We start from the raw sequence: 72,089 nt of genomic DNA, 5'->3' as shown, positions 1-72,089 counted from the left end.
TTGTATGGGTTGGTAGGTTAATGTCTGCTGTAAGTGGAAAGCGGCCAGTGAGTGAGTGGGCGGGCAGGAGGGCCAGTGAAGGAGTGGAGATTTGAGGCTTTGACTCAGGAGGCTTCGACGAGAAGAGGCAGAGGATGAGCTTGTTCCCAGTTAGTCTTTACAATGCCTCCTGAGATGGTGATGTGCCTCTCCTGTGAGATGTAGCAGTCTTGGGGGAACTCCCCTCTCCCGCAGAGTCACATCTGCCAGAAGTGCTTACGGCTGGGCGATCTGGAAGACCGTATGAGGAATCTGGGGCAGCAGCTGGATGAACTTCGACTCATAAGGGAGAATGAGGCAGTCATAGATGAGAGCTACAGGGAGGTAGTTGCACCTAGGCTACTGGAAGCAGGTCGCTGGGTGACAGTCCGAGGGGGGAAAGCGAAGGTGAGTAGACAGAGCACCCCTGTAGCCATTCCCCTGAATAATAAGTTTACCGTCCTGGATACTGTTGGTGAGGACGACCGACCAGGTGTGAGCTATGCTGGCAGGGCCTCTGGCACTGAGACTGACCCTGTGGTGCAGAAGGATGGGACGGAGAAGAGGAGAGCTGTCGTCATTGGAGACTCTATAGTCAGGGGAGCAGACAGGAGATTTTGTGGACATGAGAAAGACACCCGCATGGTTTGTTGCCTCCCGGGTGCCAGGGTCCGGGATGTCTCTGACCGGGTGCACGACATCCTGGTACAAGAGGGAAAGCAATCAGAAGTCGTGATACATGTCGGTACCAACGACATAGGCAGGAAGAGGGATGAGGTCCTGAAGTGTGAGTTTCGGGAACTAGTCAGAAGGCTGAAGAACAGGACCTCAAGGGTGGCGTTCTCATGATTGCTGCCAGTACTACGTGATAGTGATGGTAAGAATTGAAGGAGATGGCAATTGAATGCGTGGCTGAGGAGTTTGTGCAGGGGACAGGGTTTTAGATTTTTGCACCATTGGGATCTCTTCTGGGGAAGGTGGGACCTGTACAGATTGGATGGGTTGCACCTGAACTCGAGGGAGAGCAATGTCCTTGCTGGTAGGTTTGCTAGCATGGTTCGGGAGGGTTTAAACTAATTTGCAAGGGGGATGGGACCCGGAGTGATAGAGCAGTGAAAGAAATGCATGGAGTAAAGCCAGATCTAACATATAGAGAGGCTTTGAGGAAAGAGCAGCAGAATAAAGGGTATAAAGGTAGTAAGGTAGAAGGGCTAAAGTGTGTGTACTTCAATGCAAGAAGCATCAGGAACAGAGGTGATGAACTGAGAGCTTGGATACATACACGGAATTATGATGTAGTGACCATTACTGAGACTTGGCTGGCACCAGAGCAGGAATGGATTCTCAATATTCCTGGATTTCAGTGCTTTAAAAGGGATAGAGAGGGGGGGAGAAAGGGGAGGAGGGGTGGCATTACTGGTCAGGGATACTATTACAGCTACAGAAAGGGTGGGTAATGTAGCAGGATCCTCTTTTGAGTCAGGAACAGGAAGGGAGCAGTTACTCTACTGGTGTTATTCTATAAAAGATACTTAGAGGTAGGATCTATGGGCATTTAGAGAATCATGGTCTGATCAGGGACAGTCATCATGGCTTTGTGAAGGGCAGATCGTGTCTAACAAGTCTGATAGAGTTCTTTGAGGAGGTGACCAGGCATATAGATGAGGGTGGTGCAGTGAATGTGATCTACATGAATTTTAGTAAGGCATTGGATAATGTTCCATATAGTAGGCTTATTCAGAAAGTCAGAAGGCATGGGATCCAGGGAAGTTTGGCCAGGTGGATTCAGAATTGGCTTGCCTGCAGAAGGCAGAGGGTCATGGTGGAGGGAGTACATTCAGATTGGAGGGTTGTGACTAGTGGTGTCCCACAAAGATCTGTTCTGGGACCTCTACTTTTTGTGATTTTTATTAATGACCTGGATGTGGGGGTAGAAGAGTGGGTTAGCAAGTTTGCAGACGACACAAAGGTTGGTTGTGTTGTAGATAGTGTCGAGTATTGTTGCAGAAGTGGGCTAAGAAGTGGCAGATGGAGTTCAACCCGGAGAAGTGTGAGGTGGTACACTTTGGAAGGACAAACTCCAAGGAAGAATACAAAGTAAATGGCAGGATACTTGGTAGTGTGGAAGAACAGAGGGATCTTGGGGTACATGTCCACAGATCCTTGAAAGTTGCCTCACAGGTAGATAGGGTAGCTAAGAAAGCTTATGGGGTGTTAGCTTTCATAAGTCAAGGGATAGAGTTTAAGAGATGTGATGTAATGATGTAGCTCTATAAAACTCTAATTAGGCCACACTTGGAGTACTGTGTCCAGTTCTGGTCGCCTCAGTATAGGAAGGATGTGGAAGCATTGGAAAGGGTACAGAGGAGATTTACCAGGATGCTGCCTGGTTTAGAGAGTATGGATTATGATCAGAGATTAAGGGAGCTAGGGCTTTATTCTTTGGAGAGGAGGAGGATGAGAGGAGACATGTTAGAGGTGTACAAGATATTAAGAGGAATAGATAGAGTGGGCAGCCAGCACCCCTTCCCCAGGGCACCACTGCTCAGTACAAGAGGACATGGCTTTAAGGTAAGGGGTGGGAAGATCAAGGGGGATATTAGAGGAAGGTTTTTCACTCAGAGAGTGGTTGGTGCGAGGAATGCACTGCCTGAGTTAGTGGTGGAGGCAGATACACTAGTGAAGTTTAAGAGACTACTAGACAGGTATATGGAGGAATTTAAGGTGGGAGGTTATATGTGAGGCAGGGTTTGAAAGTCAGCACAACATTGTGGGCCGAAGGGCCTGTAATGCGCTGTATTATTCTATGTTCTATGTTCCCCTAGTGTAGAAGTGAGTAGCAGAACCCAAGGGTAGATGATAAATATAATGTATGGATTATTTCTTTTAGAGCCATGACCCCCGCTCCCTCCTCTTTGTTCTATTGTCTGCACATGTGCATTGCTCTCTCTCTCTCTCGCTGCAATGTGAATACACCAGTTAAAGCTATCTTCCTCGTGCGTGCTTTTACTTAATTGATATGTAGTTGTCCACAGACACAGCAAATTGGCGACAAGTATGAACCTGAATGTCAGAAAATACCATGAACTGCACAGTCAGTTATAGCACGACTACGGATGAAACAGTGAGAGTTAAACAGTACGGAAAAGACCAACAAACGGATGAGTAACAGTGAAAGATGTTCTGAATTTAAATTGAAAATAACATGATGATGGCTTTATTCGGGTAAAGACCAATTTGATAGCACTAATTAAGTCTGGGAGTTGTATGTCGAGAAGGTTGAACTGTATTGTAATGCAAAACAACGTGAAGGAGCAAAAGAAAGCCCCTGCACTTCTTAGCTTAATGGGCCCAAGTACATACATACTCTTACGGAATTTAGTAACCCCTGAAATGCCAGCAAGCAAGATGTTTGACGAAATTGTTACTATTTTACAAAATCACTTGAGCCCTAACTTGTTGGTAATGGCTGAGAAATTTTGGTTTTACTCAAGTAACCAGTCAAAAGTTGAAAGCAGAACTATGCAAATTTTCTCCCTATTGTGACTTTACAGATGCACTTTCTGATGTATTAAGGAACAGGCTGATATGTGGCATGTCTTGTCAAAGGACTCAAAAGAGGCTACTGTCAGAAAGAGACCTAACCGTAGGACGGCATTGACCATTGCAATATTGTTAGAATATTGAACTGCACAAAATATCCCTAAATAGTGCAAAAAGGCAAAAAGTGTTATCAATGTGGAAAATCCTCTCATCATGCTGATGACTGTTGGTTCAAAGAGAAAGTCTGCAGAAAGTGTGACATAGAGAGAGCATGCAAGGCAGACACAATGCACAACCAAGTGAAAAGTCTCCAATGTAAAACTAAGCAAAAGCATAAAGTTATCGAATGTAAAACAGAATTAGCCAAGATAAAGTCTGACAAAGGTGAACTGTTATGCCTAGAACTGCATAGTACAATAGAGCAGATCACAAAATTATCTGGATTACAATTGATGTGTCTGGTGTAAACCTGAAAATGGAGCTGGATAGAGGGTCAGCTTTGTCTATAATTCTAGAGGCTGACTGCAACAGACTGTTTTCTAAGATACCACTAGAGAAGACCTCAGTGATACTGAAAACCATCACAGGCGAAAAATTGTTTCCCCAAAGGCAAACTGAAGGTAAGCGTGACATATGGATTCCAAACACAGCAGTTAATGCTTTAAGTATTGAACAGTGGAGGGCCAGAACTTCTTAGATGTGAATAGTTGAGAAAAATCCAACTAGACTGGCACTCAGTCAGAGCTCTCAGTGTGACAGGCAACTGCAGCCCAAATGGTAGCACTAACCAAAGGCTGTCATAGCTGTTCAATGCTAATCAGAAGGTGTTTGAGAAGGGAATAGATAAACAGATTGAAGATTTGGCCAAAAGCTGTTCTGGATAAAATGCACCTTCATAGGCAGCTTTACACCGGGGAGTGGCCATTGTCACCATGGCAAAGAGTACATATTGACTTTGCTGGGTCATTCAGGGACTCCACGTTTCTAATTGCTGTGGATGCTCATTTGAAGTGGCCAGGGGTCATACCAATGAAGTCAACCACCTCAGAAAAGTCTTTGCCCTGAGGACTATTTTCGCCAGAAATGGCTTACCAGAAGAAATAGGGAGTGACAACAGACCACAATACATGTCAGAAGAATTCTAACTGTCAACTCCTCAACACACAGCAACGAATGAGTTAGCTGAAAGGTTTATCCAAACCTTCAAGAAGTCCATTAAAGGAATGGACAAGGAGGACATTTCACTACAGCACAAGGTGGCTAACCTCCTTCTTGTGTATTGGAACTCTGTTCATGCAATGACAAATCAAACACTTGCAATGCTCTTCACGAGCAGGAATCTGAGATCTCACATAGACCTCCTGAAACCAGATCTATGGAGTAAAGTGCAGAATAAACAGTTCAGCCAGTTGCCAAGTGAAGCAGCAAGGAGCTTTGAGATTGGACAGGAAGTACTAATACGTACTTACTGAGAAGCCAAGTGGACACCCGTAGGATAGCTACAAGAACTGGAACCCTGATGTACACAGTGGATGTTGGAGATCAGACATGGAGACGTCATGTGGACCAGCCGTTGGATGCTCAACAGAGGAACATACCTGAGTTGACTGCATCCAACAAGATGGACACGTTACAGTCACTGACAGCAATGTGACACCAGAAACCGACACAAGGCATCCTATGCCACTCCACAGAACCAGAGGCACAAAGAGAACATTACCTTTGACAAGACACCTGCCAAACCTGATGCCTCCCCACAGGTTCAGAGGCACTATCCTGAAAGAAATGCAGTACCACCCAAAAGACTGAATCTTTAGAACTGTGAAATTAGTTATGGACTGCTATTGTGCACACACGTTTACTTGGAATATGGGTTTATGAAAGGGACATTTAATGCTTTGTATATATACAGTTGATGTTGCATTAATCTAAAGGGGGAGGAAGTGTAATATATGGATCCATTTCTTTCAGAGCAATGACACCTCTCCCCCTTAGGACTATATATTGAGCTGTCGTCCAACATGTGCTCTTGTCTACCTACACGTGGGCAGTTCTCTCTCTCTCTCGTTGTGATGTGGATACACCAGTTAAAGCTATCTCCCACATGCTTTTACTTAATTTACATGTAGTTGTGCACAGGCACAACAACGGGAATGTGGGAGGAATAAAATAAGGGATTGGTGTAGATGGACATTAATGATTAGCATGGAGTTGATGGGTCAAAGGGTTTGTTTCCATGCTGTATATCACTGTGACTCTCAGCTAGCTACCAAATGTAAAACATAAGATGTTTTGCGAGTACAGCACAAGAACAGGCCCTTCAGCCCACCACGTCTGTGCTGATGATGATGCCAGTCTAAATCAATCCCTTCTGTCTACACATGATCTATATCAAAGTGTTGCCATCTTTTCATTCCCTAAAGCAACTTCCTGTTACCCTGATGAACATCGAAAGAGAAAGGAGCAAACGACCTGGGCTCTGCAGACAGTGATGCAAATGACCTGAATCAGCCTGTGCAGTGACACAAGCCTTTAAGAAGTGAAATGAAGCCATTTATCATCTCAAAGACTGCATTGCAAACAGTCATTTTCTATAATTTTCCATGCAATGTCAACCAGCTGGCCTGGTAAGTACTTTGCAACGTCCATTGAATGCAGAATATTGCCTGATAGAGTTGAAAGCTTTCTGCAAAGTGTATTAGAATGCAGCCATTTTATCATATTGTCTGATAAAATTAAACCATGTGCTTTTATTCTTGGGAGAAGGTCCTAATATTGATAGTTATGAACCTTGCTGAAAATATTCTCAACTTCGACTGATGCTGAGAATGCTTAAAAAAATTAAGGTTTGCTATTCACAGAAAGTCACATTAGGGATTCATTAGTTAAATGCTGTCTGGCATTAATTTTATTTAAAAAAAATGCTGTATAAAAGCATCAAGGATACAATGCTGCTTTCATATGATGTAGATTCCATTCCCTTTAATTAGTCAAACAATATAAGAACCACAAATTGTTGGGGGCGTTATAGGATGTCACTTAAGCAATGACTCAATCACATCATACATCTCAAGAATAAGGCTTGATTGCTTTGCAAGTGGCACAGAAATCTGGACATTAATTATAGCATTGTATCTATCATTTACCATCCTTTCCTTTTAAAGCCTGTATATAAATTAGCCTCAAAGAAATAAACACGAGTCAAATGACAGTCCAAAGGTGAGAGGTTCTGATGGAAGACTGCAAGATTCCGCTCGGCAGTCATCACTGGGTGACAGTACTGGCCTGTGAGCCTGGAATCCATTAAAACAATTAATTGTGCAATGAATTTTTTTCCTGGAGTCAAATACTAAATCACCTTTCCAGTTCAGGAGAGTAAGATAAAGAGTCACATGAATAAGGTTGAATTTGTGATTCGTTTAAAGGTGGTGCATACTGACAATTGGATAATTCACTTATCAGTCAGGCCCAGAGACTGCACTTCTTTAAGTAGTCACACGCGCACGAGATTCTGCAGATGCTGCAAATCTTGAGCAACACAAAAATAATACTGGAGGAGATCAGCAAATCAGGTAGGATCTATCTCCAATTTGCAGTTTGGAACAGATCCCTCAACCTGAGGACCTGCAACCATGAATAACCAAGGTACTTGACCTCCTGTCTCCCCAGTCTCAGCTCCTTCCATACACTTCCCGGGTGTTTGATTGGTTTCCTCTCATGACTGTTCATGGTTCTCTGTCATGGAATCATGGAGGAGAGGAATCAGGCCCTTCAACATCCCTCCCCAAGTAGGTATCCACTGTCAATCACTCACTGACACTAATCCTACATTCATCCCATTTATTCCCCCACATTCCCATCGAACTGAACACTCACAAGCAATAACTTACAGTGGTCAATTAACCCACCAACCCACATATATCTGGGATGTGGAAAATAAATGAACACCCAGAAAAGATCCATATAGCACAGGGACAGTGTAGAAAGATCAGTACACAAGGTCAGGACTGAACCTGAGTCTCTGGTGAATCAGTGGCTTTACTATATGTACCACTGTGCTTCCCAACATTTGCCCTCCCAGTCCCCCCATCCTAATTAAAATTTAGACTCTGATTATGGGGGGACGGAGTGGTGGAAAGGAGGTTCTGCATGGAGGTGTGAAGATGGTGGATTGCTCCTGAATTCAGGGACCAGCAGTACAGATAGAAAGAGAGATAAGTTGTGTACTTTAGTACCAAACAGTACAGGCAGAGAGATAAGCTTCTGCACAGTGGATATAGGGTTAGGAAAGATGTTAGGGAGCAGGTCATCGAGGATGGTAATTGCTAGGTTACTCCCAGTGCCACATGCTACTGAAGGACTGAAAGTTAGAGCAACTGAGGAGCTGGTGCAGGGAGCAGGGATTCAGGTTTCTGAATCATTGGGACCTCTTTAAGGGGCAGAGTTGACCTCTATAGGAGGTATGGGTTATAACTAAACTGAAATTTAACCAATATCCCAGAAAGGAGGTTTGCAGCTTCTATCTGGGAGGGTTTAAAGTCACTGGCTTGGGGATGGGAACCAAAGAACAGGTCACACAACACTATTAATAACTTCATAACTTCAGAAGAATCCTTAACATAAGGAGATAATATCATCCTGAATAAATTTAATAACTCCATCTCAAAAGCCTTTCAAAGTACAGAATTCGAAAGAATTACTAACCTCTGTGTTTCTCCTCATCTTCATCCTAACTGACTGTTTATTCTGAGATTCTTGGTGCTTAGCTAGAGGGATTGAATTTAAGAGCATGGTGGTTACACTGCAACTGTACAAGATACAGGTGAGGCCGCACCTGGAGTACTGTGTGTAGTTCTGGTCACCTTACCTGAGGAACCTGCCATTCCTGGAACCACTGCAATGAACTTGCTCTATAACAAGTATCTCCTTGGGAGAGAATTCTACTGAACCCAGACTGCTCAAATGCTTCTGAACCATGCATAACAACTCATTTCAGATGCCCCCATGGTCCTGGGCAGCTTTACTTGCAATTGTTGCTCACATGTGTTGGCACTAAGGTAAGAGAGTGTAAAACTAGGGCCATAGCTTTAAGGTGAGGGGCAACATTTTCACATTGAGGTGCTGGGTATATGGAACAAGCTGCCAGAGGAATTGATAGAGGTGAATGCAATTATAACTTTTAAAAGATATTTAGATTTCCTTATTAACTGTGTTATGCATTTTTATAATTCATGTGGAAGGGTACATGGTTAGGAAAGGTTTAGAAGGACATGGGTGGTCTGTGGGCATGTTGGGCTAACACAGGCAGGCAACTTGATCAGCATGAACGTGTTGGATCAGAGTCAGTTTCTCTGCTGTATCAGACTATGTGACTCTAGAACTAGATCAACAAAGTGGGCAATGATCTGTCAGATGGGCATAATAGGAAAATGTGACACTTGAAATTTTGCCAGGAGAATTATAAAAAAGGAAGCATATTGTGACCTTTCCGTAGGGGGTATAGTTGACATTCCACCCCCACATTTCTGATGACCAGCACTATTTACTGTTCTTGTACTAAAATGCCTTTGTGGGATTATGGTGGGATGTTCCATTTAATTTATCCCTGTGTTCTATTGTTGCATTCTGCTTTTTTCCCTCTTGTTCTAGCTCAAAAGACATGATGATGGAATGATCTGTTTGGATGGCACATAAACAAAAGCTTTTCACTGTATGTATCTCCGCACATTAAACCAATTACCAGTTACCAAGTTTCTCCAGGATAATATATTCCAGTTAACTCTGCAATACAGCAGGGACATGATCCCATGTGATGTTAATGAGGCAAATCATTTCAGACTTACAAGGGTGAACAGGACAGTTGAATTTTATAAGGAACGTGGAAGTAGCCAGAGATAAAGATGGAAATTGCTGGAAATACACAGTTTAGATGTTAATGACTTGCTTCATGAAGGAAAAGGAAACTAATTTTAGACTGCATAACACTGAAAAAATGGCAATGTGCTTTCAAATTTCAGGACTTCTTTATGAATCATAGTGTCATACAGAATAGAAACAGGTCCTTCAGCCCAAATGAACCATCTAAGCTCTCCCACTTTGCCCAAGTTATTAACCCAAATCTTATTCAGGTGTCTTTCCAAATGAGTTGCCAACTGGATGAGTGGGGGCAGCTGGAACAGTCCCTGCTGCTTTTTACAACTTTGAGGAGAAGGAGTCAGCCTCATCTAAACACCTGCTACATCAACATAGCCAAGCCAAAAACTCATCCTCTCAGGCTATAAAACCATAGTTATGCCCTGCAGAAGTCCGTTGTCACCATGGCAACTGGTGATCATGAAATACTGAGCTATCTAATTCAGTTCTTAAACACTCCACACACAGGTAAAAAAATATACAAGTGGGAGTGTCATGATAAAAGAATATGTCATGCAGAGAAAATAAATTGCAAATTACTGAGTGCATGGATGCCATTGTCACTGGATACCTTGTTTGGACTTCACTGTAATTTGGGATGAGTTTCTGTTGCAATAGGTGAAAAACTCAAGTAGCTCAAGAAGAAGAAAAACTGCCACATTGTATCAACTGGGAACAATATTGAGATGTCTATTGTGTCCGTGGATTGTAGAGAAGAGTTATGAATTACACAAGTGTTAACAGAGTTGGGATTCAGTAATCTTGATGATTTAGGACCCACGTTGAGCAAAAGAATTCTTAGATTCTCTCCTTCACTCAAGTGGTAAACCTGCAGTTAGCAACTGGCAGAACATATCCTCTGTGAAGGTAGCTTCCTTGAGCTTGACCTCAGGTAGTGCTGATGTTGGTGAACGATACCTTCTGACATATTTTATATCGTAATTAACTCTTCCTTCAGCCTCCTCTCTTCCATTGAAAACACACTTAGCCTATCTAAACTTAGTTCAGGTGACAGGTTTTAAATCCAGGCCACAAGCTAGTAACTCTGGTCTGTTGTAATCATACCTTTCTGTAATGTGGTGACTATAATGGTGTGTCATACTCAGGCTGTGGCTTAGCCACTGCTGCACACATTTCGACATCAAAGGACACGCAAGTAGGCACAGGGGGTGGGGTGATTCCATTGATACAGAATAAAATCAAATCTTAGAAAGAGGTGATATAGGATCAGAAGATCAAGTTTAATTGTCATTCAACCATACATGAATACCAATGGATACAGCCAAATGAAACAGCGCTACTCCAGGGGCAAAGTGCAAAACACAGACCCAACAGTCATACACAGCACAAGGCCCATATAAGATATCAATAAAATACAGTCACACACACTAAAATCCAAGACCTTGAGTCCATGATCCACACCAAGTGCAGCTCCTTCAGTTTCTCTCCCAACGGGATACTTGCTTATGGAGTAGACCTTTAAGTTCTTAATGTCATAAAAAAACGCATTTGACAAAGACAGTAACACTGTTGGTTGACCCCGTAGAAGCTGCTGTGACCAATTGCACCTCCATGTTACTGGAAATAGAATATGTAGAATCCTTGTGGATAGGGTTAAAAAGCTGCGAGGGTAAAGAAACCCTGATGACCCTGATGGAAGTTATATACAGACCCCCAAACGGTAGCCAGGATATGGGATACAAATTGCAATGGGAGATAGAAAAGACATTTAAAAAGGATAATGTTACAATAGTCATGGGTGATTTTGGTATGCAAGTAGATTAGGAAAATCAGGTTGGTACTGTGAGGAAATTTGTAGAGTGTCCACGAGATGACTTTCTAGAGCAGCTTGTAGTTGAGCCCACTGGGGAAAAGTCAATTCTGTATTGGATGTTGTGTAATGAGGTAGATTTGATTTGGGAGGTTAAGGTAAAGAAACCCTTTGGAGACAGTGATCACAATATGAGAAAATTCAAGTTCAAAGTACATTTATTAATGTATGTATACGTTGTACAGCCTTGGGATTCGTTTCCTTACAGTTAGCTACAAAACAAAGAAACCCAAAAGAACTGATGGAAAAAAAGACCGTCAAACAACTCAGTGAGCAGAGAAAAAAATCTAATCAAGCAGGCAATAAAGGTAAGCAAATAGCATTCAGAACTGAACTTTATGAAAGTGAAACTCCACGGACATGAAGTCACAGCATCAGTTCAGCGCAGGACAAGTAAATGTGGCAGAGTAGCAAGCTAAACCTGTCCATTCCTCGCCTCCACTTCCAATGCCATGGATTTGTTCTGCAGTTTGACAGGGAGAAGATAAATTCAGTGTTACAGTGATGTTAACAGAATTGCAGAGAGGCATGAAAGAGCAGCTGGCCACAACTGATTGGAAGAGGACTGTAGCAGCAACTTGAACAAAATAATGTTGCTCCTAGTAATCATACACCCTTCAATCAACCCAATAGTAGTCTTCCAAAAAGTCAAAGAAAAGTATATGTTTCTTTATTAGCAACTAGCAAAACATACAATCTTGAAGCAGTGAAACTTACAAAACTAAAACTAATGATATTAAATGTACTTAAGCAGACTTAAGTGAAGTTAAGCAGTTCATGAAAGATATCATACCTAGTGATCCCCAGTACTGAACTTCCCAGAACAAAGCATGAATACCTAACTACTTCTCTTAGCTTTTAATGCGCCTCCATTCACATGACTAGTTGCTTTAATAAATGTGCAATGCAGAATACAATGCTAATAGAAAGCAGATGCCTGACACCGCCATTCCAGCCCCTTATTCATTATAAAATCAACTAGAAACTACCAAAGACATGAAATCTTAACATTCATGTCCTCTGTCTGGTAGGTGATCTATTTTTGGTCATGATCTTCTCTTGACAAACCAGGTTGTTCCTCTTGACTGTGTTCAGGGAAATCTGTCTTGAATTGCTGCTGCCAAAGCTCATTCAAGTGGAAAACTGAAACCCTGTTAACTGTCAGCATAATCTCTTCTGCCACCATGGCCTCCTTGTAATGGTCCATTAACAGCCCAACCCAACATTGTTCTGATTGCGTAGGGCCAGTCATTAACACTGAAATTTATTTACAATGGGTCCAATACTTCAGGCAGATCCGTCTCTATCAGCAGCTCAATTTCTGGCAAATGAATATGCTTTAGGTGAGACCATTTCTGAAGATCTCTCTGACGAGGTATGTTCCTTTGTAGACAGGAATACTTTCCTGCATATAGAGGTTAGGCATTTCATAATAGTTTAAAATATCTAAGGCAGCCATTTCCAATCTTGAAATGATGAAGGTGTTCACAACCTTCTCCTGACCCATGGTGCGTAAGAGAATGCGTATTCCTTTTCCTGTCAGGTTGAGCTTGTTCCCGAGGCTCACTGTGCTTCCTTGATCTCAGAAAGCATAATTGGCCACTGTTTTGTTATCTTTCGTAGACTTGACTAGAACTGGAATGAAAGGAAGTTTACAATCATGATCGCTAGCCCCCTTACACCCATTAGATACCAGGGTGTTACTCACTCTGTATTTGATTCTTTCATGGCTTATTTCAAATCTGCGCCCTTTTCATCAGAGTGAATATGAAGTATGCTGCATACCTTGTATGAAAGAAGTTTCCTTCAATCCTTGCTGATGCGTCCCACACACAAACAGCTAAAGCAGATATCATTTTCTTTTAGGAAAGCAATCTTCTAGTTATCAACCCTTTTCGCCAGCTGAGAGCACAAATCCAAAGTATGTTAACCTTGGCAGAGCAGACAAATCCTTGAGCATTTCCCTTCCATTAGTTCCAGGCTCAGCTTTAGGTTCACTTTTCACAGTGAAAAGTGCTGCTTCCTTTCGCCTTAGAATGTCTTTGTTCTGTTCACACCTTTGCTTGCTGCTGGTGATGTAGTGTTGTATAAATTCCCAAACATTGGGTGTGTAGAAATCTTTACCTGCCTTTCAATAAAACCAACAATATCAGTGAAATTAATCTTACTGCTTACAGGCCACTGATCTCCATTTATTGTTTACCTTATGGAGCAACCTCTTTACAATAATTATCATATTAGCAGGCACATCCAGCTCACACATGTCCTGGCATTACAACAGCCTCTAAGAAAAATTCTATAGTTTTCACGTCTTCTAATTTGATATGCAGCCAAGAAAGAGCCTTTTCCGTGCAGGCTGCAGCAATTTTCTGCTCAATTTCAAAACATTCCTGTAGTAAAGCTTTTAGCCTTTAGATATCCTTGCTCCAGGTTGGCTCGCTAAAAATGTTTGACAAGCTCTCTAGAGTAAGCTCCAGTGAGCTGTTCAAGAAAACAGAGGCAGTCACTGTAATGATCAGTTTTGCCTTCAATGCTACTCTTGAAAGCCCTCATAAATGAATACTACTGCAATAGATTGCCATCAAAGATGTGAATCTCTCTTTTAGGCAGAGATGCAATGCATTGTTGTTGAACTACTAGGCTTTCTATTTCCTTTTGTGTCCTTGTGGCCTCCAGCGCATGATTTAGACTTTTATCGGCTGAAATACGAGTGTCACCATACTGTAGGTCATTGTCTTCTGAAGAAGCATCTGCTATTGGTTATGGCATAGATTCAGAAAGGCTGAGAGTGAACACCCTGAACTACCCCTTGGGGTCCAAATCTGTGGTTCACAGATGCCTGAGGAACAAATGTATCCACGTTGACATTGATTATGTTGGATTTTTCAGCCATGATAACATAGGAACTCTCACCATAGAACTCTCCTGCTGGAGCACTTTTAACATCCACAGTGCTTGAAGTGCAAGTTCTTCCTGCAAATTAAGCTTTCATTGTATCTTTCATTCTTTCATTGTATCTGCTTCTTTCCTCTCCAAAGTTGCTCTTTATTTCTCTGAAGCTGTTCTTCCGTCTGTTTGTCTTACTTCCAATGCATGTTTATCCTTCAATATTTGTTTCTTATGCATAACTCAGCTAAATCACCCTCCCTTATAATGCATGCTGAGGAGGTATGAGACACATGGGACACTCTGTCTGCAGGGTGTACATCATCCTGAAAATCATCAGCTGACATCTGTTCTGCCTAACTGTCCAATTTGTCTGTGGACAGAATGTCGCAGCAACTCAAACAAACCAGTGCCAGGGCTAGTGACATAGCATGGGGAGTTACCTTTTATGACATGCCCTCTGATCAAAATGTTCCAAAAAGTCAAAGAAATGCATTTGATCCTTTATTAGCAATTAGCAAAACATGCAATCTTGAAGTGATAAAACTTATGAGACCAAATACAGAGATATTAAGCATACAGGCCACATCAGTGGCCTCTGTATCTGCAGATTCAACCAACAGTGGATCGAAAATATTCAAAAAAATTCCAGGAAGTTCCAAAAAGCAAAACTTGAATTTGCCGCGCGCCGAGCACTAAGCTGAATCCACGCGAATGAAATGATGTGTAGGCATACCCGGCTGTAGCCGCCCACCCTTTCACGGATCCTCAGTCTCTCTCCATCACTCTTTGAGCATTGTTTGCCTCACATCTCGTTCATTCACTACTTGTGTTGTGTGCGAGAGGAAGGAGTTTAAGGCTAGTAAAGAATGGCCGGCCAGCTATGTAAAGCACTACAGCCTCGAGAACTTAAAGATCACAGGAGAATTGGGATTGATTAATGCCAAGGCAGCATCAGTGTTCCCAGAAGAGCTACAATGGTTGTGTCTGTACTGGACATGTACAGACTTTCTTATCTTGTCATTATTCCTTAAAAAATACAGTATAACAACCATTTACATAGCATTTACATTGTATTAGGTATTATAAGTAATCTAGAGATGATTTAAAGTATTCGGGAGGATGTGCGTAGGTTATATGCAAATACTACGCCATTTTATATAAGGGACATGAGCATCTGCGTTTTTTGGTATCTGTGGGGGGTCCTGGAACCAATCCCCCCCTCCCCCAGATACTGAGGGACGACTGTACTTAAGTGGCCTTAAACAAAGTTAAGCAGTCAACAAAAGATGTGACATACAGCAGTTCCCAGCACTATACTGCCCAGAACAAAGCGTGAATACATAGCTAAACCTTTTGCTTTTACCATGTCCCACCCACATGACTAGTTATCATAATAATAAACACACAACACAGAATACAATGCTGATAGAAAACAGTTGCATGGCTCCTACAGGAGTTTCTGGGGGCGATCCGAAGGCCCACGATGGATAGATCCCAAAGATGAAGAAGTATTCAAAAGAGAAGATGAGGCAACCATGGCTGACAAGGGAAGTCAAAGACATCACAAAAGAAGAGGGAAGGCATATAATATAGCAAAGATTAGTGGGAAGTTAGAGGATTGGGAAGCTTTTCAAAGCCAACAGAAGGCAACTAAAAGCCATAACAAGAAAAAAGATGAAATATAGAGATAAGCTAGCCAATAAAATAAAAGGGATAATACTGCATAAAGAGTAAAAGAGCAGCGAGAGTGAATATCAGACCACTGGAAAATTATGCTGGAGAGGTAGTGATGGGACACAAAGAAATGGCGAATGATTAATAAATATTTTGCATCAGTCTTCACTGTGGAAGATGCCAGCAGTATGCCAGAAATGCAAGAGTGTTGAGGGGCAGAAGAGAGGGTAGTTGGTTTTACTACGGAGAAGGTGCTCAGGAAGCTGAAAGGTCTGAAGGTAGCTAAGTCAATTGTATTAGATGGACTGCATCCCAGGGTTGATCTTTCAAGAATCACTAGATTCTGGAATAGTTCTGGAGGACCGGGAAATTGCAAACGTCACTCCAGTCTTTCAGGAGGGAGGAGGTAGAATAAAAGAAATTATAGGCCATTTAGCCTGACTTCAGTGGTTTGGAAAACATTGGAGTTTGCCTGATGTTGTAGTGTATGAAGGAAGAGAAGTGGGTGCAGTTACTTTTACAAGAGAGAAGGTGCTCAAAAAGCTGAAAGACCTAATGGTACATAAGTCACCTGGTCCAGAGCAACTGCACCCTAGGGTTCTGAAAGAGGTAGTTTTAGAGATTGTGGTGGCATTGGAAATGATCTTTCAAAACTCATTGGACTCAGGCTGGAAAATTGTGCTGGAAAATTGCAAATGTTACTCCACTCTTTAAGAAAGGAGGAAGGCAGCAGAAAGGAAATTATAGACCAGTTAGCCTGACCTCAGTGAATGGGAAGATGTCAGAGACAATTGTTAAGGGTGAGGTGATGGAGTACTTGGTGACACAGGACAAGACAGTACAAAGCCAGCATGGTTTCCTTCAGGGAAAATCTTGCCTGATAAACCTGTTGGAATTCTTTGAGGAGATTACAGGTAGTATAGATAAAGGGGATGCTGTGGATGTTGTATATTGGACTTTAAGAAGGCCGTTGACAAGGTGCCACACATAAGGCTGCTTACCGAGTTAAGAGCCCATGGTATTACATGAAAGTACTGTTACTAAGATGATTAGAGCATTGGCTGATTGCTAGGAGGCAGTGAATAGGAATAAAAGAATCTGTTTCTAATTGGCTGCCAGTGACTAGCAGTGTTCCGTAGGATCGGTATTGGGACCATTTCTTTTTATGCTGTATTTAAATGATTTAGATGATGGAATATATGGCTTTGTTGCCAAGTTTGCAGATGATACGAGGATTGGTGGAAGGTAGTGTTGAGGAAACAGATAGGATGCAGAAGGACTTAGACAGATTAGGAGAATGGGCAAGAAAGTGACAATGTTGGAAAATGCATGGCTATGGATTGGTAGAAGAAATAAATGTGTGGTCTATTTTCTAAACAGGGAGAAAATCCAGGAATCTGAGATGCAAAGGTTCTTGGGAGTCCTTGTGTAGAATTCCCTAAAGGTTAACTTGCAGGTTGAGTTGGTGGTGAGGAAGGCAAATGCCATGTTAGCATTAATTTCAAGAGGTCTAGAATATAAGAGCAACGATATGATGCTGAGGCTTTATAAGGCACTGGTGAGGCCTCACCTTGAATATTGTGAACAGTTTCAGACCCCTCATCTTAGAAAAGATGTGCTGGCATTAGAGATGGTCCAGAAGAGGTTTACAAAGATGATTCCAGAAATGAAAGGGTTATCATATGAACAACGTTTGATGGCTTCGGGTCTGTACTTGCTAGAATTTAGAAGGATGAGAGGGGAACTTATTGAAACCTTTCAAAGGTTTAAAAGCTTAGACAGAGTAGATGTAGAAAGGATGTTTCTCATTGTAGGAGAGTCTAGGACAAGAGGGCACAGCCTCAGGACAGAGGGGTACCCTTTCAAAACAGAGATGTGGAGAAATTTCTTTAGAAAAAAGTTGGTGAATTTGTGGAATTTCTTGCCACATGCAGCTGTGGAGGCCAGGCCATTGGGTGTATTTAAGACAGAAATTGATAGATTCTTGATTGGACATGGCATCAAAGCTTACAGAGAGAAGGCTGGGAAATGGGGTTGAGGAGGAGATTTAAAAAAAAGATCAGCCATGATTGAATGGCGGAGCAGACTTGATGGGCCAAATAGCCTAATTCTGCTCCTATGTCTTATGGTCTTATTATTAAAAATGAGGTTTTGGAGTACTTGGAGGCACATGACAAGATGTTGGACTTCCTTGAGGAAGAACAGGCAAGAAAGAAAAAGGAGAGTCAGTGGATGATGTGTACTTGGATTTTCAAAATGGCTTTAAAAATATCAGACTTGAGACTGCAAAACGAGATTGGAGTCAATGGTGTTACAGGAAAAGGATTAGCATGGATAGAAGATTGGCTTATTGGTGGGAGGCAAAGTGCAGAAATAAAGAGAGCCTTTTCTGGTTGGCTGTCAGTGACTAGTGGTGTTCCTCAGGGGCTGGTGTTGGGACCAGCTCTTTTCACATTATATGTTAATGATGGAATTGATGGCTGGGTTTGTGGATGATATAAACATAAGTGGACACTTAGGTGGTGTTGCACAAGCAGGATATCTGCAGAAGGACATGGACAGATTGGGAGAATGGGCCAAAAAGTGGCAGTTGGAATACAGTGCCATGCACTTTGGTAGAAGTAGTAAAAGTGTAGACTACCTTCTAATGGAGAGAACATTCAAAAATCCAATATGTAAAGGAACTTAGGAGCCCTCATGCAGAATTACCTAAAGGTTAACTTGCTGGTTGAGTCAGTGATGAGGAAGGCAAGTGCAATGTTAGCATTAACTTCAAGAGGACTAGGATATAAAAGCAAGGATGTAATGTTGAGGCTTTATAAGTCACAGATGAGGCCTCACTGGCTTGTGAGCAGTTTTATGCTCCTTATCTAAGCAAGGATGTGGTGACATTGGAGAGAGCTCAGAGAAGGTTCATGAGAATTCAGGGAATGAAAGAAGTGTTTGATGGATCTGGGCCTGCACTTCTTGGAATGTAGAAAAACGATGGAGGGATCTTATTGAAACCTATTGAATGTTGAAAGCCCTAGATAGAGTGGATGTGAAGAGGATGTTTCCTATACTGAGGGAAGTCTAGGGCCAGAGGGCACAGCCTCAGATTGGAGGGATATCCATTTGGAACAGAGCCGAGAAGGATTTTTTTTAGCCAGAAGCTGGTGATTCTGTGGAATTCTCTGCTGCATGGTTGTGAAGGCCAGATCACTGAGTGCATTTAAATAGGTTGTTGATAAATTCTTGATTAGTCAAGGTGTGAAAGGTTATGGGGAGAAGGCTGGAAATGAGGTTGATCAGCCATGATAAAACGGCAGTGCAGACTCAATGGTCTGAATGGCCTAAATCTGCTCCTATCTGTTATGGTCTTCTGCTGCTTTACATTAGAAATTTCAAAGATGATTAATAAAATCAAGGACAATAAATGCTGGCAAGAGTGAAACCCATGGAATTAAATACAAACATAAGAAAGAGGAGCAGCAACAGGCCAGCTGGCAACACAGGCTGTGAAACACATAGATTTGGATTGTACTTCTCTCAGTGGAGTAATTATGACAATACACTTACAGCTAAGATGCTCCAGTTTTGCATTTCCTTCTAATTTGGCTTTACTTGGTGCCCATACATGGTACACTGTACAATAAGTGCAGCAGAAATATTTACATACAATTCCTAAGTATTTTCTGTCCTTCTCACAACTTGTTTTCTTACTTCAGTTTGCACCATCAGAAAGCTTTGCTGCAATGCATCTGATCTGCTCCTCACACCCATTAATATTTATTGTAAATAGCTGAGGCCACAGCACTGATCCCTGTGGTATCCTATGACTCACATAGCTGGAAATGACCATCTATCCTAACTTTATTTTCTGTTAGTTTTTTCAGTTATCCATCCGTATTACTCCCAACTTCTAAAACTTTTATTCTAAGCAATATAAGTTATCAAATAGTGAAAGGAATAGTGTCAATGTGGATATGAAATTTGCTGAGGAATAGAGGCAGAGAGAAGCTGAGTTTCATTCTGGATGGTGACACTCTGTATTGTTCTCCAGAGGCTGCTATGATGGTCTCTGATCTTTCTAACTTCTATTCCAAAATTACTGGTGCAGCCGTAACTCCAGTCACCTGGTTTGATCTTGGGGTTGGCTGAATGAAGCTGCATGTTTTTTCAGTGCTGCATAGGTTTCCAGTAGGGGCAGTGAGTTTCTCCCATAAACATGGGTTAGTAGGTTAATGGCCATTGTAAATTGCTCCTAATGTGAAGGCAAGTTGTAGTATCTGGGGAGGGGGGATTGAATAAAGTAAAGTGAGATTAGTTTTGGATCAGTGTAAAAGGATAAACAGATTTTGTTCAAAACATGACAGAAGCAGAAAGTAGGAAGCAATAAACATTAATTTAACATCTGCACAGGGAAGCTGCTGTTACAGGGCACTTGGTTAAAGTCAAGATACCCATGTAAAGTCAACATCATTTGAAAAAAGAGAAATCATGTTTGAGTAGTTCACTGAAGCAGTAATGTGCTGTGGGCAAATGGGAACTGGTCAATCTACAAAGATTTCAGAAAACATTCAATAAAGATCAGCAATAAAAGTTATTGCTGAAAATAGGTGATAGTGTTGGGTGTAATATATTGGCTTGGATGGAAGATAGGTTAGTTAAAAGGAAATAGGACAGACAAGAACACAGGTACCAGGTTTGCTCGGTACAATGAGTGGTGTACCACACAGATCAGCACTGATGCGTTAACTTCCACAGCTCATAAAAATGAACTGGTTGAAGCCATTGAAGTTGTGATTTCTAAACTCGCTCAAGACACAATCCAGAGACCTAGATATTCCTTCCAGGTGAAGCAGCAGTAATATATAAATACCTTTTCCAATTTAATACGCTGTATTTGCTGCACATGGGTGACCATTGGAGACCATGAATTTTGGAGAAACAATGGCTTTGTGGAAGCAGCTTTCAGCTGTCTATCATTTTCATTTTCTACACCTGTCCCACTCTACCTTTAGCCTCCCACTCTGATTCAGAGAAGCTCAAAGAACAAAACCTTGTGTGCTGGTTGTTCAGGTAACAGTCATCAGGTCCCAATGTTGAAATTACCCATTCTGGATTACTAGCCTTTCCTATTTGAATCAGGACCAGTCACTTATGATGCAATGGCAGTGATCTATGACATTAGCTCTGCATTTCTCTCAATAGCTGCTTTCTGATCTGCCGACTATTTCCACTATTCTCTAATTTTATTTTAGATTTTTTATACCAGCAGCATTTTGCAAAACATTATTCCAGCACTACCATATCTTCTCTCTACATTTTCCTCCTCAGTCAGCTGAAGACAACTAATCTTCCCCACACTCTCAGCCTCAGCACGTACTTCAATGCACAAATTAATGTTATTAATTGATCTGTGTGAACAGTATGCAAGGCAAGTTTTTCACAGTATCTTGGTACCTGTGACAAAAATAAACTAATTTAGAATTTAATAAAGCTACTGTCTCCTAGCACTACAGACGTGAATTCCATCCTGACTTTGAGATTAATTCAAAACTCACACATTATTGTTCTAATGTAAATATCCTCGTAACCTTTTTATAATTGACCCCTGCTCAGTGAATCAAGTTCCTAAATTCAGGAATGCATTTGAATTCCTGAATACTGAATACTGAGATTGAAGGTTCTCCCTGCAACCGTATGTGTTTATTCTGTTGGCCATGAAGAAATTGAAAATCTTCAAGACAGCTGAATAGAGAGCAGAAGTAGTCAAAACAAATATATTTGTTTTTGCCTTGCAGTGGAAGCAATGGAGGCCACTGTTTGTGAGACTATTCCGAATTTTGTGACTGTTTTGTGAACTATGGTTCCTACTGGATCAGAGTGACTAAAAGTGGACATAACAATGTCCCTACCTTGGGCCAGAACCAATACAAAGTGCACACAGGCTGGCCAGAACCAATAGAAATGAAATGAAATATGACAGTGACAAACTGATAAGAAAATAGAAAATAATGAAATATTTTGGGTCTAGAGCAGTCAGAACTCCAGAAACTTTCACAAGGAAATCCTCTATGTCTGGGCCAGAAAGAAAGATCAATCATCTGGCCAAAGGAATATTCCCCCATTTCAGTATTGCAAGTTGTATTGAGGGTTGAGTACAAAAGAAACAAAGTATTCACAAACTTAAGGTCTTTGACTTGAGATCAATTATAACAACTTTGTATGGATATTTATGTCAATATAATGAGGTTGCCTGGAGATCAGCCATGATCACTGTGAATGGTGGGACAGGCTTGAGAGGCCGAGTGGCCTACACCCACTTTTTTGGGTTTCTATGTTCTTTGTTTTCTTCACCTCTTACACATCTCTATTTTAATTATGCTTGATTTCTACCTTTTTCTAATTCTCATGAACTGCTATTGAAATGAAAAATTAGCTCAGTTTCTGTCTCCACAGGTGGTACCTGACCTTTTGAGCATTTTCAGCACTCTCTGCTTTTGTATCTATGTTATCCTGATTTCTGTTTCTATGTTTCTATGTTTCTTTCTCTGACTAGCTCCATTTGGATGATTAGGGTGATCATTTTAGCCTTGGGTGGCAAAGGAGTGGATTCAAAAATGATTTCTGTTCTTAAACCCATTGCAGTAGAAGATGTGAGAATTTCAAATGTGGGCATATTAAGCCAACAGTGTTGCCTCACACAGATGACAAGAATGCTACTATTCACTACCCGGGCTCATGCTTATCTAAAACATACAGATTACTTCAGAAAAAAAAGCATCCAATGGATATCTTCAAGGCAAATGCAGTGCAAATTGGATTAAAAACTGCATAGTTATGCACATGCTCTATCCTTTAGCTAATTGTCAGATGTAAAAAAAAATCATCTGATGAAGCTTCTACTACAATGTCGATAAACCCATTTTCCATTTTACATCTATTTGAAAATAAATCTGTTTGCACTTAAACTGAATCCTGGACAATTCAAATCCTTGATCAAGAGATTGAGGCACTGTTGCTAGTAAAAATGTGTTTGAAATTCATCAGGGATGCTTGCTCTGAATCTAGTCACACACATAGTGATCTATATTCTATGCATGTACACTATACCTCCCTGCCTCACAGTACAGCTACAGAAAACTTGAGCTAAATTGCAATGACTAAAGTGTAGAAAGGGTGAAGCAAAAATAAAATAGGTAGCCATTAATCTTGGGTTACTGTAATGGCCAGTGGCATTTTTATCCCTCACGAAAGATGGAATTTCTCCTGCTTCCCTTCATTCTTGTGACTCATTTAGGTAGCCAGACTGAAACTGCAAACTAAAGCCTAAAGGAGACCCTTTTGTTCAGAGAATTCAACCCCGGTTTCAGCAATGCTTCTATCAGTTTTCTGCTCATTCTGTACACTTCTCTTAAAAATGGTTCTTAGACACCAGCTTGACTGGGAGGGAGGGAAGGTGGGTAAGGGAAATCGCTCGTTTGATGTATTAGTTCCCGTATTCTGAAGCATTCATGGCAAAACTGAGATTACTTGTGTGAATAGAAGGCTGGAAAAGCACAGCAGACATGGGAGTTGCCTTGAAAATCAAAGAGCCTTTGTTGGCAGAGGTTAGGGATTGAAAAATGATGGATTAATCCCTGTATAAAGAGCTAAGAGGCAAACAAACTTCAGTCAACATGTTAAAGGGATATGTGCTCATCTGACTTTCTACGTCTGTGTCCCATTCAACCCCATCTGTTTATTTTCATGCTCAAACATGCTTAATTCCACCATCTGGTCTCTGACTATGCATGACTAAACAGCGTTGCCAGTCTGGACAACTCAGACCAGGTACACATTCAGCCTGAGTTTATACTCAATTTCACCTGAAGTGACAAAACCCCATGAGAAAGGAAAATGTTAGCCCACAGGTTTATATAATTTAATGCTAATGTTACATTGTGGTACATCACCAAACTCAGCACAAGATTTGCCTTAAAGCCTAATCTAACTTCTAAAGACACATTATTTAGCTGCTTATACAAGAGAAACCATGCCAACAAAATTTAAGTAGGAAATTTTGCTCTGAGTCATGAAAGAAAGATTAGGTTTGAAAGATAAACTGAGTTTATCACTTTAATCCAAACCACGTTCCTCCTACTCTGTGGTCCGTGCTCATGTTTGGAACCAGTTTCTCTGATGACTACACAAATTAGATGGACACAGAGACTGAGATGCCAGTGTGTTACTGGAGAGTGGACACTGGGGACTTGGTGTACGAGAGGGAGTGAGCACTGGTATTCCAGTGTGCTTGCTGGGCACCTGATATGTTAGCGGAGAATGAGGACAGGGGGTCTACTGTATTCGATGGAACATGGGATTCCAGTGTGTTTGATGGAACGTAGGAAGTGGGGCCCCCTTGTCTTAGAAGAAATGCAAAATCAGCAGTGGGAGCTGGATGGGAGGGTGTGAGGAGCTAAGATGACGCCAGAGGGTGACTTCTGCGAGTTCATCTGAGAAAAGAGGCTGTCGACAGCCTCTGCGCTCGAGATTTCTCTCTCTCTCCCTCCCCCCTCTCCCCTCCCCCTCTCTCCTCTCTTTCATTAGAGACAGTTTGCTGACAATCCTCAAGTCAGGGAAACTTGAAACAAAGTAGTGCTGCAGACTAACATCGAAACAATGAGCTGTTAGTCTCCCTTCGGTCCGTGGCAGGAGTGATACCTCTCTCCCTTGAGAGAGAGAGAGAGAGAGACAGAGCCTGTACCATGCCAAAGTGCTGCATCATGGGCAATAGATCATGGTCTTTGGGGCTTGATTTTGCTTGGTGGTGATGGCTGATGCTTCCTGTTGGAGGAAGTGGGTGGTGTGGCAGGGAGGAAAGTTGATGCTTTACTGTTGCTTTTCCATGTGGAGGTAAGGTTGCTTTGGGGTTCTAATGTTTTCTGTCATCCATTCTTTGGGGTTTTCTTTTGTTTCTTGGATGTCTGTGCAGAGTAAGAATTTCAGGCTGTATATTGTATATGTTCTCTGATATTATACAGAATCATTGAACTATTGATATTGAATCATCAGCATTTCCAAACAATCAGTTAGCAGTCTTACTGTAACTCCTTTGCCCTATTTGGGGGTTAGGTATTAGAGGTAGATCATAGATCAAGCATGAATCTCCAATTCTTAAAGAACACTGATAGTGCATTTCTGCAATATCACCCTTCAATATTTGCATTCATGCTGCAACTTCCTGCTTAACATATTATCTGATGCTAAATGAGAGTAAATCAATATTTCATCTTATTATTCATCTCTGAAACTCTTTAACTCCTAAGAAACTGTTGAGAATCATACTGAATGATTCTGAATTCACAATCAAGATCTTTTTCCAGTGACGTGTAAACCAAGTGCGGTCCTTTGGACACCAAAGATACAGACAGAGCACTCTACAATCATCTGTTTTAAACATCACTTACTTTTGTCAGAAAGATAACTTCTGCTCTTTGCTGCATCCTCTGATCCTACTGCTTCCCCCTTTTAATTATGTTAGCAAATTCTTTCTCCTTTGGCGAATTGGAAGTCAGTGAAGAACAGATTCTTGCACATTCAGTACCCCAGATATCTGCCTGCATAGTGAACTGCCAGTGTGTTTTAGCCATACTTGTGCAACTATCGACACAGTTTCATGGAGGGTTTATTTAGGATTCCTTCTCGTGCACTTTATTGAGAATTTTCTCTAAATTCAAGTAAATACTATCACCTAGCAACACTGTGGCATAGCCACTCAAACTACTGCGTGAGAGCCCAGGTTCAATCCTGACTTCCAGTTTAAAATGGCACTGGTGGAGTCCAGCATCTACTTACTGGTAGCAAAAAACAAAGAATACAATTAAATAATTTATTAATAACACTTCTTGTAAAATTTTTGATAAACGATCACCACAAACAGTGGGAAAGTGAGTGAAGATAAGCCTGGGTCAAAGATTGAAGTGTACAGGTGCGAGGCAAGGTCAAGGCATGTTGAGGTGAGATCAAGGCATGTTCGAGGCAAGGTTCGGGCAGGCAGAGTGGAGGAGAGGCAGCTTTGAAGCCTGTCCAAGTCAACTGAGAGCGAGGTTTGATCAATCTCCTCATTAGACCAATTTGGAAAGGTCATGTACAGGCCGAAACCTGGAGGCGGGGTCCAAGTCCAGAGCATATTGATGTGACAGGGCGAGCAACAACCCGTTGTTGTTGGGATGATTGAAATGCTGGGCCACACGGATTGGAAAGGCAGAGTGCTGGGACGAGATGAGGGTCAGGCTGATTCTGCTCGCTGCTCTGCAACATTTACTGCTCTGAACCAAGGCTGAGCCTGTGGTCTGTTCCAGTCTTCGTGTCTGTAGATTCACTTGCATACTGAATGCTATTTACTTACTTTTATTGTTTGCATGATTTGCTTTTTTATCTCTCTGCAAATTTGGTGTTTGACAGTCTAATTTATTTTAGGATTTTACTTGAGGATGTGACTAAACACATTGATGAAGGAAGAGCAGTAGATTTTGTGTATATGGATTTCAGCAAGGCATTTGATAAGGTACCCCATGCAAGGCTTATTGAGAAAGTAAGTAGGCATGGGATCCAAGGGGACATTGCTTTGTGGATCCAGAACTGGCTTGCTCACAGAAGGCAGAGTGGTTGTAGATGGGTCATATTGTGCATGGAGGTCGGTGACCAGTGGTGTGCCTCAGGGATCTGTTCTGGGGCCCTTACTTTTCGTGATTTTTATAAATGACCTGGATGAGGAAGTTTAGGGATGGGTTAGTAAGTTTGCTGATGACACAAAAGTTGGGGGTGTTGTGGATAGTGTGGAAGGCTGTCAGAGGTTACAGCGGGACATTGATAGGATGCAAAACTGGGCTGAGAAGTGGCAGATGGAATTTAACCCAGATGAGGTAGTTCATTTTGGTAGGTCAAATATGATGACAGAATAGAGTATTAATGGTAAGACTCTTGGCAGTGTGGAGGATCAGAGGGATCTTGGGGTCCAAGTCCATAGGACGCTCAAAGCTGCTGTGCAGGTTGACAAAGTATATGGTTCATAAAGTTAATAAAGTATATGGTGCACTGGCCTTCATCAATCGTGGGATTCATTTTAGGAACTAAGAGGTAATGTTGAAGCTATATAGGACCCTGGTCAGACCCCACTTGGAGTACTGTGCTCAGTTCTGGGCACCTCACTATTGGAAGGATGTGGAAACCATAGAAAGGCTGCAGTAGAGATTTAGAAGGATGTTGCCTGGATTGAGGTGCATGCCTTATGAGAATAGGTTGAGTGAACTCGGCGTTTTTTCCTTGGAGCAACAGAGGATGAGAGGTGACCTGATAGAGGTGTATAAGTTGATGAGTGGAATTGATTGTATGGATAGTCAGAGGCTTTTTCCCAGGGCTGAAATGGCATGAGAGGACACAGTTTTAAGGTGCTTGAAAGTAGGTACAGAGGAGATATCACGGGTAAGCTTTTTACGCAGAGAGTGGTGAGTGTGTGGAATGGCCTGTCGGTGACGGTGGTGGAGGTGGAAACAATAGGCTCTTTTAAGAGAATCCTGGATAGGTACATGGAGCTTAGGAAAATAGAGGGCTATGGGTAAGCTAGTAATTTCTAAGTTAAGGACATATTTGGCACAGCTTTGTGGGCCTAAGGGCCTGTATTGTGCTGTAGGTTTTCTATGTTTCTCTACTTGTACTGGTTCTTTGGGGTTTCTTTGTTTTCTGGGTGTTTGTAAGGAAACAAATCTCAAGGTTGTGTAACGTATACATACTTTGATAATAAGTATGCTTTGAACTGTGAACTTTGACACAGTCTGTGTGATTTGCATGTTTTCCCTGTGCCAGTATGGGATTCCTCTGGTGCTTTGGTTTTATCAGACATCCCCACAGCATGCAGGTTGGCAGGCTAACTTCCAACTAGAAATTGCCTCTACAGATGTGTGATGGAATCAATGAAAATGTGGAGATAAAATTGGAAGAATCAGTGTGGGCAGGTGGCTGAGGTACAGTGAAGGCACTTGAGCTGACGGTCTTCTTTCTGTGTTATCTCTCTCTCTGTCCATCTAAGAAATTTCACTTACCAGCTTTTCCCATCACGTGATCTACCATCATCCAATATCAAAAGCGATTGTTGCATTGGACCATTATGGTCATACTCACTAACATAACAATGTCAATTTTCATCAAGCCGACCTTTGAACACAACTCCCCTCAATATTGTCTAACGTTGCAGTATTAGAATCATTGCCAACCATCTTATCAGTCCAACCAAACTACCTTAGGAGCAAACCTCATGAAGGAGGCTCACTCAGAGGCAGCTTGGAATTGTCAGTAAATCATAACCTTGTTAGAAATGCCCAAGCCCAAGGTCTAGTTTTAGAATCTTCTTTCTCGTCCTGCTGGAAGTCAGTATGCCCCATCATTCCTTCCTGTGGAAAACCAATGGCTTCTGAATTCTCCCTATAAAAACCCAAAGACGTTCTGAGTGCAGCAGATGGAAGATCAGTTTTAGAGATTCGCAATAAACAGTACTAATGATGCTGAGATCACGATACATTCAACTCTTTCATTACAGATCACACGGCAACTTGATGAAAGACCATATGCAAGAGTTTGGAATCAAGGAAGTTGCTGTCAAAGCACTTTGATGCCCGTGTCTTGAAAACAGCATCTCTCTCTTTAGTCCTGGGGTTCTATGGCACTGCTGCTCTTGCAGGTGTCAGCTAAACTCAGTAGAAGGAGCCACTGCCCGTCGTTTCCACCTCAAATAACGCTTGATCCCTCATTCTTTGCAAATTACTGTTGCATTCTGAATGCAACAGGTGGAAGTGCAGAGGGCAGGATTTAATCAACAATGTTTCACTGATGTTGGCCCATGGATAAATGTTGGCTAAGGCAACAGGAGACCAGTTTGGTAATCTGAGACACAGATGTATTAAGATATTTTTGTCTGTTGTTTGGGCAACTAGGAGCCCAGTTCAGCATCTCATCTATAGAATAACTCCTTAATTACTGTCCTGGACCGTCAGCCTAGAATACATGTTCAAATCTCCAGATCAACTCAGTTAATACCAGCACCTGGAGCAAGAGTCCATCTGTTTCTTTGATCATAACATTGATAAAGTCATAAACCAGCTCGTGGAGCAGCTGCCTCACAGCTCCCATGACCGGGGTGCTCTGTTAAGCCTGCTTCGGATTCCTTTGGGTGTCCAATACTCTGATGGTGTGCAGGTTAAAAGGTTAATTGGCTACTGTAAATTGCTTCCAGAGTGTACATGGGGGGAGTTGATGAGAATGTGGCAAGGATTAAAAGTGGGATGAATATAGCACAAAGACAAGAACATCTACAGATGCTGGAAATCTAAGCAACACACACAAAATGCTGGAGGAACCCAGCAGGCCAGGCAGCATTATTGGAAAAGAGTAAATAGTCAATGTTTCAGGTCAAGACCCTTCATCAGGACTGGGAAAAAAGATGAGAAGTTAGAGCAAGAAGGTGGGGGGAGGGGAGGAAGAAGTGCAAGGTGGTAGGTGATAGGTGAAACTGGGAGAGGGAGTAGGGTGAAGTAAAGAGCTAGGAAGTTGATTGGTGAAAGGGATAAAGAGCTGGAGAAGGGGAAATCTAATAGGAGAGGGTAGAAGAACATGGAAGAAAGGTAAGGGGGAGGAAGACCAGAGAGAGATGGTGGGCAGATAAGGAGATAGGGTGCGAGAGGGAAATGGGAATGGGGGAATGGTGAAGGGGATGGGCTGTGCGGTTAATCGCCAGACGTTTGAGAAATTGATGTTTGTGCCATCATGTTGGAGGCTACCTAGACAGAATACAAGGTGTTGCTTCTGCAACCTGAATGTGGCCTCATTGCGGCAGTAGAGGAGGCCATGGACTGACATGGCGAAATGGGAATGGGAAGTAGAACTGAAATGGGTGGCCTCCGAGATCCCGTATTTGAATGTAGGATTAGTGTGACGGCTCAGCATGGACAGCAGGCATGTCTCTTCTGTATTGTCTCTATTTTATTACTCTTGTTGAGTTTATTGTTTTTTACTTCAAAGAATTGTAATTTTTTATACTTAAATTAGGTTTTAGGTAATATCGGATGAGACAATGAGTTTTGCGTGACATTGAGTTGGTGGGTTCCTTCAAAGAATTAATGATTGAGACCTCTTCATTTTAAAGATAAATGCAAGAGGAAGAACTAGTATAGCTTAATCCTGTGCACTTCAGTCCAGATGAACGGTCTTGACCAAAAATGTCAGCGGTCCATTTCCCTTCACAAATGCTGCTTGACCCCTTGAGTTAGTCCAGCAGAAAGAGACATAAAAGATTTCAGATCCTGAAACTTGGACCTGAACGTCCCCTGGCATCTTGCTTGTTGCTCCAGATTCCAGTATCTGGAGTCTCTTGAGCTTCCAGTCATTACTGAGCACCCGGGTGTAAATTTGGCCAAGGACAAGTGAGGTGATATTTACTCTTTGATGACTGCTTTGGGTCCAAGCCCACTGAGTGATAGCTATTTCAATACAGTGCTGAGGTTTCAATGAACTCCACAGTTGTGTTCCATAACTGTGACATTCTAGTGAAATAAGAATTTAGCCAGCATGAGCAAAGCCCAAGTGCAGTAATAAGCAATTTAAAATAGAGGCTATATGAGATGTTACTTCAGTAGCCATCCACTTGGAGGGATAGAGAAAATGGAGCATAAAGGAAGCTAAAGAAGTTACAAAAACTTGCAGTTTGGAGGAAGACATTATAAATTAATGTAGGTAATTTGTAGCTGCAGATATTTACATTATAAATTCATATGTGTGTCATGCTTTCAATTAAACACTGCAATGCTCATGGTTCTTATGGGGAAAGGTATGGCTGCAATATCCATACATTGTAGTGTGATTATCTGATTGAGATTTTAATAGTGTGCAACAGAAATCTATAACCATCTCCTGTCATGATGTTCCAAAAAAGTCAGCATTTTTCCTTTGCAATTGATATTTCCCATGGACTTTGGAAAAACAATAAAATAATAATGGTAGTTAATAATATGAATGTTTTTGTAACAGAGATTTTACAGATAGGCAGCCAGCAGATTAACGCTGACCCAGCAGCTGTCTGTGTCTGCCTGGACACGCTGTGGATCCAGATCCAGTTTAAAACGTGGTGAGCTGAGGGATCAGGTACATTTTTAGAATTAGCCGATCTTCATCAGAAAGGTAAATTTTGATAAAGTTTCTTTATATTTTCTTCCTTTCACTGCACTTCTATGTTTTTAAGTAATTAACAGAAAAAGATTATATTTTAATTAATGTGTTTGGTAGTCCTTCAGAAGCAGAATCAGGTTCAGAACAGAGTTGGATTTAGAATTAGATTCAGAATCAGAATTAGATATATAATCACTGACATATGACGTGCTTTGTTGCTTTACAGCAACAGTACGGTGGTGAGTTTTAAGAATCCTCAATTTTTAAATTTCAATTCCTTAACCCTCGACTTCCAGACCTGAACAGACCTGTGACACAGGACTCCTTGACCTGGGGATCACGATCTTCATCCTCGGTGCTGCAGACCCAACCTCAGGCTTTGACTTCTGGACTCACAAACATTGGACTCCGGGACTCACTGACTCCAGGGATGCCATTGGCCTTCATACCTCCCGCCTGCATGGACCTCCAACCTGGGACAGAGGTTGACAATTCCTAAATTGTTCATCCCTACGTGTCTCTTCGGAAGATGTATCTTGGTTCACTGTAACTCTATATCACCACACAGATATCTTAACCAATGTACTGCAATTATTAATGTTAGATTTCCCTCTTTGTCAAAGAATCATAGTCACAATGCAAAGGACCAGAGCCTCTGCCCTACCATGTTCACGTAGTATCATGCCAGTTACCATACTAACCAATCTTTTTTGCCCACATTAAGTTGCATATCCTTCTGTGGCCTGACTGTTTCAATGCCTCTGGATAATAGAGCACGTCTTATGTGGAAAGGGTGAGCAAACTCTCTACAGAGCAAAGGAGGATGAGAGGTGACTTAATAGAGGTGTACAAGAACTGTGTGTCACAGTTCCCAAGGGGACATTGGATTGCATAGCAGGAGAGAGAGTTCAAAAGAGCATTCTGTGTGTCACAAATCCTCAGAAAATGTTGGACTGCGTAGCGGCAGCAAGTTCAAAAGAAGCGAGCAGGGACAGTCATGACATTTGCATCTGTGAGGCATTTCTTCTTTCACCTTCTGTCACTTGGGTGAGTGAACTCCATTTAACACACCACTTTGATGTTACTGGCACCAATACCTACCCTCCCTGTGAGACAAATGTCCACCTAGCTTCAGAAATAACTCAAGTAGGAAAAGGATTGCTTTCATGACATCTGCCAGTTCCAAGGTGTTGCGGCTGTTCCATGATCAGAAATGCACAGCAAGATCCCACATATCAGATATGCCAACATCAGGTTTTAGGGATAAGTATTAGCAAGAAAAATAGAGTGGACCAAATTGATAGAGGATGACAGAATCCATCCCACCTTGGACATTGTCTCTACTCCCCAAACCTATCAAGCCAAAGATAAAAAAAACTAAGATCATGAACCACCAGACTCAAAGACAGCATCTATCCTAAGCGTACCTAAACTCTTGGGTAGACCTCTTATACACTAAAGATGAACTGATTTCCCAGTCTATCTTGTCATAGCCCATGCCTGTTAGTTGTTCATCTGCTCTGTACTTTCTCTGTTACTGTTACATCACGGTAGCCCTGGTTCTGAGGGAATATCTTGCGTATTGGGAGGTGAAACCAGTGGGAAACTGAGAACAGTGTGGCTTTGTGCGGAATTACAAGTCCAGAATTCCAAGTAAATCTCATATCAATCCCAGCTACAGTCTCAAACTGTTGAGGTTATTTTGTGCAAAGGCAAGATTTTATCCAGGCATTGGACTTCTTGCCAAAACAAGCAATATCCTATCCCCTATAAAAAATACATCGGGATATTTATACATTATAAAGCATAGACGAACTTTAACTCATGCATTAAAATACACAGCCTCAAGGGGGAATTGATTAAAATAGAATACACATTTTCTTACTTAAAATGCAACATGAAATCATTATTTGTTACAAAAGAGTCTGATACAATGCAATCTGAGCCATTTGCAAGCTTCATAACTAATCATTAGTCACTTTTATTCATCCTGCCCTCAACAAATCATTTTCAGGTGAGCAGTTTGCTGATGAGGAACTTTAATCAAGCAAAGGAAGTAATATGGAACCAAATGGATTTGTTTTATGTGCTGTGGTTATATTAGTCATGTTGTGCCAGTGGAAAATAAATGTCTTCAGTTTCAATGTCCAACTTGGCTTATAATGGTCTTTGGAGAGTAGACCTTCAGTGGGAAAGGGCACTAACTCTTGCAGTTATTCCCAGATTCAGTGGAACAGATACTCAAGTGCCAGTGTAGTCTATTTAACCATGCACTGTGACTGGTGCTAGGCAGTGTGTGTGTGTGAGAAAGAGTCTGTGAGAGGGGTTGTATACAGCATACATACGTTGATAGTAAATCTTTGAAAGCTGGACAAATGGGTCTCCCTCAGGTCCTGCTACATTGAATGGCAGAATCTGATTAACATAGTTTACTTCTCATATTTGGCTGAGGCTAGACTGAAAGGCTGCTGAATAAGTAGATCTTTGGAACCAAGAAGCTGAGGTGAAAGAAGGGAACAATCGTGGATGTGGGGTAGTTGGATATTTGAAGGAGAATTGGGAGCATGTGAAGTAGAGCTTAGAGAGAAGTGAGGTGTGTGTGTGTGTGTGTGTGCGTGTGTAACAGAGTGCATCATTTTTGTGTGATGGAGAGACATAGCGATGACAGATCTGGAAGTCAGAGCTCATATCGAACTGCTGGAGGGACTTTGGGTCAGGCAGCATCTAAAAGACATCGAGATGGTCAACATTTTGGATCAAGAACCTGCATCAGGTGTGCGTGGAAATTTATATATTTGTGTCCTAATCCATCAGGAGATGAGGAAAAAGAAACATGGACTCAAAGAGTGAACAAAGAATAACAAGAAAAGGGAACTTCCTATTGACAAGTCCATCTTTTCAGTTTATATTTAGAAACAAAAACAAGACCCATTTGCATTGCAACAGCTGGCTTATTGCATATTGGTATTTCACTTTGATGCAAACTTGTGCCTCACAGCAGGAAAACACACTCAGTTATTTTACTACAAGCTGCCGATGGAAATTGATTCTGATGAAATAACCTAATTAAGTGTGAAATATTCAGCAATACAAACGTTTCAGATTTGACTTTCGTTGTCCTGATTTAAACAAGGGGAGTGTGTAATGCACTGAGAAGTCTGTGTCTGACTTCACTTTCTGTGGGAGCTGTTACCCTGAGAGAGCCTGCCACTCATCTGATTCCCTGGGTGCATGAACAAGCATTATCTTGATTTCAATCAGGAGAGGAATTCTGTTCTGGAATTTCAAATCTGTTTGCTATGTTGCAGCACAGTCCTGTAAAATGAACTTAAATCTGTACGGAACAGCTGAGACAAATATTCGATTGTATTTCTGCAGTCCGTACCCAACCTCAGAGTATGCACATTTACAATTAATGAAGTGAACTCAGTAATCGACATAATGCATCCTGCAGTGACAGAAGTTGAATGTAAAGTCTGGGAGGGAGTGCTTCAGTTAAGAGAGGCTGGATTGACTGGTTTGTTTTTCATGGAGCAAGGAGGTGGTGGGAGGGCGGGTGGATGTAGTCTGAAATAGGCAAAGATGGTGCTGACAGTAGGAAACTCTCCATAGCAGACCTCTCTGAAGCTAGATGATAAAACTTCAGATTAATGGAAAAGAAATCTATACAAAAAGACTAATAAAGCATAGGAGCAGAATTAGACAGTCGGTCCAGTGAGTCTGCGCCGCCATTCCATCATGGCTGATTTATTATCCCTCTCAATCCCATTCTCCTGCTTTCGCCCTGTAACATTTGACACCCTTACTAATCAGGAACCTATCAAACTGCACTTTAAATATACCCAGTGACTTTGTCTCCACAATCATCTATGACAAAGAATTAGACAGATTCACAGAAATTCCTCCTCATTTCTGTTCTAGAGAGGTGTCCTTTTCTGAGTGAATGGCCTGCATTGCCCTTTGGGAACTGAAGTTCTGTATTATCTACACACATAGTAATACATTTTCTCCCTTTGAAGAAAAACCAAAAGCAATACTATATCCTCATAGACCTGCAAAAACAATAATCCTTTCCAACAAATATATTATGTTAACTTCAATTGTAAAAAGCAAACTCAGTCCATTATTCACTCAATAACTCTCAGTCAGTCTCTGAGGTGGTTTGATGATCCTTTTTGGTCTGTTCTTTGTCTCCACAAACATATTGCTTCCACTTGCAGTGTTGATATCAGTGTCTTTCTGAGAACTCTAGCAACATTTATTTTTCGCATCTGCTGGCCCCTTTGGTGTACTGACAGGTGGTGTGTCACAGCTATGGGTTGGAACTTATGGCTGTAGATCCACACGATTCCTTCTCCGAGGTGTACCTCACTCTGTTTGTATCTGGTGGGCATTTGGAACAACTTCTTCTTACACATATCCTTGTAATGACAATGTGCCAGAATTGTGATCTCAGATTGACACTTGATCTCTAGGCTTCAGAACTGGCAGGCATTTTGCAGTTTTATCATGATACAGTTTTCTTTCCCTTTCTTTTTTGCCAATTTTACCTTTATGTGCTCCATTAGGTGTCAACAGGTTTTTGTTAACTGGAAGATTAGTGCATATGCATCAACACATCAACATTTGAGCCGGTGAAAGGACATTCTGCAGTGGCATGTTCCTGTGAAGCCACAGACTTTTGAGGAAATCCTTTCATCCACCATGCTCCTTCTTCGTGAATCCCTTCACTACCTTGACCAAACTCACTGCTAGACCATTAGATTTTGGGTGATGTGGGCTTGAAGTTATATGACAAAACACCTAATCACTGGTAGAAGGACTCAAATTCAAAGCTGGAAAATTGTGTACCATTGTCTGATACCACTTCACATGCAACTCCGTGCCTCACAAACAGCTTTCAGAAAGTGATGACCATTTTGCTGGATGTCATTTGCAGAGTCGTAATCTCTATGTAACTGGAAATCTCTATTACAACAATATGACTCTTCCCATTACATTCAAACAAATCCACTCCAACTTTGAAGTGCAGCCTGTCTGGTACAGGGTGAGGTGTAAGCAGTTCTGGTTGTTGCTTTCGTCTGTAGGTAAGACATATTTCACGTGAAGCAATGGATTTGTTGATGTCTTGGTTCATTCTTGGTCACTACATTGCTTCACGAGCTCTTTGTTTACATTTTTTTCTCTCCAAGGTGCCCTTCTAGAGCATTTCCTTGCACAGTGACACTGGAATCACAAACCTGTTCCCTTTGAAGACCATATCAGCCACTACTGACAGTTTAGCCCAACAATTATGAATACACATTGGACAGTCATTCTGAGTTGCTGGCCACCCTTTCTGTATTGAGTACTTCCATTGTCTCTGCTGCTGTCCTAACCTTCTCTGTTCTGCTGGGAGATACTGGGGAAGACAATCAAGTCAATGCAGGCAGTGCATGTTGTTCCTTTTCATGCCTTGTGGCACATCAGGTGACATTTTTGCCATTCTGTAGCATTTTACGGTTTTGGCCGAGTTGCTAGCTCAATGTTCAACCCAGCACAGATAGAAGGTGAGCAAGGAGCTGGCTGGATTTGAACTTGGAACCATTCACCTCAAAGTCTGGTGCTAATGCCACTATTCCACTGGCCAGCACAACATAGGCTATTAATCTCTTGGTCACTCTTGTCGTTGACTGCTCGAGATTGTGCATCTTCAGGTCATCATATTTTGCAGCCTTATCAACATGCACTGCACCCTCATGGGACAGTCATTCAGTGGTCTGGACATAATTGAGACCAGAGGTTTATGGTCTGTCTCCACTTCAAAGGCTTGTCCATAGATTTACTGATGAAACCTTTTGAATGTATATGTGCTGGCAAGAAGCTCTTTATCTGTGCATAGATGGCTCCTTTACTTACTAAAGCCCCTGAGGTATAGGCCACAGTTTGCCATGTGTCATATGCTACTGCAGTAGTGCTGCTCCAGGATGCACCCCCGGGATCCTAGTCCACCTCCCCAGGTCATAAAACTTCAGCACTTGCTCTTCAGTTAGGATTCTTTTCAGCTTCTGCAAACACTCTTCTTGCTCATGAGACCAAATCCACTCATTCTGTTGCTCCAGGAGTGACCTAAATGGTGCTGATTCAATAGACAGTCGAGGGATGACCTTAGCCAGTTAAGTCACCAGGCAATGTCTCACCTCCTCTTTGTTTTGGAGCCTCACCAGGTTCTTAGTGGTTGATGTCTTTATTGGGTCAGGCCTTACTCCCTCTTTCAATATGACATCTCCTATAAAAGTCAGTATCTTAACACCAAACTGACTTCTCTTTATTTAATTTCACATTCACATTCCATGTTCTTCCTTGGTGGATCTTCAGGCAATGATGTCATCCATCATGGTCTAGACGCCAGGTATGCCCTCAGAGATCATATGGATGGTTTTAATGTAGACTTCTGGTGTGGATAGAATCCCATACAGTAGCTGAAGAAAACAAACCCGGCTTCTATCCTGACCTCCAGCACAGAGTCCGTGAGGAGTTCCTCCCACATTTGTGGTTTTGCACGTTAATTAAGCACTGTAGATTGCCCACAATGGGTGGTTGTGGGGAGAGGGAGTTGATGGTAATGTGAGGAGAATAGATTAAGGAAGGAAATAATTGAAGAAAAGGTGCTTGATGTTTAGTGTGGATTCAGTGGGACAAAGAGCAGCTACAAAGAGGCTTGGTAAGACAGGCAAATTGGTAAACTGGTAAATGCCTGGACTCCTCTGACATTTTGTACCTTGTTTTCCTTTGGGCAAACCTTGCTGCAGAGCTCAGGGATCAACATCAGTGCCAGGAAATGTGGCTCACTCTTCTAGTCCAAGCACCCAAGTGTCAGGCCTCAACAATCCCAGCCCAGAAATAAGAGACTGTTCTGGTCCAATCCCAGGCTGAGGATCAGAGCAGCAACACTTCTTGATTCACCTTGTTCTTCACCTTGTGAGATTCTGCAGCTGCTGGAAGTCCACAGCAATGCACACAAAATGCTGGAAGTACTCAGCAAGCCTGCTGACGTCCATGGAGGGAAACAAGAAGTCTCTGTTTCAGGCCAAGACCTGATGAGACCTGACCTATATATAGTATATTTAAAAAGTTAAATTAAATAAGTAGTGCAAAAAGAGAATTAAAAGTAGTGAGGTTCATGGGTTCAATATCCATTCAGAAAACAGATGGTAAAGAGGTAAAAGCTATCCTTGAATCACTGAGTGTGTGCTTTCAGGTTCCTGTACCTCCTCCCTGATGCTAACAATGAGAAGAAGGCATGTCCTGGGTGATGGAGGTCTTCAAAGAAGGATGCTGCCTTTTTGAGACATTGCTCTGTGAAGATATCCTGGATGCTGGGGAGGCTAATACCCATGATGGAGCTGAGTGAGTTTTCACCTTTCTGCAGCTTATTTTGATCATGAGAAGTGCCACCCCGCCCCCAATACCAGTTGGTGATACAGCCAGTTAGTGTGCTCTCCATGGTACATCTGTAGACATACCAAATCTCCACAAACTATGAATGAAATACAGCCACAGTCATACCTTCTGTGTAACTGCATCAATACGTTGGGCCCAGGATAGATCCTCAGTGATGTTGACAGACAAAAACTTGAAATTGCTCACTCCTTCCCCTTCTAATCCCTTAATAGTGTGTATTCCCTCATCTTACTCTTTCTGAAATCACAAACAATTCTTTGGTCTTATTCACGTTGAGTGCCAGGTTGTTGCTGCAACACCACTCAACTAGGTGATCTATCAGACTCCTCGACATCTTCTCATCACCATCTGAAATTCTGCTAATAATAGTTGTGACAGTAGCAAATTTATAGATGGTATTTGAACTGTGCCTAGCTACACAGCCATGGTTGTAAGAGAGTAGAGCAGTGGCTTGGCACACATAATGAGGTGCATCAGTGTTCATCATTAGCGAGGTGGAGATGTTATTTCCAATCTACACAGACTCTAGTCTCTCAATGAGGATCCTGTTGCAGAGGGAGGTATTGTGGCCCAGGTTTTGGAGCTTTTTGATCAGAACTGTCGGAATGATTGTGTTAAATTCTGAGCTATAGTTAATAAAAAGTAGCCTGACGTATTAGTATTGTCCAGGTGATCCAAGACTGTGTAAAGAGCCAATGGAATCACTTCTGTTGTAGACCTATTGTGACAATAGGCAAATTGCAGTCGGTCCAGGTACTTGCTTTAGCAGGAGTTGATTTCAACAGATTTGTCAGGAAAGGTTTTTCCTTAAGGAAACCATGCTGACTTTGGTCTATTTTATTGTCTGCCTTCAAGTACTACAAAAACTCAATCTTAATAATGGACTCTTATCATCTTTCCAACCACTGAAATTAGCCTAACTAGTGTATAATTTCATTTTTTCTGCCTCCCTTCATTCTTAAAGGATGCAGTGCTATTTACAATTTTCTAGTCCTTTGGAATGTTTGTTGAAAGGTTATTACTAATGCCTCCACAATATTTTCAGCTTCCTCCTTCAGAACCCTGAGGTATAGTTCATCTGCTCCACGCGACTTATCTACCTTCAGATTTTTCAGCTTTCAAAGTACCATCTCTGTAGTGTACTCACATCTGCCCCGACACTCTCAAATTTCTGGCGTATTGCTAGTGTCTTCCACAGTGAAGTCTGATGCAGAATACTTATTCAGTTCACCTTCTAACTCTTTGTTTCCCATTACTAACTCCCTGGCATCATTTCCCAGCAGTCTGATATCCACTCTCACTCTCACTCTGAAAAAAATATATCTGTTATCCAGATCTAAGGAAGAATTTGGAATGGACCTAAACGTGTGGTCTCATAGTGCTTATGAAGTACTGAGAATCACCATCGCAGAGAAGACATTGATCCATGTGCTGGTGTATGGGGTTTGGATGGGTGGCAAGGAGGTGATGAGCTAAGGGTTGTGATGTGTGACTCTGTGACTCTAAATATTGGTCAGGGCTCTGAGCAAATATTCCTGCTCTTCTTTGAGGTACTCTCACTGGATATGTTAAAGCAATAGGCAGGTCAAGGGTTTCTGCCCAAAACGTCGATTGTACTCTTTTCCAGAGATGCTGTCTGGCTGTGTTCCTTCTGCATTTTGTATGTGTTAAGCACATCAACTTCTCCAAAAATATCCAAGCATCATTCTCTGTGATGTACATGACTCATTTAACTATTGATGTATAGTTATAATACAAAGCTGCTTCTCCTTGAGAGAGTGATTCATCTATGTGCTACAGTTACATGTAATAATGTTCTTATTGGCAGTTAGATCACTAGGCATCCAGGTATGGGTGTCTGGGAATCGTTAGCACTTGCTTCTGAAATAAATCCATCTTCATGCAAAGCAAGACTATGTTTGGAAGCTGTAATCACATGGTTATGAACACAGTTAACCTTACCTTGAATTCAGAGGATGATGCAAAAGAGTCATGGAGAGAAACGACAGGGAACCAGGCCCATTGGCCCCCCAAGTCCTCACTGACTATCAACCACAAATTAAACTGATCCCACATTAATCCCAATATTTGTTGTCTTCACATTCTCACACATTCTTATCAATTCTCCTTCTGATCCTGCCACGCATCTACACACTACAGTCAATTTACAATGGCCTTTTACCATGTTTGTAGCATATGGTTGGAAATTGGATCACCCAGGGGAAACACATGTGGTCACAGGGAGAACCTCCTTACAGACAACATTGGAGATTGAACCTGGATCTCTGGTGTTGCAAGTTGGTAGCTCTACTAACTACGCCACTGTGCTGTTCTGATGTTTAATGAAGTAGCCTTAGGTGATTGTGCCTTCCAACCTCTGCAACAATACCCCAGAACTGAGTTGGCTGCTCTGTAATGTCCATGATAATCTGCCTTTGTGCAAGGCTTGAAGAATATGCTTGTGTGCAAATTGACAGCTTTTTTGCTTTCACTATCATTATAACTACATTGCAAAAGCTTACACTGATTTGACACAAGTACTGCAACATGAGGCAAAACAACATGAGAAAATGAAGACTGCACAGAACTCAGAGTATGATAAGAAATTAAAAACATTCAGGATGCCTTTAAATCCACAGGCATTGTTTGATTTATAAAAGGGTTACACACTGAAAAATCCCCATCAACTGTGAAATCCAAATGAATCAAATTTCTTTAAGGATTGTCAAAGACTGGAGTTTAACACAAGTGAGTAATAGTCTGTTTGTATTAAAGAGCTTAAAGAGAATGTTAAGTAGTTTGCTGTTTCAATTTTTTTTAGTTTTAGAGTCTTTAGCTGGTAAATTAAGCAGTTTTGTTTCTAGAGAGAATGTTCCATGGCAAATGTTTATTCCTTGTGTTTCCTACAGTTAATACAGTTACTTTTCATACTATTCCCACATTTTTGCTTTTCAGCCTTTTAAACCACCAGTCTCTGCCCTCCGAGCAAGCAAATAAATAATTAAACATTGAAGAGCAGGAGGTCTGTTGATTGGCATGTAAAATATAATATGCCGATAACCAAAGGATCCCAACCATGTTATTTTGCAGTCTGCTTTTTCTCGAACAGATATTTTGCTAGATTTGACTGCAGTATTCTACAGGTTATTGTGAGGTTTACTTTGTGTAAAGTCAATCTCATTTAAATCCCTGGTAATGCATTTCTAGAGCTAAACACTAGAGGGTTGTACCGTCACAACCCAGGAGGCAAGACTTTCTATGCAAGGGTGTAGAGCTGGACTGCTCTGGTATCCCCATAAACAGCTGGATTCACTGCACAGTTGACATTCGGAGTATTTCAACTTGTCGATTTTTTGGGTCTGTCAGTTACAGGAGATGGTGTGCTGCCTGCCGGAACCACTGCAGTCTTTCTGGTGAATGTCCTTCCACAGAAGCACACCAGCTTGCTTTTTATCTGCAGGAACAAAGTCCAGTTGTTGCTGAATGTAACAGTCTGAAAACAATGTCCATCAGGTACAAACAAGAGAAAATCTGCAGATGCTGTAAATGTGAGCAACACACACAAAATGCTGGAGGAACTCAACAGGCCAGGCAGCATCTATGAAAAGAGTACAGTCGACGTTTCAGGCTGAGAGCCTATCAGGCACTTCTGCATTATATCCAGATAATTTGGAATATATGTGACACCCATGTTACAGACATGTGGATTATGAAAATTCACCCATACAGAATTCACAAATCACTACCCAAGAATTTGAGATATGAAATAATTTTATATGATCAATATGTGACGTGTGTGGTAAATATGTGGGATGATAAATATATTTTTGTGATGTGCGCCATGGTAGCGTAGCGGTTAGTGCAATACTATTACTTGGAGCATCAGAGTTCAATTCCGGCACCTGTATGTCCTCCCCGTGGAATGCAGGGTGCTCCCATATCCTTCTACAGTCCAAATACATACTGAGGTCATTGTAAAATGTCCTGTGCTTAGGTTAGGGTTAAATTGGGGTTGTTGGGTAAGGGGGGTGACGGTGTTTCAGGGCAGTGCTGCTCAAAGGCATGGAAGGGCTTATTCTGTGCTCTATCACTAAACAAACAAACAAACAAGCAAGCAAGCAAATAAATAAATAAATACAATCTTTTCCAGCTTGCTTTTCTTGATGTACAGCTAATGCAGTTTTGTTATACAGTAGATCATGATATGGACTGTTTTCTAAGAATGTAACCCTCAGTATTAGCCCTGTATTTAATTTTCCAAGTAAAGTATATCCCATGTTTCCCACCAATAAGTACCACTGCACTTTCATCTGTATTAAATTCCATTTGCTAACTGTTTGTCCTTTCTGTGAATTTTGGTAATCCTCCAGAAGTATCCTTAGTGTTGACTATGCCCCCATGACCCGATTCAGAATAATTCTCAAATTTGGATATTGTGTTTTTAATTCCTGAGTCTGAATAATTAATGTGAGTAGTGGATCTAGCAGTGATCCTCCACCTACCTTTCTCTACTCGTCTTTACTTTCTCTAATCGTCTTTACTCCCATTCTCTTCTCAACGACAACAGCCAATATATTCTCCAAAGTAAATGCCGGAAATTTGAGACAAGTCTGGAGATACACCAGGTCAGGCAGCGTCTGTCCAAAGAGAAACAGAGTTAATGTTTTAGATCAATGAGCTCTCATCACAGCTGAAGTGTTTTCTGCTACCTATCACCCAATTCTGTATTATCTGGTGACATTTATGAGTCAGAAACCTTTAGATAATCTGGATGTATTATTATCTACACTCATCAAACAATATTCACAATCCATGCTGAGTGCTCATTATTATACTTTACATTTTAAGATGCTTTTCTATTCTTTAGTAAAGATGCCAATAGTTTTCTACTACCAATGTTAAACTGACTGGTGGATAATCCCTGAGTAGGTTCTCTCCCTTTCTTAAAGAGAGGTAATAAGTTGGTTATTTGATCGTCACCTACTATATCTTTTTTACAAATTACTAAACGTGTGGTTGTGACTTTGTTGACTTTGCTTTGTTTATTATTTCAGCATTTTTTATGTTGAATCTACACTTAGTGCTCACTTCACCATCCAGTATCACACACCCATCTATTGTACCTCCATGAAAAACGCTAAAGAAAAACAATATTTTCATATTTCAGCCAACTATCTTTCATCACCTGAAGTATTGTTCTGTTTATGCACTAAAGTCCCAATTCCCATTCCAAGCTTCCTTTCTATTAATGCACCTGGAAATTATTTATTGATAGTTTAATAATATAGTTTCTTTTGCTTTCTTTATTATTATTTTCTCTCCTAATCCCTTGATATTTTCTCCTATCGCACACTTCTCTGCTATACTTGTTCCGTTATCTCTTTGTTCCTTAATGTAGTAATGAGGGTGTTTAGTTTGTTCTTTCTATTTATATTTATTCTACACTCTGTTGAACACCATTGCAAATATTGCTGACTTCATGCTTTATTATTATCTTGATGTTATTCTTGACCATTTTTTCATCCCATTCTCCTTTCTTCTCACTTATTATCCATTTCTCAATCTATGACCAATATTTCCACAACCCAATGTGCTTTAATTTTATGTAGTAATCTCTTAGTGGAACCCTATCGAAAGCTTTCTGAGAGTCCATATTCACTAGTTCTGATGATCTATTCTAACAGACTCCAGTAAAATTGTTAAGCATGACTTCATTCATAACTACATGCTGGTTTTCTTCAATCACACAAATACTTTACAAGTGCCTTCTCATTTCAACTTTTGTAAATGAGTCACATATTTTCCCATTTCTGATGTTTGGTTTATTTACCTGTAGCTTACTGTGCCTTTCTTTTAAAACAGTGGGGGCTACCCTTCCTACCCTCCAATCTGTAGGTGCTGCTCCAGAGTCTAAAGATTTTTGAGAAGATCACTATCAAAGATTCTGCCATCTCTAGGGCCAATACTCTGGAATGCAGGTTATAAAACCTAGGGAATCTGTCAGACTTTAGCCCTGTTTACTTCCCAAATACTATTTTAATTAAAGTTTAAATTTTATTCAGTCTCTCCCTTTCACTAGACCAGGGGTCAGCAACCTTTACCACTGAAAGAGCCACTTGGACCCGTTTCCCACAGAAAAGAAAACACTGGGAGCCGCAAAACCCGTTTGACATTTAAAATGAAATAACACTGCATACAACGTTTTGTTTTGCCTTTATGCTATGTATAAACAAACTATAATGTGTTGCATTTATGAAATTGATGAACTCCTGCAGAGAAAACGAAATTACATTTCTGCATGCAACAAAAACATTTTGAACTCCGAAAAAAAAGACGTTGGGTTGAAGGTTACTTTTAAGTAAAATACTCAACGTCTATTTGAGTCCTTCTTGTATTTATGAAAAACGCCAAACTTAAATTTGCCGCCAGCAGCAAACCAAAAATAACGTCAGCCAGCTGTCAACCTGAAAAATAAAAGGACTATTTCACTGAACAATGAAAACATATGAATATACGTAAAATAATAGGCAATTAAAACATTTATCATACTTGGTCAGGTTGACTCACACCTGACAATGCAGTCGTATTCAGTAGGGATGGATCGATGCTTAGGGGAGTGACCGGGAAGGATAATGTGTTTTTTTCCTCTCTGAACTCACAGAAGCGTTTCCCAAACGATGTTTGCATTGCAATGATTGCAGAATGTAAATACTCCGAATTTATCATGTCGTGACCTTGTTTGAACTCTCTCAAATTGGGGAAGTGAGACAATGTGCCTTTCTGTAAATCTCTGGCAAGCAACGTCAACTTGCGCTCGAATGCCAAAACATCCTCCAACATGTGCAGGGCTGTACGTCCTTACCCCGTTGAAGAGCTGTGTTCAGCGTGTTCAGGTGCGCTGTCATGTCTACCATGAAGTGTAGCTTTTCCAGCCACTCTGGCTGTTCCAGCTCAGGAAAGGTGAGCCCTTTGCTGCCCAGGAAAGTTTTCTCTTCTTCCAGACACGCGACAAAGCGTTTCAGCACCTCCCCTCTGGACAGCCAGCGATAAAAACACGTTGTAGCGGTGTGCTACACGCAGTCAGTAAACTGCAGTCAAAGATAGCTTTATTCGAACTAAACAGCCTTGCTTTTAAGCCTCCCTCAACCCGCCCCCCATGGGCGCGGATGCTGCAAAAGGCACGTACTCACAAACCCCAGTAGGCTATCTCCCTTAGCCTGAGCGCTGGCTAATTGTGAGCCGGTTCGGATGTGTCAGGAAATGGGTCGCCACAACGTCTTATTTAGATTGTACAAGATCACCGTAATCTTCAAATTTAGAATTACATTTCAAAAACTAACAAACTAACATAAAATACATTTTAATTAAATACTGACCATGTAGCGGTGTGCTACATGCAGCGCTAAGATTACGACACGGAGTCGGTAACTGCAGTCGAAGGAAAAAACTTTATTCGAAATCTTCAGCCTCACTTTTAAGCCTCCCTCAACCAGCCCCCCATGGCGCAGAGGCTCCAAAGCTCTGTGCTCGCAAACCCCCGTAGGCTATCTAATAGTGAGTCGGTTCGGATGTGCCAGGAAAAGGGTCGCCACAACCAATTATTTCCCAAAGCAACGGGGAGCCGCAGCACAGACGTAAAAGAGCCACATGTGGCTCCGGAGCCGCGGGTTGCCGACCCCCGCACTAGACCTTTGATTCCCAAACATTTTCGTGTGTGTTATTTGTTCTGCTATTTGTTTGTCCCCAGTTAAAATTTCCCTTCTTTTTGACTCTAGGAGAATTGGATTTTTTCCTGAATTGGGATTGGTTTAATATTGTTACATGTATCAAGAAACCAAGATTGACAGTGTTGTTAAGAAGGCGTATGGTGTGTTGGCCATCATCAACCGTGGGACTGAGTTCAAGAGCCGTGAGGTGATAGTTCAGCTACATAAGAATTTAGTTAGACTCCACCTGGAGTACTGTGTTCAGTTCCGGTCACCTCACTACAGGAAGGATGTGGATACTATAGAGAGAGTGCAGAGGAGACTTACAAGGATGTTGCCTGGATTGGAGAGCATGACTTATGAGAATAGGTTGAGTGAACTCAGCCTTTTCTCCTTGGAGCGACGGAGGATGAGAGGTGACCTGATAGATGTGTGTAAGATGATGAGAGGCATTGATCGTGTGGATAGTCAGAGGCTTTTTCCCAGAGCTGAAATGGTTAGCATGAGAGGGCACAATTTTAAGTAGGTACTAGAGGAATGTCAGAGGTGAATTTTTCACATGGAGTGGTGGGTGCGTGGACTGCACTGCCAGCCACAGTGGTACAGGTGTAAAGGGTATAGGGTATAGGGTCTTTTAAGAGATTCTTAGGTAGGCACATGGAGCTTGCAAAAATACAGGACTATGTGGTACGGAAATTCTAGGCAGTCTCTAGAGCAGGTTACATGGTCGGCACAACATTGTGGACTGAAGGGCCTGTAATGAGCTGTAGATTTCAATGTTCTATACAGGGAAAACCTTGTCTTGCATGTTGTTCATACAGACAGATCAAATTATTGAGGGAGAACAGAAAAAAAGATAACAATGCAGAATAAAGTATAACAGCTACAGAGAAAGTGCAGGCAGGTAAACAATAACAGTAGAAGAATATAAACAGACAGACAGACAGACAGACATACATACTTTATTGACCCCGAGGGAAATTGGGTTTCATTACAGCTGCACCAAGAATAGTGAAAAAGTATAGCAATATAAAACCATAAATAATTAAATAATAATGTTAATCATGCCCAGTGGAAATAAGTCCAGGACCAGCCTATTGGCTCAGGGTGTCTGACACTCCGAGGAAGGAGTTGTCTGATGGCCACAGGCAGGAATGACTTCCTATGACGCTCAGTGTTACATCTCAGTGGCTGAATGTACTCCTGTGCCTAACCAGTACATTATGGAGTGGATGGGAGTCATTGTCCAAGATGGCATGCAACTTGGACAGCATCCTCTTTTCAGACATCACTGTCAGAGAGTCCAGTTCCACCCCCACAACATCACTGGCCTTACGAATGAGCTTGTTGATTCTGTTGGTGTCTGCTACCCTCAGCCTGCTGTCCCAGCACACAACAGCAAACATAATAGCACTGGCCACCACAGCCTCGTAGAACATCCTCAGAAGTTGATTGTGAGGTCAAGAGTCCATCTTATCATAATACGGAGCTATCAATAGTCTTATAGCTACACTCCTTGAGTCTGGTGGTACGCATTGTATTTATTAACCATTTTCTCTTTACATACTCATTTGATACAGTTACAGTTATTTTTATGTCCCATGCAAGCTTACTCTCATATCCATCTTTCCCCTGTGAATCTTTTTGCCTTTTGAATTCTAAATTACTCCTGATCCTCAGGTCTGCTGTTTTTTACTGGCAACTTTATAAGTTTCCTATATGGATCTAATAATATCTAATTTCCCAGATCACAGGACTTGCCAGTTCAGAAGAATTCCCTTTCAAACCCTCCATGCTTATAGTTCATCAGTCCTGTAAGGCTTGTTTCTATCTCCTACCCACGATCCTCAGATAGGGCTGTCCTTGTGGACACATTGTTTCTGCCTGCTCTGTTTATCCCCTCATACCTCAACAGTATTTTGTCCCCTCTGGTCCAGTTCCTTTCCACCTACATTCAGGATACTTCATATGCTTTCTACCATTTTAACAACGTTTATTTCCCTGATCCCTGCTACCTCATTTTCTCCATGGGCATCCAGTCCCTGAATACATTCACCTCAGGGCTCTCCAGTTTTTCTAAAATATGGATCCAATAAGTTCTCATCTACTAATAGCCATCATCACTATTCAGAGCTTGTTCTTAAAACCAGAACAACTTCAGTTTTGAATCCTCACACTTCTTAAAAATCCCAGCTGTAACCATGAACTCTCGCATGGAGCCAAGAATTTTGCCATCTTTTCATTGGCTACCATGAAGCAGTCTTTGTTCCAAACCTTCTCTGATATCACACCTCTACTCCTTCTCTGCTACATTGATGAGTGCAAGTTCACAAATTCATCAACATCACTGCCACCTTCAAATCTGCCCTCAAATTCACTTGGTCCATCTCTGACATCTCTCTCCCCTTGATTGCTCTGTCTCCATCCTCATTGACAGATTATCCAAGAATATCTTCCACAAAACCACTGATTGCCATTGTTACTTAAGCTACATCTTCCTCATATGTTAAGGATTAACATATGAACAGTATTTGATGGTTCTGGGCCTGCACTCGTTGGTGTGTAGAAGAATTGGGGGGGGGGGGGGAATCTCATTGAAATGTATTGAATATTGAAAGGGCTGAATAGAGTGGATATAAGAAGAATGTTTATTATAAAATAAAATAAAACTTTACTCTTCCCAGCGGAAATTATTGTTGCAAAGTTGCTCAGTCAGAAGTATATACTTTAAAATTCAAAATATAGATAGCATAAAATATAGTAGGGAGATCTAGGATCAGAGGGCACAGCCTCAGAATAGAAGAATGTCCCTTAGAACCGAAATGAGGGGGAATTTCTTTAGACAGAGGGTGGTGAATCTGTGGAATTTATTGCCACAGTTGGCTGCGGAGACCAAGTCATTGAGTATATTTAAGACCATAAGAGCATAAGATATAAGAGCAGAATTAGTCGATTTGGCCCATTGGGTTTGCTTTGCCATTTCATCATGGCTGATCCATTTCACCTCTCAGCCCCATTCTCTTGCCTTATCCTCATGTCCCTTCATGCCCTGACTAATCAAGAATTTATCAATCTCTCAATTAAATATAGCCAATGACTTGGCCTCCACAGCCTTCTGCGGCAACACATTCTATACATTCACCACTCTCTGGTTAAAGAAATTCCTCCTCATCTCTATTCTAAAGGACACCCTCTATTCTGAGGCTGTGTACTCTGATCTTAGAATCCCACATCATAGGAAACATCCACTCTATTTAGGCCTTCCAACATTCAAAAGATTTCAATGAGGTCACCCCTCATTCTTCTGAATTCCAGTGAGTAGAGGCCCAGAGCATCAAATGCTCCTCATATGATGAGCCTTTCATTCCCAGAATTATTTTCATGAACCTCCTTTGAATCTTCTCCAGTGTCAACACATACTTTCTTAGGTAAGAGGCCAAAAACTGCTCACAATACTCCAAGTGAGGCCTCATCTGTGCTTTATGAAGTTTCAAATTATATCTTCTAGTCCTCTTGAAACATATGACACCATCGCATCTGCCTTCCATACCACACGTAATGTGAAAATTGATCTTTAGGGAATCCTACACAAAGACTCCCAAGTCCCTTTACACCTCAGAGTTTTGAAATTTCTCTCCATTTAGAAAGTTTACGCTTTTATTTCTTCTACCAAAGTGCATGATCATACACTTCCTGACACTATGTTCCATCTGCCCCTTCTTTGCCCATTTTCCTAATCTGTGTAAGTCCTTCTGTAGCCTCTCTGCTTCCTCAAAACCACCTGCTCCTCCACCTATTTTCATATCATTCATGAACTTGGCACACAGCTGTCAATTCTGTCATCCAAGTCATTGACATATAACATGAATAGAAGTGCTCCCAACACAGACACTGTGAAAATCTACCATTCACCAGCAGTCAACCAGAAAAGACTCCCTTTATTCCCACTCTTTGCCTTCTGCCACTCAGCCACTGTTCTGTCTATGCTATTGCCTTGCCTGTAATGCCATAGGCTTGTAGCTTGTTAAAAAGCCTAATGTGTGACACCTTGTCAAAGGCCTTCTGAAAATCCAGGACACAACACCCACAGTTTCTCCTTTGCCTATCCTGAGTGTTATTTCTTCAAAGAATTCTAACGGATTTATCAGGCAAGATTTCCCTTAAGTAAACCCTGGCCTATTGTATCATGTGCTTCCAAGGACACCAAAACTATTTCTTTAACAATTGACTCCAACATCTTCCCAAACACTGAGGTCAGACTAACTGGCCTATAATTTCCTTTCTGCCTCCCTGTCTTCTTGAAGAGTGGAATGAACTCTCCGGAACCATTGATTCTTGAAAGATCATTACTATTGTCTCCACAATCTCTTCAGCCACCTCTTTCAGAATCCTGGGTTGTATACCATCCAGTCCAGATGACTTATCTACCTTCAGACCTCACAGTTTCCCAAGAACCTTCTCCCCAGTGATGGTAACTTCTGCTGCCTGACACTATTGAACTTCCAGCACACTGCCGGTGTCTTCCACAGTGAAGATCGATACAAAATACTTACTCAGTTATTTAAAGCAGATTAGTAAGGTGTCAAAGGTTATAGAGAGAAGGTAGGAGAATGGGGTTGAGAGGGATAATAAATGCATAAATAAATATATGTAATAAATAGTAAGTCAGCCATGATGGAGTGGCAAAGCAGACTTAATGAACCAAATTGCCTAATTCTGTTGCTCTGTCTTATGGTCTAACTACAGTGGAGGAGACAAAAGTCCATTTGTTGGAAAATAGTGTTGAGGCCAGGCAGCCTCTGCCAGAAAGTTTAAACTGGTGAGGAAATTTGTCTTTCAGCAGGACAGTGACCCAAAGCAATGATGGAGTAGCTTCAAGTGAAAAAATTGAAGTCCTTGAGTGGCCCAAACAGAGTCATGACCTTACTCCAATCGAGGATCTCTAGCCCGACCTCAAGGTTGCTGTCCACCGCTGCTCCCCTACTAACCTGCCACCGTTTGACCATTTTGCAAGAAAGAATGGAAAAGTCTTGCTCCATCATGTTGTGCAAACCTAACAGAAGCATCTCAGAAAGATTACTGACTGCATTTACTGTGAGAGGTGCTTCAACTAACTGCTGAGCAAAAAGGGATGCATACTTAGGAACTGTTGACATCTCAGTTTTTCAACTTTTAGTTTTACGTGCTTTTCAATTTTCTGTTTTTTGGGCTCTACTGTGAGAAAAGAAGCCTATGATTCACGAATAAAAAATCTCCATTAAGTTGATCAAAATCTCTGGTTGTAATACTCATGTATGTGAACAAAGGGTTTGGGTTTGAATACTTTCAGAAGGCACTGTACATGTATCGGCATGTGTGTGTGCATGAGTAAAGGTGTGTGTGTGTATATGAATGTATATGTAGAGCAGCCTCGTTAACGCAAAGTTCCAGAATAACTTCCAGCTGTGATATGAATGAGCAATTAACTCCATTTTAAGCTATTGAGAATAAAATCCAATTAGCACCAATTGAAACAGTACCAGTTTGACAGACGCAGTATTTCTTAGCTAACAAGCCCTAGGTATGCCGAAATAGGGAAGTAAAACATCTGTATGATTCAAACATGAAGAGAGGCACAGAGAAAATACACCTTTAGCAAGAGCAGACAAACAGATTTGGGTCCATTATACAAGTGGCACTTTAATGTGTGCATTGAAGGGATAAAAGTCTTCTAGCATGGAAAGCTTGTAAATTGTGAGGTTATTCAAATTTGCATTCTGGGGGTTTTTGTTCTTTTGCAAATGAAGTTTAGAAAGCTGATATACAGCCTTGGAAAGCAAAACAACACACACAAAATACTGGTGGAACACAGCAGGCCAGGCAGCATCTATAAGGAGAAGCACTGTCGACGTTTCGGGCCGAGACCCTTTGTCAGGACTCACTGAAAGGAAAGATAGTAAGACATTTGAAAGTAGTGGGGGGAGGGGGAAATGTGAAATGATAGGAGAAGACTGGAGGGGGTGGGATGAAGCTGAGAGCTGGAAAGGTGATTGGCGAAAGTGATACAGAGCTGGAGAAGAGAAAGGATCATGGGATGGGAGGCCTCGGGAGAAAGAAAGGGGGAGGCAGGGAGCACCAGAGGGAGATGGAGAACAGGCAGAGTGATGGGCAGAGAGAGAGAAAATAAAACAAACAACTAATATGTCAGGGATGGGGTAAGGAGGGGAGGAGGGGCATTAACGGAAGTTATAAGTTATAAGTTATAAGGTGTTGTTCCTCCAACCTGAGTTTGGATTCATTTTGACAGTAGAGGAGGCCATGGTTAGACATATCGGAATGGGAATGGGTTGTGGAATTAAAATATGTGGCCACTGGGAGATACTGCTTTCTCTGGCGGACCGAGCGTAGGTGTCCAGCGAAACGGTCTCACAGTCTGCGTCGGGTCTCACCAATATATAAAAGGCCACACCGGGAGCACCGGACGCAGTATACCACACCAGCCGACTCACAGGTGAAGTGTCGCCTCACCTGGAAGGACTGTCTGGGGCCCTGAATGGTGGTGAGGGAGGAAGTGTAAGGGCAGGTGTAGCACTTGTTCCGCTTACAAGGAAAGTGCCAGGAGGGAGATCTGTATGGGTCCCAGTTATGCCTGCCTTTTTGTTGGCTTTGTGGACCAGTCCATGTTCCAACTCTATACGGGTATCCTTCCCCCTCTTTTCCTTTGCTACATCGACGACTGCATTGGCGCTGCCTCCTGCACGCATGCTGAGCTCGTTGACTTCATTAACTTAGCCTCCAACTTTCACCCTGCCCTCAAATTTACCTGGTCCATTTCTGACACCTCCCTCCCCTTTCTTGATCTTTCTGTCTCCATCTCTGGAGACGGCCTATCTACTATAAGCCTACTGACTCTCACAGCTACCTGGACTATTCCTCTTCCCACCCTGTCTCTTGCAAAAATGCGATCCCCTTCTCACAATTCCTCCGTCTCCGCCGCATCTGCTCTCAGGATGAGGCTTTTCTTTTCAGGACGAAGGAGATGTCTTCCTTTTTTAAACTAAGGGGCTTCCTTTCTTCTACCATCAACTCTGCTCTCAAATGCATCTCTCCCATTTCCCACACATCTACCCTCACCCCATCTGCCCACCACCCCACTCGGGATAGGGTTCCCCTTGTGCTCATCTACCACCCCACCAGCCTCCAGGTTCAACGTATAATTCTCCGTAACCTCCACCACCTCCAACGGGATCCCACTACCAAACACATCTTCCCCTCCCCCTTTCTTTCTGCTTTCCACAGGGATCGCTCCCTACACAACTCCCTTGTCCACTCGTCCCCCCCCATCCCTTCCCACCGATCTCCCTCCTGGCACTTATCCTTGTAAACAGAACAAGTGCTACACCTGCCCTTACACTTCCTCCCTCACCACCACTCAGGGCCCCAGACAGTCCTTCCAGGTGAGGCGACACTTCACCTGTGAGTTGGCTGGTGTGGTATACTGCGTCCAGTGCTCCCGGTGTGGCCTTTTATATATTGGTGAGACCCGACGCAGACTGGGAGACCGTTTCGCTGAACACCTACACTCAGTCCACCAGGAAAAGCAGGATCTCCCAGTGGCCACACATTTTAATTCCACGTCCCATTTCCATTTTGATATGTCTATCCATGGCCTGCTCTACTGTAAAAATGAATCCAAACTCAGGTTGGAGGAACAACACCTTATATACCGGCTGGGTAGCCTCCAACCTGATGGCATGAACATTGACTTCTCTAACTTCCGTTAATGCCCCTCCTCCCCTTCTTACCCCATCCCTGACATATTAGTTGTTTGTTTTATTTCCTCTCTCTCTGCCCATCACTGCCTGTTCTCCATCTCCCTCTGGTGCTCCCTCCCTCCCCCTTTCTTTCTCCCGAGGCCTCCTGTCCCATGATCCTTTCCCTTCTCCAGCTCTGTATCACTTCTGCCAATCACCTTTCCAGCTCTTAGCTTCATCCCACCCTCTCCGGTATTCTCCTATCATTTCACATTTCCCCCTCCCCCCGCTACTTTCAAATCTCTTACTATCTTTCCTTTCAGTTAGTCCCAACAAAGGGTCTCGGCCCGAAACGTCGACAGTGCTTCTCCTTATAGATGCTGCCTGGCTTGCTGTGTTCCATCAGCATTTTGTGTGTGTTGCTTGAATTTCCAGCATCTGCAGATTTCCTCATGTTGAGCCTTGGAAAGCAATTAGATTTTAACTGCAGGTGGAATGCAGAATAAGCTATAAGGAACTCCTGTTGACATTGCCCAGGACTATTGTATAATTAGCCTGGAGATCTGTGTTCAGTTACCACAGGAAGAACAGAAGTGGAAGGAAGGTTCACCCGGTTAGTGTCTGAGTGGGTATTCTCTGAGCAGTGTTGCGAAGGGTAGGCCAGAATGAGGCAGGGCAGTCATGCGGCTGATGGAATTCCTGCAGCTCAGGTTAATCCTGTGCTTGGGGGGGGTGGTCTGTTTCCTTTCACATCCCAAAGATGTTCAGATTAATAGGCGAATTGTAAACTGCGAACAGATCCTAGTGTGTTGATGAGGGGTGGAATCTAGGAGAATGTGGAAGGATTAAAATGGAATATACTCAGGATTGTTGTTAGGGGCTGTTTGATGGTCAGCAAGGACATGTGAGCTGAAGGTCCTGTTACCATGCCGTTTGACTCTGTACCATAAAGCCTCTTCCTGGATGCATCCCATATGCAGATGAGGTAGATAGTAGGCTTAGTGATTTGATCACACCATAAGCAGAGAAGGAGAGGGAATGGGTGATGATTAGGCAGGGTAGACAGATGTGTAGGAAATCCATGTGCTCATTCCCTTTTCTAGCACTGCTGGTGGAGTGGCCTTCCAGAGGAAAATAGCAATAATAGCCCAATTAGAGTCATCATAAAGGACTGTGCTGTACAGAAATAAGACTGTGAGAGTGATAGTGTTCAGAAATTCTTTTGTAAGCGGGCTGTAGGTTGTAAATGAGACAGCAGGGTAATACATTGCCTCCTTGGTAGTCAGGTTAAAGCTATTGTAACACAGCAGCAGAAGAATCTGATGGAGGGAACAGCAACGAATGTTCATGGAATGTATGTTGGAAAGGGATAAGGTCTTACATGTGTTTAGGGAGCTGGATAGACATTTATAGAGAGAGATTTTGAAGGATGTAATCTCTCAATTGCTTTTTTGATGCAGTGAGAAAGTGAGTACAGGAAAAGAAAGCTAGATCCGATGAATGGATGGCTGGAGGAATGGTGCAGGGGCAAGTGCACTGGCTCCTGGATCACTGGGACCATTTCTGTGGAAGGTGGGACCTGCACGTGGGGTAGGTTCCACCTTAATCAGGATGGAAACAATATCCTTGTGGAGAGATTTGTTCATTCTGTTGGGAAAGGTTTAAACTGACTTGGCAGGAGAACTGGGCTCACAGTAAATGGTCAGATGAGGAGAAATGTCTAGTAGGCAGCACAGGTTGGTTAATGCACATAAGGGGAATACAAAACTAAATTGCATCTATTTTAATGCAAGAGGTCTAACTAGTAATCTAGATGAACTCAAAGCCTTAATTAACATAAGGGACTACAACAGTGTTGTCAACACTGAAACTCAGGTCAAGGATAACAATGTAGTGTCCTGTCGTTAGAACTTTTAGACAAGACAGGGTCTGGCATGCAAAAGGTGAGGTGGCAAAATGCTATTGATCAAAGATTGGATTATTTCAGTATAGACAAACGATATTTTAGAAGGCTCCAGAAATGAGACCATTTGAGTAGAGATTAGGAATAGAACTGGTGTCTATATTTTGCTACGGGTGTATTAAAGTGTCATGGTCTGGTCCGTGAAGTCCACGTTCTGGCTCATGGTCTGGTCAGTGGACTCCAGACTCCGGGTCTTCCGGTGTCCCCTTGTCTTATTTGGGCTTAATCGTAGGCACCTGATTCTCATCATTGGTTCCAGGAATATAAGTGGCCCGGGGTTGGAGGCTAGTTGCTGGTTTGTCTTGTCAGTATCCTGTCCTGGTCTCTGTGGGATAGACAGGCTGTCCTTGCCATTACCCTGTGGTGGGATCTGTCCCTCCTGGTCCTTGCCTCTGTTGGGTAAGTCAGACTGTCATTACTGTTACTCTGAGGCTGGACTGTTCCCTTCCTTCCCTCTGAAGCCCTGCCTGCAATCTACACCTGGAGCTTTGCCTCTGCCTGGAGCCTTGCCTTGTCTTGCCCTGTTTGGAACTGCTTCTCTGTGTCTGTGCCTTTGCTAGGTAGATCCAGCCATTTTGTTACTACCTAGTGTTGGGAACTGTCTCCTTGTGTTCAGTGTTCTATGTAATGAGTCCCAGCCTTATGTCCTGTACCCATGGAGGGGTCCTGTCTGTGTTCTGTGTTCCTGTCTCTCCCTTGACCAAGGCTCTGTGTCCTTGTCTTGTTGATGTGCTTCACCCAGCCCAGGAGTACCTTGCCCAGCCCAGTGCTGGGATTCCCTTGTCCTGTCCAGGAGTCCTCTGCCTTTCCCTGTCCTGTAGCCATGTCTTGTCCTCGCCTGGTTCTGGAGTCTGAGCCTGAGTCAATACCCAGGTGTTGGGTCCTTGTCCAGTCTCTGGCTTGAGTCCAAGCCCAGGCTCCTAGTTCCCAGTTCCATGTCCTGGTTCAGCTATCCTTGTCAAGTCCTAGCCCAGGCCTGGAATCCTTGTCTCATCCAGGACCTGTGTCATGTCCAGTGTCCTTTCTTCCCCACTTTCCTTGTTTCCTTCTCACACCTAGTCCTGTTCCTGGTAGTTCAGTGTCTGTCTTGCTTTTGGGTCCATTCCCAATGTCCCCCATTATGACATAAAGAAATTCCAGCAGGCAGAAAAAGCTAGAGGGACATATGTAAGCAAATAGCAGAAATATTATTATAATGTGTTATAGTACAAGGGGATTTCAGTTTCCTAAATGTTATCCACAATTGTCTTTACAAAAGAGAACAGGAATGTGAGGTGTGTCCAGGAGAGCCTTTGGTACACTGCAGATAGACCAACAAGGGTAGTGGAGTTACTGGGTGTTGTCGTGGGGAACATAGTTAGTCTGTGAAGAGTGTCAAGGGGGAGTATTATGGAAACAGTGACTAACTCCATACATAGGCAGTACATTACTGTCAACTGGGGCACCATTTAGTTGGGGCAGCCACTTATTTGGGACAACCCTTAAATACAAAAACTAGTCAAGAAAATAACTGGGAATTGCTTTGTTTAATTGGGGCAGGAGAATGTTGTTGAACAGTTTCTAACTTGCATTAGGCACACGCACTTGATGTCCATTAATGTGCTTATGTTTAAAAAGCAACAATTTGTCACTGATAGTTGGTGAGAAATGAGCAGGAAGACAATTCAGAACTGTTTTGCTCACAGCAGTTTAAGCATTCAGGCTTGGAGATGCCAGTGTTACGAAGGATGAACAGTTCTGATGGGCAGAATGGTGTAAGGTTGCCCATGTCCCCCTCCCCTGGGAGAATTACAAACCGTTACTGTTGCCAGGCTGCTAATGAGAGAGAAAGAGATGGAACAAAACATACTGGGACTGGAACATTTGCTTCAGACAAGGGTGAGATAACACTGGGGGAGAGAGACCATATTATGACTCCTGTAAGACTCACGGCTCCAGAGAGGGTTGTTTACTTGGTACTATTCTGTTCATTAAAATTCCTCAGTGGACAGCTGGAGTGGGCTGGTTTGATGGGCTAAGCCATTCAAAACTGATTGACTCCTGAGATCCCGCGAGTAGGGATAAAAGTGAGGTCTGGGGAGACACCCCTCAGATGCACCAAGAGACACTAGTGAGCACTGCTTAAGTGTTGGAACCCATGAGAAAAGTGTGGGGCATCAGAGACCAAACGAAGGATCGGTCAATTTTAACTCACGGTGTTTATAGCGAGGCCAGTGGGGGCTTATGTGTGTGTCCACTCTTGCCTGGGTGACGGGTCCACCATAGAAGAATGGTCTAGCTAAAGGACAGAGGGGTCATACCTGAATGGCCACAACAAGACATCGATGGATCAAGAAAGTAAAGGAAGGTTTGAATGACTGTAGCTGTCACTGTTTGCTTGTCCTCTCTCTCCCTCCAACAGTTACAACAAAAGAATCAACAATTACCTCAGCCTACATGAACTGAACTTTAGACTTTCCCATGATAATTCATTATCCCCTAGACAACGGTAGAGCTTGTTTATTGATTATTATTATACCCACACTTTTAGGTTTAGTATTGCTAACGTGTATTATCTGTATATTTGCATTGATATTGATTTGTATATTTTACTAATAAACACTGTTTTGAAAATAGTACCAGACTCCAACGGATACTTCTATCTTTGCTGGTAAGACACCCAGTTATGGGGTACGTAACACCAGAAACAGCTGGAAGTGAAAATGAAACAATTTCACAACTTCAACAAGTTAGGACTATGAACAATTTGATGGTATCAACAATTGTCTTGAATGTTACAATGAAAATGAAGATTTGGATGATGCAATCATTGACAGCATTGTATGAAGACAGTCCATCATGTATGTTAGGTGTGTGTGCTGATTTTGTTCATTTACTGTCAATCAAAAGAACACATACACTGGATGAATTCCTCTGTCAGTAACTATTAGGACTTAATACACACTTTTATAGTACTGTAGTAGTATCAATAGTGTTGTAACTTGCTCTGTATTTTGTTTAAATACATAATTTGTTACTCAATTAAATGGGAGTTTCTCTTTATATAGCTTTTTAACTATTTGCATGAAAATTTCAGCTAATTGGTGCAGCTGCTTAATTGGACCAAAATGTTCTGGTCCCAATTAACTGGAATCCACTGTATTTCAAAGTGCTTATGGAAAAAGATAGCCATAGACCAGGTTTTAATAGAGGGAAGGGCAATTTCATTAATATAAGACAGAACCTGGCCAAGGTAGAATGGGAGCATTTACTTGCAGGTAAGTATATATCTGCATAGAGAGAGGGGGACACTTTTCATCCAGAGAACAATAAGTATCTGGAATTATCTGAGGAGGAGTGGTAGAAATACACTGACCATACCTCTGATAAGATGGTACTTTCTCAAAGGGATACAAAAGATTTCAGGGCATATTTTGATGACAACCAGGATGAAGGGAAATATTTATCCATTATTCCCCAGAGTTTTGCACAATTACTCTGAACAAGAGCACAAGAAACTGCAGAGAGTTGTCAACACAGCTTAGAATATCATGGAACCATACTCCCCTTCACAGAAGCACACACAATGCTGGAGTAATTCAGCAGGTTAGACAGCATCTAGGAAAAGAGTTCAGTTGACGTTTTGGACCGAAACCCTTTGGCAGTCCTGCTGAAGGTTTTTGACCCAAAATATCAACTGTACTATTTCCTAGATACTGCCTGGCCTGCTGAGTTCCTCCAGCATTTTGTGTGTGTTGCTTGGATTTCCAGCATCTGTGGGTTTTCTCTTGTTTGTGATTGGCTGCCCTCCATAGATTCTATTCTCTTCCCATGACCTTGATAAAGCAGCCAATCTAATTGAACACCCAGCCTACCCCAGACACTCTCTTCTCCACTGTCCCATTGGGAAGAAGATACCAAAGTTTGAAAGCATTTATCAGATTCAAGGACATCTTCCATCTCACTGTTATCAGACTCTTAGAATGGATTATTCTGGTTGCATCATGACTTAGTGTGACTATTATGCTGCCCAAGAAGCAAGAAACTGCAGAGAGCTGTAGCTATAGTCCAGTCTATCAATCTAGCTTCCCCTCCATTGATTCTGTCTACAGTTCTCACTGCATCAGTAAAGCAACCAACAGAACCAAAGATTCATCCTATCCCAGACATTCCCTTCTATTCCCTCCCATTGGACAGAAGATCTACCATGAGGTTGAAGGAGACCTTATATCCCATTATTAGCCAATGGATCTCTTGGCCCTCTGATCTACCTCACCATGGCCCTTGCACCTTACTGTCCATTTGTACTTCACAGTCTCAAATGGTAACACTTCATTCTGTTATTGTTCTCCCTCAATGTACTGTTGTGATGAAATAAATTTTATGGATAGCATTCAAAACAGTTTTTCACTGAACGTCAGTAAATGTGGTAAAATAGTTTTTTAAAAAAATGCTATTTACCAGTTTACACCATTTCTGTCAGCTCAGAAATCTGAACAAGTATTTGTTATCAATGGTTTGACCACAGAGTTGGTGACCAGCATGCTGAGATCATTGAAGGTACTGGCCAGCTTCAGTCAAATTCACTGCCTTAAATTACACTTGCCTTTCATTTAACTTGCAAGATGCAGAGGACGTGAACGTCGTGACTTACATGCCTGATGACATGTATCAACATTACCTCGATGCCTTTCTTTCCAATAAAGACTCTTACCCATCTGGACCCTGACTGCTGAGGCAGAGGAGAGTCAGGAAGGTGACAGCTATCAACCAGCTCAGATATTGACATTCCATACATTGTTGTGAACTGCTTAAAGCTAGGGTTTTCAGCAGGCATGAGGCTTGTCGGCTGGCATCCAGCCCTACACAAAGGTAGAAGTTAAAACAGCACAACTGTTATTCTACTATTGTAATGCGTATGTTGACCAAAGAGTGCAAAGAATTGGATTTGATTGGATTATTATTTTACACACTTAGCTGCAATGAAATTCCTTGGTCAAATGGAACTTGTAGAGTGAACAGTATGCACAGTAATAAGAAATACAACAATAAGTTCAAAGTCAGTTTATTATTAAAGTGTTACCATACACTACCATGAGATTCATTTATTGAAGGCATTCACAGTAGAACAAAGACAATAGAATCAATGAAAATCCTGCATATAAAAACTAATGAGCCAAAAACAAATTGTATAAATAGAAATAAGCTAATAATAATACAAATATTATAGATAAATAAATATTACTGAAAACATTAGTTGTAGACGCCTTGAAAGTGAGTCCATAGGTTCTCATAAGTGATCTGTACAGTGTTGTTGTAGTAACCCACACCAGTTCAGGAGCCTAATGGTTGAAGAATAATAACTGTTCCTGAATGTGATGATGCTGGACTTGGGTGATCTTGTATCTCCTTCCCAACTGTAGCAGTGAGAAGAGAGCATAGCCCAGTTGCTAGGGGTCTTTGATAATAGATCTGTGACAGTGCTCTTTGTAGATATGTTCAGTAGTGGGAGGGGGGGATTTCCTGTGATGGACTGGGCTGCATCCAACACATTTTGTAGGCTTTACCATTCTTGGGCATTGGTGTTCCCACACCGGGCTGTAATGCAATCAGTGAGGATACTTTCCACTGTCAAAGTTTTAGATGGCATGAGGGATCTGTGTAAACATCCAAGAAAGTAGGGGTGTTGTGCCGCCTTTGAAATGGCATTTACATGCTGATCCTCTGATATGATAACACCCAGAAATTTAAAGTGAATGTCCCTCTCAACCCTCTCCACCCCTGATCCCCTACTAGGACAGGTTCATGGGAGCCCGATTTCTTCCTCCTGTAGTCATTATCAGCTCTTTGGTCTTGCTGACTTTGAGTAAGAGCTTGCTGTTGTGGTACCACTCAAGCAGATTTTCAGTCTCCCTCCTTTCATCGATTCATCACCTTTGATTCAAACACAAACAAAATGGCTCAAAGAATATGTGTAATGTGAAGTACCACAAAAATACATCTGAAGTGGCAATAACAGAATAACTAAAAAAGAGAATGAAGAGAGATGGGCAGGGCTAGACAGTGTGTGGAAGTAGCTTTAATGTCTCTCTTTCTCCTTTTCAACGTGAAATGGGGTTCTGTCAAAGTCCCTGACCTATAACTGCACCCAAGCTTCAGTTATTTACGGTGAATGGTTCCCACTCCCAAAACTCACTGGCCAGCCATTTTTCGATATCTCAAGGGAGTGGCCTAGAAGACAAGCATGCCTTCGGCGTCCTGAGGCTTTGTAGCTCTGGGGGTTGAGTTGATTCTATGCCAGTGCCGCTGACTGAAGTGTTGCGTGAGAAAATGGAACATTAGGAACAGTGGTGTAGCTATCAGGGGCTCTGTACTCAGCAAATCGTGGGCTCGCTCTCTTTCTCTCATTGGTATGGGAGAGTTTGTTGCTGATTCTCGAGTCAGAGAACTTGGAAAAAGTGTCACGGCAGACTCTAACACCATATATCAGCAGCTTCTTTGCTTATGTCTCCCCTCTTGCTGTGTGGCACCTCTGTCCCTTTATTAGAGAGAGAGAATGCCTGTGGTATGTTAAATTCTCTGGTGAACAATCATGGTCTTTATTGGGAGCTTTGCTATTGCTTGCTTGGTGGGTGGAGGGCACCGATACTTTTTGCTGAAGTAAGTGGGGGAAGGGAGGGTTGATGCTTTGTGCTGCTAGTCGGGGGAGTAGCAGGGACTTAGGGCTGCTAATGTTTTTACTGTCATTCATTCTTTGGGGAACTCTTGTTTTCACAGATGTCTGTGAAGAACAATAATTTTAGGTTGTATATTGTATACGCTCTCTGATATTAAATGGAACTATTGATGATTGACTATTGACAATTGAAAAATTGGAAGCAGGAGTGGGGAAGGGGGTGTGAAAGATGTAACTGGTTCAGGAATCTGATGGTATTGGGGAAAAAGTTGTTTATAATTCAGGACATCCGGGCTTTCAAGTTCCTGTATCTTCTCACAGAAGGTAAAAGAGAACAGGGAATGATCAGCCTTCCTGAAGCAAATCACTTTGAAGATGGTCTGTAATGAATGAGGTGACAAACACAACCTGTGATGGACTGGGCTGTGTTTACTGCTCTACAGGTTCTGCTAGTCAAGAGATAACATTATAACCATACTGCGTGGTGCTTCCACTTGGTGCTATTTGTTAGATCTCACTCCTACTGTAGATTTCTTTGTTAGAATTGTGAAATGTGCCAAATCTCAAATGGGTTGAATTAGTAACCAGTATCATTAGATCTTGTCCTTCCAAACAGTTCTAGTATGATTGGATGCATTCACAGTTATTCAGATATGAACTGGGGAGAGGCACAACAGGTAAACAGAAAGTTTCAGATAAAACAGGCCAGTCTTTGGAAATGTGAAGTGATTACTCAGTTCACAGGTGGCAAGCAGAAAGAACTGGAGCAGTTTTGAGAGTTATTTAACAAATTTAAACACAATAAAAGTGAAAAAAAGGACCTAGTAGTTTTCCCAGTGTATATGATGAATAAACTCTTCTCGGGCTACAAGCTGAGTACAGGTATCAATTATAATTGACGTTTTGATGTCAAACTCTGCTATCTTCATCAGGGATGATACCTGGGTATGTCTAGTCCTGTGTTATTTATACCCCTGTAGTCCATCCCTCCTGATTGGTTAGCCTTCAACTAATCAGGTTTCGGCTTTGTCACCATGTTTGCAATCAAATTCCAGTTCTTCCTGAAAACCAGACCTTTGGCTTTGTTAAAATTCTTTCCCTCTGGTATTATTTCAATGACCTCCTTTACCATGCGGTCCCAAAAGCCATTGGTGCTGCGCAGTAGTTTGGTGCTGCGCAGTAGTTTTGTGCTGTCAAAGTCAATCCTATGGCCATTGTGAATGTAGCGTCTGTTACCACCGATTTTTTTTTCCCAGGTAACCCTAACGGATACACCTCGTCTGCTCCTTGATGCGGGTTTCTACTGTGCATCCTGTCTGACCGATATATGTTGCTCAAGATTCACAGGGAATCCTGTAAGTGCCTGCTGACCTGAGTCCCAGGTTATCTTTTGACTCATTCCCTTTGTTGGGGGCTGTGAGCATCACATTACGAATTTGACTGACTTTGTTAAAGCGATAACCGACATCTTTCTGAACCCAGAGGACATAATGATCAGTTTCAATGCAGTGTCCCTGTTCACAAGAGTTTCCATTAAGGACAGCTTGGTGCTCCTGTGGTCAGGGTACCCTTGACCTTTTTGAACAGACCCTTACATCGACGTACTCTCTCTATAAGGGGAGCTACTATGAACAAATGGACAGAGTGGCCATGGGGTCACCCTTGTCACTGGCTATTGATAATTTCTACATGGAGGACTTTGAGGAGAAGGCTTGCCCTTATGCCTCAGATACATCGATGACACCATCATAGTGTGGCCTCATGGACTCCAGCCACTCCAGTGGTTCCACAACCATCTGAACAGCACACATCCAAATATTCAATTTATGATGGAGATGGCAAAAATGGCAGCCTCTTGTTCCTGGAAATTCTAATATGATGCAAAGCAGACAGCAGCCTCAGACATGGAGTCTATCGGAAACCCACTCACACGGATTTAACCTCAACAATAACAGCCACCATCATGCCTCCCAACATAGAGTAGTTCCTTCTACTTTGATTAACTGTGAAAAAACTATTTCAGACCTGGAGACCCACAGTATGGCTACAAGGTGATGAAAATTAATTGGGCCCTTAAAAGGGCCAATGGAGAAACCAGGAAAGCTAACAAGGAGGAACCTGACCCTACCACCTGTCTTCCCAATATTTCAACAGTTTCTGGAAGGATTGCCAGGTTCTTGAAGAAAAACCAGCTAAGTATCAACCACAAACCTGTAAGGAAGCTCAAACACAGCTTATGTAGGTCAAAGATGACCTGGGTCTCAGGATGGGGGTGTTTATAGGATTCGCTGTGAGTGCAGAGCAGTATATATCGTTCAGATGGGACACATGGTGGAGACCCACATCAAGGCCACATGAGATATATCCGTTTGGGTTACCTGGAAAAATTGGCAGTAACAGACACGGCATTCACAATGGCCACAGGATTGACTTCGACAGCACAAAACGACTGTGCTGCACCAGTGGGTTTTGGGACCGCCTGGTGAAGGAAGCCATTGAAATAAAACAAGAGGAAAATAACTTTAATGAAGTTGAAAGTCTTGTTCTAAGTGAGAACTGGAATTTGATTGTAAACAAAGTGTGAGAGCAGAAACCTAATTGGATGAGGACTTACAAATCAGGAGGGACAGACTACAGGGGTATAAAAACCACTGGACTAGACATATCCTGGTATCATCCTGAAGAAGATGGCAGAGCTTGTATTAAAATGTTGGTTATAATCAATACCCGTACCTGGCTGAAAGCTCAAAGTTTATTCACAATAAAAGTAGATCCTCTTCCAAAAATTTGGATGTATAATTGATGCTGGTTGGGAAAATGGCAATTGGAAAATATGAAATGGCATTTGGAATAAAACTTCAGAACTCTGTCCATAGCCTATTGAACTTTGAAGCTGGTTTAGGGACATTGAAACATCTGCAAATTTCCACAACAGATGGAAAATGGTATCTGCCAACTAACCTGCAAGTTTTTTATGGCTTTTTTAAGTGGTCTTTCCAGGGGGATGCTGTTAAACCAGTGCTCTGCTGCATGAGGTTAATTGAGGGCATGTTTTGGACCACAGTGTTTGAAAATGGCAGCACTGAACAGTGAACTGACTGATATCATAAGCTGCTTGTTCTGTGTTGTTTTGCTGAGGTTTACTAAGCATAGAACGGCTTATAATCAGATTGCCTTGGGATGTAAAGTTCACTTACTGTGTGTCTGCATATGGAACTCCCAAGTTTTGACATTTTGCATTTGAGAGTCTAAGTGGTTCCAATTTCTTCACTAATTTCAGAATGCTCACTGCCATAAGATCCTACTGAAATGCATGGCATTACTATTACCATGTTTAAATAATAATTCCAATCTGATGAAGGGTTATTGACCTGAGATGTTAAGTATGTCCTTCTCTATCCGTAGTTACTACCCAACTCCAGTATTTTCAGTGTTCTCTGTTTGTATTACATTCTCATGAGAAATGTTTCCCAACTTTGTGAAATATTATGACTATTCAAAAACTTTTTACATCAGACTCCTGAGCCAAACATCAAAATTAGATTATTGTAAGATTACTGGAAACCTGTAGCTATTCAAAGAAAATAAATCAGTGTAATTTTGTGAAATAACATTTTGTATATAGATTGAAATTTCAGGTTGACAATCTTGGGGTGTAACCAGTGATTATATAAAGTTACATGAGTCTTAAGAGTCATACAGAAACAGGATCTTTCCACCATCAAGTAATAATTGTTTGCCCAAGAGCTAACTTAAACTGAGTTTGCAAATGCTACCACCATCTTAGGCCATATCTCAAAAAATGATGAATCAGAGGAGATAGAGAGTTAATATGGTGCCATGACAAGAGCCTTTCCCTCAATATCAGCCAAAACAAAGAGCTAATCATTAGCTTTGATTGGGGAGGGGGGCATGCAGTGGTGAGACTATTTCCATCAATGCTGTGATTGAGAGGGTTGAGAGCTTCCAGCTCCTAGGAATGAAGGTCATCAACAGTCAACCATATAGTTATCACCACAGTAATGTAGTAGTTAGTATGACACACTTACAGTTTGGGGCGTTGGAGTTTGGAGTTCAATCCAGGCACCTTCTGCGAGGAGTTTGTGCTTCCTCCCTGTGGAGTACATGGGTCTTCTCTGGGTGCTTCTGTTTCCTCTCACAGTCCAGTTGGTTAATTGGTCATTGTAAATTGTCCCATGATTATTGTAGAGTTAAATCAGGGGCTGCTGGTGACCTGGCTCAAAGGGCCGGAAGGGCCTATTTTGTTCTGTATTTCTAAATAAAAAATAAAAATCATAGCCAAGAAAGCTAAAATACCTAAAGAAATTTGGCATTTCCCCAATTTTTATTGATATAGTATAGAGAGCATCTTACCTGGGTGCATAGGAGCTTGGTATGGCAACAGCTGTGCACTTAACTGCAAGAAATCGCAGAGAATTGTGGACACAACACAGAACATCCTGGAAACCAGCCTCCCCTCTAGGGACACTGTCTACAATTCTTGCTGCATCAGTAAAGCAGCCAGCATAAAGAAAGACCCCACCCACCCTGGACATTCTCTCTCGTCCCCTTTCTTGTACGGCTGAAGATACAGAAACTTGAAAGCACATACCATCGGGCCCGAGGATAGAGTCTACCTTGCTGGTATAGGATTATCAAATAATTCACTGGTACGATAAGATTGACTCTGGACCTCACCACCAACATTGTTATCATCTTCCACCTTATCGTTGACCTGTACTATACCTAACTGTAGCTGTTGCACGTCATTCTGCCAAGTTATTGTTTGACCTTGTACTACCTCAATTCACTGTGCAACACTTTGAACTGTATGAGCAGTATGCAAGACAAGCTTTTTACTGTATCTTAGTATGAGAGACAATAATAAACCAGTTCCACTTCCAATTTCAAGTCTAATTCCATTACTTATTGTAAAAACTGGAGGGAATTTTAAAATCGAGTGTCACAGCTCAAGTCATCAAGGCAAGAGCGGAAGGTGTGCAGATGCTCAGTGACATCTACCAGCCTCTCGCTTGTTGCTGCCAAAGGAAGGTGTCTGTATGGGACTGTCTCTCTCCCTCCTGCTTGCTGCTCCCAGAGGAAGGTCCCTGTGTTTAAATGGTCTCTCTTTCCTCTCGCTTGATGCTGCAGGAGGATCATGCCGGAGCCCTGGGCCTTGGGTAAGGTTTAATCGACATGGTTCGTGGATTGAAGTGTAGTTCACGTTATGATGTGTTTCTGGTTTCTGGTCACTCCTTTTTTTTGTTACTATTTTTGGTGATTTTGACCTGGGCGACCTGCAGACAATGAACAACACAGCACTATATTGCACTACACTGAATATGCCTGGACTCTATTGATTTTGTGTTTTATATTCTGTATTTTTCACCCATTATTTTTTTGCTGTTTGTGAGATTTGTTTGTTTAATTTTGGCGTGTCAGGGAGGGTGATGTTTTTCGTTGAACGGGTTCTATGGTTTTCTTTGTTGCATGGCTGTCTGTGGGAAGGCGAATCTCAGGGTTGTATACAACATACATTAATAATAAATGTACCTTGGATGTTTGAATCAAACATTTTCCTAACCATTTCTCCAACCACTAATCCTAAACAAATTCCCCCAGATTCTACCACTTACCTACACACTAGGGACAATTTAAAGTGGCAAATAGTCTACAAATCAGCACATCTTTGAAATGTGAGAGAAACTCCACACGGTCACAGGGAGAGCATACGAAGTCATTGCAGACAGCCCCAGAGGTCAGGATTGAAGCAGCAGCTTTACAGCTGAACACCTGTGGGTTAAAGAATATTTCCTGATATTAATAAGAATTGTAATCTGTTTTTTAATACAGTTTAAGATAGGTTCATTACATGGAAGAGGTATTTTTTCTGCATCAGTTTTGAAATGAGCTGATTTAAAAAAAAATGAAGATCAATGTAAAATCTATATTGAATCATTTGACAGTTTTGCTCATGGGCTGGTAGAGAGTCATTTAAAAGCATATTTAAAATCATTAATGAATTATTTTAGGAGCCTCTTTGAATCACAATTAATGCAATAATTCCAATTCCTAAATAGTGGGTAAACTACATGGAAGTATCTGCCAGCGATTCATAAAACAAACCCAAATTTCACTTGGTTTACTCAGCAAACTTGCTGCTGATGTGACATGAGGTTCAGGTTCCATGGGAGAATCATTCTGAATGCATAAATAAACAGCTTTATTGCATGGATTGGACAGATGTATCTCTCAGAGGAATGTGCTCTGACCCCAATTGTGTCAGCGATGACATGGTAAGAAGATTTGCCACTATGCAAATTCTCAGCAACTGGTAAAAATAAACCTGACAGGTCAAGGTTAACAGAATGAAAGAGCTGTGGAAGACAGACCTCAAAGCTGGCAAAGATCAGTGTGGCTATTTTCTGAGCTTCAATAGATTCATGCTTCATTACCCTTGCTTGATTCTGTGTCTGCTCTGTAGCTTTGAGCGAGGCAGACTGACTGAGGTAACTGTAAATCCCTCTCAGGGAAGTCAGCAGATCATGCACCCTTGTTCCCGTGTGCTTTGACCCCTCCGAGCAATGAACAGACTGGATAAATTGTAGGCTGAAGTGTCAGCACTGTCAGCATTTTGGAGTCAGTGATTAGCTGTCACATTGGTGTCCCTGATAAAGATTAATGACTGGTTTATGGGTAAGAAAATGAGTTAGAAAAGGAGCATAAAACAACACAATGTGATCAGTGACCTCCTTGTCTGGTTGAGTGATTGGGTCTTGCAGAATTATAATTAATTCCAGGCAAAATAGAGATGATGTATTCTAATTGTTTCTTTATGGAGACTTATGTGCAAACCTAAAAAGGACAGAAGCTGCTCTTCAGCTGTGACCTTGGACCAGATGTTTAAGGGGCCTCTCATCAGTCTACAGTCTGCAAGGGATCATTAGTCATCTGGAAATATATACAGTGGTGTAGATCAAATAGGCAGAGGGTGTATTCTGTAGTCCTCACCAGTAACTCACAGACCCACCCCCAAATGCAATACAACTGATGATGAGGACTGTAAACTCAACTGACCTGTGATGCCCAGTAAAAGAAAGCTCATTCAAATCATCAGCTGAGTTCTGTTACCATAATTATCAGCACTGAATGCGCTGGACAGCAATTTTTTTCAAACATGTTGATTCCTTAGAATTTTTGTTGTTTTGATAGACTGCTTGAAGCTGAACACAAATATAATTTCATACAACTTGTATCACATGGGGATTTGGAGAAACATGAAATTAACTTCTATTAAATATAATGTGTTTAATTGCATAATGGTGCAACACTTTGCAATAGTTCAACTAAGCTAAGATGCTTTGTTGATGATTTTCATTTGTACTCAGTGTCTGAGGCTTCTTGTTTAAGTGTCCAACAATAATCAGCCAGCATTGATGGATTCCAGTTGTCCTGATACTGTTCCTCCACGACCGCGCAATGTCCTGGTGGAACTGTTCACCGTGCTCGTCTCTGACAGTACCAAGATTTGCAGGGAAGAAGTCTAAATGGGAGTGCAGGAATGAATCTTTTGTGACATATTGCACTTCATGGTTTTGTATGCTTGAAGCATGTTGTCAACCAGCTGCATGTAATTTGATGCTCTGTTGTTGGCCGGAAGATATTCAACAACGTCCTTGAATGTCTTCCATGTGATTTGCTCCGGTCCCACTCAGGTTTCAAATTGCCTGTCTCATCTGTAGACCATCAAAAATGCCTTCCTTAATCTTGGCATCAGTTATTCCAGGAAACATCTTTTTCAAATATTGAAATCTTTCACCTTCCTTGTTCATCATTTATGCAAAACTTTTTATAACCCCCAGATTTATATGACGAGGAAGCAAACATATATTTGTTGGGTCTATAAGAGGTTTATGAGTCACACTTTTCTGTCCTGCAACCAGCTGCTTTATGGAGTGTCCAATCCTTTATAAAATAATGAGACTCTTTAGCATGGTTGACCCAATTACAAATGAAACGAGTACTTGGTGTATCCGAGCTGCATTCCTCGTATCAGCGCTGCTACTTTCAGATCGTCACAGATGTCCCAGTTGTAGTTGCTGTACTATATGTGTTTTTCATAAGACTTCCAAATGTCGGTAGTTTATTTTCATGTGTACTGATTAGCTGATTGGTACTGAAGGTACCAATTGGTATTGAAGCATGGACATTGTCAATTGGTATTGAAAGGTGGGCATTGCCAATTGGTGTTGTTGGGTGACTACACAGACGATTGGTGTTGAAGGGTGGACATTGCCAATTGTACTGATGGGTGGACATTGCCGATTGGTGATGAAAGGGTGGACAATTCTGATTGTATTGATGAGTGAACATTGCTTATTGATATTGAAGGGTGGACATTGCCAATTGGTATTAATGGGTCACAGCACAGACAATTGGTATGGAAGGATGGGCGTCGCCGAATGGTATTGAGCGATGGACATTGCTGATTGGTACTGAAAGGTGAGCGTTGCTGATTTGTATTGAAGTGTGACTGCACAGACAATTGGTATTGAAGCGTGGGCATTTGCAACTGGTATTAAAGGGTGGGCATTGCTGATTGGTATTGAAGGGTGACTGTACAGAACATTGGTATTCAAGGGTGACTATACAGATAATTGGTATTGAAGTGCGGGCATTGTCAACTGGTATTGAAGGGTGGGCATTGCTGACTGGTGTTGAAGATGGACATCGCAGTTTGTTATTGAGGTTGGACATTGCCAATTGGTATTGAAGTGACTGTACAGACCATTGGTATTGAAGGATGACTGTACAGATAATTGGTATTGAAGTGTGGGCATTGCCGACTGGCATTGAAGGGCAGGCACTGCTGCTTGGTATTAAAGGGTGGGAATTGCTGACTGGTATTGAAGGGCGACTGCACAGCCAATTGGTATTGAAAGGTGGGCATTGCCAATTGGTGGTGAAGAGTGAGCATTGCTGATTGTATTAATGGATGGATGTTGCTGATTGTATTGATGGGTGAACATTGCCAATTGTTATTGAAGGGTGGACATTGCCGATTGGTATTGAAAGGCACTGATTACCAATTGGTATTGAAGAATGGGCATTCCCGACTGGTATTGAAGGGTGGGCATTAGTGATCAGTATTGAATTATGGACATTGCCAAATGGTGATGAAGGGTGTGCATAGCCAATTGGTATTAAAAGGTAGGTATTGCTGATTGGTATTGATTGAAGGGTGACTGCACAGACAATTGGTATAGAAAGGTGGGCATTGCCGATTGGTATTGAAGATGGACATCTTCAATTGATATTGAAGGGTGGGCATTGCCAATTGGTGTTGAAACGTTAAACATTGCTGATTGGTATTGAATGGTGGGCATTGCTGATTGTATTTATGGGTGGATATTGCCAATTAGTGTTGAAAGGGTGGATATTGCTGATTGGTTTCAAGATTGGGCATTGCCGATTGGTGTTGAAAGGGTGGACACTTCCGGTTGCATTGATGGGTGGGCATTGCCAATTGGTATTGATG

This window comes from Hypanus sabinus, chromosome 2, assembly GCF_030144855.1.
Source record: "Hypanus sabinus isolate sHypSab1 chromosome 2, sHypSab1.hap1, whole genome shotgun sequence".
Lineage (NCBI taxonomy): Eukaryota > Metazoa > Chordata > Chondrichthyes > Myliobatiformes > Dasyatidae > Hypanus > Hypanus sabinus.
This window is presented reverse-complemented; position numbering follows the sequence as displayed.